The sequence below is a fragment of the Trachemys scripta genome, chromosome 1 (assembly GCF_013100865.1).
Source record: "Trachemys scripta elegans isolate TJP31775 chromosome 1, CAS_Tse_1.0, whole genome shotgun sequence".
NCBI lineage: Eukaryota > Metazoa > Chordata > Testudines > Emydidae > Trachemys > Trachemys scripta.
The window spans coordinates 313932482-314004570 of NC_048298.1; the positions used below are offsets into that span (position 1 = coordinate 313932482).

Consider the following 72089-nt stretch of genomic DNA (forward strand, 5'->3'; position numbering starts at 1 on the left):
TCAGAGCTCCGGTATGATACTGCAGAAAAACCTGAGAGTCTCTGGATAAAGTTGAGAAGTGTGAGCAACAAGGGTGATGTCGTGGTTGGAGTCTGCTATAGACCACCAGACCAGGGGGATGAGGTGGACGAGGCTTTCTTCTGGCAACTAGCAGAAGTTGCTAGATCACAGGCCCTGGTTCTCATGGGAGACTTTAATCACCCTGATATCTGCTGGGAGAGCAATACAGCGGTGCACAGGCAATCCAGGAAATTTTTGGAAAGCGTAGGGGACAATTTCCTGGTGCAAGTGCTGGAGGAACCAACTAGGGGCAAAGCTTTTCTTGACCTGCTGCTCACAAACAGGGAAGAACTAGTAGGGGAAGCAAAAGTGGATGGGAACCTGGGAGGCAGTGACCATGAGATGGTCGAGTTCAGGATCCTGACACAAGGAAGAAAGGAGAGCAGCAGAATATGGACCCTGGACTTCAGAAAAGCAGACTTTGACTCCCTCAGGGAACAGATGGGCAGGATCCCCTGGGAGAATAACATGAAGGGCAAAGGGGTCCAGGAGAGCTGGCTGTATTTTAAAGAATCCTTATTGAGGTTGCAGGAACAAACCATCCCGATGTGTAGAAAGAATAGTAAATATGGCAGGCGACCAGCTTGGCTAAACAGTGAAATCCTTGCTGATCTTAAATGCAAAAAAGAGGCTTATAAGAAGTGGAAGATTGGACAAATGACCAGGGAGGAGTATAAAAATATTGCTCAGGCGTGCAGGAGTGAAATCAGGAAGGCCAAATCACACTTGGAGTTGCAGTTAGCAAGAGATGTTAAGAGTAACAAGAAAGGTTTCTTCAGGTATGTTAGCAACAAGAAGAAAATCAAGGAAAGTGTGGGCCCCTTACTGAATGAGGGAGGCAACCTAGTGACCGACGATGTGGAAAAAGCTAATGTACTCAATGATTTTTTTGCCTCTGTCTTCACGCACAAGGTCAGCTCCCAGATTGCTGCACTGGGCAGTACAGCATGGGGAGAAGGTGACCAGCCCTCTGTGGAGAAAGAAGTGGTTCGGGACTATTTAGAAAAACTGGACGTGCACAAGTCCATGGGGCCGGATGCGCTGCATCCGAGGGTGCTAAAGGAGTTGGTGGGTGAGATTGCAGAGCCATTAGCCATTATTTTTGAAAACTCATGGCGATCGGGGGAGGTCCCAGATGACTGGAAAAAGGCTAATGTAGTGCCCATCTTTAAAAAAGGGAAGAAGGAGGATCCGGGGAACTACAGGCCAGTCAGCCTCACCTCAGTCCCTGGAAAAATTATGGAGCAGGTCCTCAAGGAATCAATTATGAAACATTTAGAGGAGAGGAAAGTGATCAGGAACAGTCAGCATGGATTCACGAAGGGGAAGTCGTGCCTGACTAACCTAATTGCCTTCTATGATGAGATAACTGGCTCTGTGGATGAGGGGAAAGCAGTGGATGTGTTATTTCTTGACTTTAGCAAAGCTTTTGATACGGTCTCCCACAGTATTCTTGCCACCAAGTTAAAGAAGTATGGGCTGGATGAATGGACTGTAAGGTGGATAGAAAGCTGGCTAGATCGTCGGGCTCAACGGGTAGTGATCAATGGCTCCATGTCTAGTTGGCAGCCGGTTTCAAGTGGAGTGCCCCAAGGGTCGGTCCTGGGGCCGGTTTTGTTTAATATCTTTATTAATGATCTGGAGGATGGTGTGGACTGCACTCTCAGCAAGTTTGCAGATGACACTAAACTAGGAGGCGTGGTAGATACACTAGAGGGTAGGGATCGGATACAGAGGGACCTAGACAAATTAGAGGATTGGGCAGAAAAAAACCTGATGAGGTTCAACAAGGACAAGTGCAGAGTCCTGCACTTAGGACGGAAGAATCCCATGCACTGCTACAGACTAGGGACCGAATGGCTAGGTAGCAGTTCTGCTGAAAAGGACCTAGGGGTCACAGTGGACGAGAAGCTGGATATGAGTCAACAGTGTGCTCTTGTTGCCAAGAAGGCTAACGGCATTTTGGGCTGTATAAGTAGGGGCATTGCCAGCAGATCGAGGAACGTGATCGTTCCCCTTTATTCGACATTGGTGAGGCCTCATCTGGAATACTGTGTCCAGTTTTGGGCCCCACACTACAAGAAGGATGTGGAAAAATTGGAAAGAGTCCAGCGGAAGGCAACAAAAATGATTAGGGGTCTGGAGCACATGACTTATGAGGAGAGGCTGAGAGAACTGGGATTGTTTAGTCTCCAGAAGAGAAGAATGAGGGGGGATTTGATAGCAGCCTTCAACTACCTGAAGGGGGGTTCCAAAGAGGATGGAGCTCGGCTGTTCTCAGTGGTGGCAGATGACAGAACAAGGAGCAATGGTCTCAAGTTGCAGTGGGGGAGGTCCAGGTTGGATATCAGGAAAAACTATTTCACTAGGAGGGTGGTGAAACACTGGAATGCGTTACCTAGGGAGGTGGTGGAGTCTCCTTCCTTGGAGGTTTTTAAGGCCCGGCTTGACAAAGCCCTGGCTGGGATGATTTAGCTGGGAATTGGTCCTGCTTTGAGCAGGGGGTTGGACTAGATGACCTCTTGAGGTCCCTTCCAACTCTGATATTCTATGATTCTATGATTCTATGACCCGGCCCCACCCTGCTCCGCTCCCCGGGCTCCCAGCCGCGCCACCGGCGAGTGCAGGGGGATAGTTCCCCCGAGCCAGGGGAGCGGAGCTGGCTGGGGCCGGGTCGCTCCACTTACCCTGCGGTGAGTGCAGGGTCGGGCCTGGTTGCAATCTTCCGGGGAGCGGGGGCGGGGCTGGCGAGGAGCCGGAGCTGTGCGGGACACTAGGAAACTTGGTGCCCCACGCAGCGGCCCGTGGGTAAGGACGGCCCTGCCGGGAGGGAACCGCTAGGGCGGAGCAGCTTCCTCCTCCCCCTGCCGCAAAGGAAGCCGCCGCTACAGCCCGCTCCGCCCCTCCACGTGAGCTCCCTGCCCCGGGGCCCTGCTCTCCGCCTGGCCGCTCCAGAGAGGCGCGGAGCTGGGGAGGGCGCAGCCGGCCAGGGTCTAGGTAGCAGCAGCGCTCGGCCCTCGCCTCCTGCCCTGGGGGTGTCTCGGGCTAGACACGGGGCAAAGCCTCCCATTTCCTCCCGGGACCATGAGACTCTCCGCGGGGGCTGCCAGCCCTGTGCACGCTGCGGCGCTGCTGCTGCTCGCCGCCGCCTGTCTCTCCGCGTCCGGTAAGTCAGAGCCGTGGGTAATGGGGCGCCCAGAAAAGGCTTTGCCCTGTGTGCCTGCGCCTTGCCCCAAGTGGGGACCCGATCCGGCCCCTGGCCTCTGACCGGCGCTCCCCTCCCACATGGGTGAAGGGCCCCTGGCAGAGCAAATCACAGGGGAGACCTAGCGGGCTGGCGAGTGCTCCTTGTCGGGGCTGCCCGGACATTGGAAGTGGACTTAGGTCACCTAGCTCAGTGTTTCTCCACCTTTTTTATACCAGGGACCGGCTTGCTGCCTTTCTAAACTGTTTCAGAGTAGCAGCCGTGTTAGTCTGTATCCGCAAAAAGAACAGGAGTACTTGTGGCACCTTAGAGACTAACAAATGCATCCGAAGAAGTGGGCTGTAGTCCACGAAAGCTTATGCTCTAATAAATTTGTTAGTCTCTAAGGTGCCACAAGTACTCCTGTTCTTTCTAAACTGTGTCAGAGATGCCAGGGGCCGGTTGCTAAGAAATCTAGTGTATTGCCCTGGCACAATTGCCACGCTGCTGTTCAGGTATCGCTGTCCTGAGGTCCCAGTTAAGAACTGTCTTTTAATTCCATAGCTTGGTGAGATGTAAATCCCGCTTTCATGAGAGTCCTGGGAGCTGCTGGTCATGCAGGCTTATAAAAGCATGTTTCCGTACCTCAGGGATACCTCAGGGATACTAATCGGGGTGTTAGTCTCTAAGTAGAGCAGTCATCATCTTCGTTTGTTTTGCACTAGGGCTTTTTAAGATAAGGGATCAAATACAGGTCTAGCAGAAATGTGTTGTGCCTTTCAAAGACACTTGCAAAAGATGCTTTTCACCCTTCTAGGATGATCTAATCCAGGGGTTCTCAAAGTGGGGGGTCAGGACCCCTCAGGGGGTTGTGAGCTATCAACTTCCACACCAAACCCTGCTTGCCTCCAGCATTTATAATGTTACATATATTTAAAAGGGTGTTTAATTTTATTATGGGGATCGCACTCAGAGGCTTGCGATGTGAAAGGGGTCATCATTAAAAAAAAGTTTGAGACCCCCTGAATCTAATCTAATCCGTAAATGGCTACTTTATGTCAGAATCACACTTTGCAATCAGGATTACAGTTTTACAGTGTGCAGAAAGGTTTGTGATCTGCAATTACTGAGCAATGGTATCATATTTATTGGCTTAGTTGTGTACATCTTATCCACCCTGTAAGTGATGACATGCCAAGCTATGTCCCAATATAAGTTTCCCTCCCTTAGGGAGGGATGTAGGGAGTGGACCAGGTTTGCCAAGTACAGAGTCTGAGAATCTGTTGTGCACACTTCCAAAATGACCCTCATTTCAAACACACAGTTTACCTTTGGTTTATCATGTTTACTGTTTGGTTACATTGTAAACTTTTTTCCTAATAAAATCTGGACCATGGCACTGAGATTGCAGAAATAATCTCATAATTTAACATGTTTATCTAGGGTAGGAATTGAAATCAAAATAAAATTTCATTAGTCATTGGGTTAGTGAAGAAGCAAAATCTCAGAAAACCAGACCAAAAAATTATTATATTGGAGAGAATAGGCATCTATCTGTTTTAAGGGTGGCTTGCAAAGGAAAAGAAAATTGGTTTTGATGTATAAAAAGGCCCAAAGTATGTGGTTTGTTTTTTTTTTTTTTTTTTTTTTAAAGTCTGCTGCTTTCTTTACAATGGAAATTCAGGTCAGATCTTCCCAGTTTTTCTTGGAGGATCCTGTGGATGACTAGTAGGCTTTGATTTCACAGATACCAAGGAAGTGAAACATGACCGAATAAAAATCACTTCCCCTCTTAATTACAGTGTTTAAAACTTTCTTTTTGGTTTCTTTTAAGATGCATTTGATTCAATTGTCTAACAAAAGACCTTTCTCTTCCAATCGCTTGTTAAAGAATCAACTCCTAACCCCTTCAATTTATAGCTGAAAGCTCCCAATCCATAACTCTGATTCCTCTAAAGGAGACCTCCAACAAACTAGGGAAGACAAGACTTGGTATTCTTGATACTTCTAAAATGAAAAAACAAGTAGAGCCCTCCCCCCCTTCTCATCCTCATAAACCTTCTTGTACATTGCAAGAAAGCAGAAAAGGCAACAATTCCCCTAGATTTACTTTTTCTTGTTCAACTTTGAATTCCACTATCCCCTCTTCCCTTCAACAAAGAAAAATACTAATATATCTGGATACAAAATAGGGAGAGATGATACTTATATATGAGATCAGTACAACCAAAACCATAGCTGATAGAAGCAACAGGAACAATGGAACAAGGCACATAGATCAAGGTCCTTCTGGTGAACTGTCCTAGGGGCCTACACTAGATGTCAGAGAAAGGAGAGGAGGCAGCCATAATACTCCTGGCCAGTTGTGTAGTATAGTGTCATAAATTGGGAGAGGGGGGGAAATAGTTTTCCTGATCCCAGCTGAAGGTCAGCAAATGCCTTAAGGCAGTGCTACATTTATGGCAAGTCTGGTATCTGCTGCTCTTTCTGCTGTTGTGGGATTACTCTTTAATGCAAGGAAGGGCCCCTTTTTGTCATGCACTGATCTGGTGCTTATGATAATGTTTCCTTTTAGTGGCTGATCTGTCAAGAATACAGATTGCTGCTTTCTCGCATCAGATGAGTTCTTTAACTCAAGCGGTGAAGGTACCAGATTTAGTCCACACTGATGACCATCTGAAAACACTCAAACCGCAAGGATGACTGTAAAAAGCTAGACAGAATGCCAGAAAAATTACTTTCAAGGAGTCCCACACAAACACAACAATTTTGTTTAAATAAGTAACCAAAATAATCTGCAAAGAAGCAACCTGACATCAGAAACTAAAGTGAAATATCATTTAGTCTAGTAATCCTGAGTTGTTTCTCAGGTTACAGATACACAGTTAGTAAAAGATTTTACACTGAGTTTACTTTGGTGAACCTGCAGTGAAAAATAGAATTCAAAAAGCAGGTGGAGGAACGTGACAAGCTTTAAAGTCTCAGTTTCAGTAGAAAACCACTCTCCCTTGGATAAAAAAATGCTCTTTTGAAGGAACATATGCTGTATCCTGTCTATTGTCTTGTTTAATGCATTATGACCCTGTCATACAATGAAACACTGCAGGAGGTTCTGTTTTATGTAAGGAACAGCATGGTTTGTCTTTGTAAACCAATACAAGACCCTGGTAAGCAAGCTGACTGGCAAATATTGGTTAAATGTTGTAAGAAGATAATTCTGTTTTTATTATCTGTATTTTCCAGGCACTGTAAAGTAGCATTTTCTTTTTTGAGAAATGTGATATTTATGAGCTGTGCTTCACTGACTGTAGAAAATAAGCTGTTAGAGCTGATCTAAAGACATTGGAAAGATTCAGATGACTTCAGTGGGCTTGGGATCAAGCCGTTAGTATGATATAGTGATGAAATTACAAGTTCTGTTCCAAGACACTCTCAATTTAAAGGGGTATTTTTATATTAAGTAATTTTAAAACATGGCCAGTTGCTAATAGAGTACCCCTTAAATATTATGTTCTGACTTTTTAAAAAACTAAATTCTATTAAAAAATGTTGAGGGTTTTTCTGCTCCCTTGTTGATGTTTGTCTATTTCAGCAAGGATGAAAATGATTCAGTAATTGACAATACACTGGAAAGTGTGAAACTGACACTCAAAATGTTGTCAAATACACAAAGTAAATGAGCTAGGAGAAAATAGAGAGAAATAGGTGTAACTATAGTGGGTACAAAATTTTCAGACAGAATTGTAATTTCAAGTTGATAGTGGGTTGTTGTTTTTTTAATTTGCTACTAAGTTATGAATATGCATCAAATATTTAAGGGAAAGCTTTATTAGAAAATTATGGTTTAAAAATTAAAAAATCAATTCATGAATGTGTGAAATCCCAGAGATTCAGAGGTATGGTTACATTTAAAAACAAAAAAGTGGAAATGCAGAGTTAAGTTATATCAGACAAAACTCTACTCTGTGTTTGTGTCCTCATCCACCGTACATCCAAAGATAGATAACTGGACATTGACACATTATAAATGTTCAATATTGGCAATACCAGCCACATACCCCTACAGTATAATGCTGTGCTTGACATATGGACATGTGCACTTGCTCATGAGTTGCTGGTACCAAGCCCTGTGATCACTCCTGTGATCGTGGAGTCTCAACTTGGGAGCTCAGGGCCCCAGAGTGGTCACTACCACCTTTCCTTTCTTTATCTCTACATGGGAGTGAGAAATAGGTGTCCCCCCTCCCCTCAATATTTTTATACATAAGAGCGGCCATACTGAGTCAGACCAGTGGTCCAGCTATCCTAGTATCTTGTCTTCTGACAGTGGCTAGTGCCAGGTGCTTCAGAGGGAATGAACACAACAGGGCGATTGTGATGGGTTGGATCACAGAAACCCCCTTGGGAGCTGCCACCCGATGTGCAAAAGACTACCCCTGCTCCTGTTTTCCCTGCCAGCTCAGGACTCCGGCACCCTGTCTTGCTGAGCCAGACACTCCAGTCTGCTGCAACACCAACCCAGGGTCTGAATCACTTGCCCCAAAGCTGCAAGTTTACCTGAAAACAGCTCCCAGAATTGTGCTTGTCTTTAGCACTCAGATGCCCAACTCCCAATGGGGTCTAAACGCAGATAAATCCGTTTTACCCTGTATAAAGCTTATGCAGGACAAACTCATAAATTGTTCGCACTCTATAACACTGATAGAGAGATATGCACAGTTGTTTGCTCCCAGGTATTAATACATACTCTGAATAAATTACTAAATAAAAAGTGATTTTATTAAATACAGAAAATAGGATTTAAGTGGTTCCAAATAGTAACAGACAGACCAAAGTAAGTCACCAAGCAAAATAAAATAAAATGCGCAAATCTATGTCTAATCAAACTGAATACAGATAATCTCACCCTCAGAGATGCTTCAGTAAGTTTTTCTCAGACTGGACACCTTCCAGGCCTGGGCACAATTCTTTCCCCTGGTACAGCTCTTGTTCCAGCTCAGGTGATAGCTAGGGGATTCTTCATGATGGCTCCTCTCTCCCTTTGTTCTCTTCCACCCCTTTATATATCTTTTGCATAAGACGGGAACTCTTTGTCCCTCTGGGTTTCCACCACCCCCCCTCACTGGAAAAGCACCAGATTAAAGATGGAATCCAGTTCAGGTGACATGATCACATGTCACTGTAAGACTTCATTGCCCACTTGCCAGCCCACACATATACAGGAAGACTAACAGGTAAACACAGCCATCTGCAGACAATGGTCCTTGTTAATGGGAGTCATCAAGATTCCAAGCCATCATTAATGGCCCACACTTTACATAATTACAATAGGCCCTCAGAGTTATATTTCATATTTCTAGTTTTAGTTACAAGAGTGGTACATTTATACAAATGGGATGATCACACTCAGTAGATTATAAGCTTTGTAATGATACCTTACAAGAGACCTTTTGCATGAAGCAAATTCCAGTTACATTATATTCACTTCTTATTATGTTTTTATAAAACCATATAGACTGCACAACGTCGCAGCGATTACCTAGTGATCCATCCCCTGTTATCCACTCCCAGCTTCTGGCAAACAGAGGCTAGGGACACCCAGCACATGGGGTTGCATCCCTGACCTTCTTGACTAATAGCCATTGATGGACCTGTCATCCATGAACTTATCTATTACTTTTTTTAACCTTGTTATAGTTTTAACCTTCACATCATTCCCTGGCAACAAGTTCCACAGGTTGACTGTGTGTTGTGTGAAGCACTTTCTTTAGTTTGTTTTAAACCTGTTGCCTATTAATTTCATTGGGTGTCCTCTGGTTCTTGTGTTAGGGGAAGGAGTGAATAGCACTTCATTACTCACTTTCTCCACACCAGTAAAGATTTTATTGACTTCTATCATATCGCCTCTTAGTCTTCTTTTTTTCCAAGCTGAAAAGTCCCAGTCTTTTAAATCTCTTTTCATACAGAAGCTGTTCCATGCCCCTAATCATTTTTGTTGTCCTTCTCTGTACCTTTTCCAATTCTAATATATCTTTTTTTTCTGTTGTTACATGGTGTCACAGTATCCAAAGTTGTTCTGGTTAGACTTTGGAGCACCAGGTCCTTGCATTCTGAGTTATGTTGGTAGAAGTTGAGTGACTCAGGGCTGAACCTAGCCTACCTTGTCCATTGTCTCTCCTACCAATTGCTTTAGTTTTGGTAAAGTTAGATTGGGATTCTGATGAAAGCTAACTTCATCCTCACTACCCATAGTGTGAGATTACATATAGCACAAGCTCTATACAACACTTGGATTACGCCTACAGACTTTCACCCTGATCCTGCAAACACTTCTATATATGCTTAACTTTAAGCGCAGGAGTAGTCCTTCAGTCATCATTTCAATCATAACTTCTATCACAAAGTGCTGATGAGTGATCTGAAGTGGAAAGGAGTCTATTATAGCCCCAACTGCATAGCTTTAGCTCACTCTCAAGGTATGTCTACGCTACCTGCCGGATCGGCAGGCAGTGATCGATCCAGCAGGGGTCGATTTATGGTGTCTAGTCTAGACATGATAAATCGACCCTGAGCGCTCTCCCGTCAACTTCTGTACTCCACCACCGCGAGAGGCGCAGGCAGAGTCGATGGGGGAGTAGCAGCAGTCGACTCACCATGGTGAGTTGATCTAAGTACATCAACTTCAGCTAGGTTATTCACGTAGCTGAAGTTGCGTAACTTAGATCAACGCTCCCACCCCCAGTGTAGACCAGGCCTTAGTTTGAGCAGCTCATGCTTGTAACTCGAAGTCCTAGGTTCAATCCCCATGTATCAGCCAAGATAGCGGCTGTCACAGTTTAGGATCAGGGCCTTTTTTAATATGCAGAATAAAATACATTGTAAATTTTGCTCCTCTTTGTTTTATGCAAGTGACAGAACTGCGTATCTCAGACCTTTTTGGCCCAGCAAAGCAATTCCGTTGCATTTTGTCTGTCTGTCTACCAGACCCTGTGGTACAGTAGAACCTCAGAGTTACAAAAAAACCTCGGGAGTGGAGGTTGTTCATAACTCTGAACAAAATGTTATGGTTGTTCTTTCAAAAGTTTACAGTTGAACATTGACTTAATGCAGCTTTGAAACTTTACTGTGCAGAAGAAAAATGCTACTTTTAACTGTCTTAATTTAAATGAAACAAACACAGAAACTGTTTCCTTACCTATCAAATCTTTTTTAAAACTTTCCCTTTATTTTTTAGTAGCTTATGTTTAACAAAGTACTATACTGTATTTGCTGTGTCTCTCTCTGCTGTTGCGTACTTCCGGTTCCAAATGAGGTGGATGGTTGATTGCTTGGTCATTTTGAAACTCTGGTGTTTGTAACTCTAAAATTCTACTGTATAAGGGAGAGGTGTTGGGGTTACAGGGAGTCCCTGAAATAGAGGGGGATGGCAGATTGACACACAGGGAGGTTGTGACGGGGATGGAAGAATGCCAGGAGCCAGGCGTGTGCTGTGAGCTTAGCCTACAGAAGCAACAAAGTGCACAACCCTCTAGTTATGCATAGGTTTAACACACCCACTTTCTATATATACCAGGGGTTGGCTACGTTTGGCACGCAGCTCGCCAGGGTAAGCAGTTTATTTACCTGCTGACGCGGCAGATTCGGCCGATCGCGGCCCCCACTCACCGTGGTTTGCCGTCCTGGGCCAATGGGGGTGGCGGGAAGCCGCGGCCAGCACATCCTTCGCCCGCGCCACTTCCCGCCACCCCCATTGGCTCGGGACGGTGAACCGCGGCGAGTGGGGGCTGCGATCGGCCGAACCTGCCGGGTCAGCAGGTAAATAAACTGGCCTGGCCCGCTAGGGTGCTTAGCCTGGCAAGCCGCGTGCCAAACGTTGCCAACCCCTGATATATACGCTATCACACTCAATTTCATCAATACACTCATAGAAATAGCCGTTGGAAATGACTCTGAGACCCTTTCCACATAAAACTGGAACAACTGACTGATTCTCTGTGTATGAAAGTTTTTGTTTCTGGTCTATCCAATTTAGCTGGTATCAGAGATTTGACACTGCATGTGGTATAGACCACAAGTGTTTTCAGGAGACGGGAATAAATCATCATGACAGACACCATCTTAGATCCCCACAGGAAACGTGCTTTCGTTCAGGCTAAGCCAGCTTGATACAGCTGATCCACTTCAGCAGAGCAGACCACAAACAGTCATGTTTCAAGATGTATCTACAGATGACACTAGCAAAGGGAAACAGAAGAGTGACTGATAAAATAGCTGGTCGATCAGATAATGCATACACTTTTAACAGAATTAAAAGTAGGTCATTCAAAAAGCACGATTGAATTCGCATATAAAATATCATCACTAGAACTTATAAATTGTGGTTATTACATTAGCTGAGACACAAACCATTGCAATAAATTAACTTTTAACAGAATTAAAATCCATTCTTTGGACTGCCAGGGGAAGAGAAGCTTGATCCTTCTGGCCTCTCAGGCGAACTCCCCACCCCCTTATACTCTGAGTAAGAACTGCAGGATTGGGTCCTTTCTAGGGGAAAATTTTTTAACTCTGTTCCCATGCTGCTGTTAACGTTACCAGTCTGGGAAATTTCACTGTTATTGTAAACAAGTATTCTACCCATTACATCAGTCCCATCATAATATCAAAGTCTCTTGCTACACTGCACTCTGTAGGGGCACCTTAGGTTTAAAATACAGTGGGAGCTAGTTCACCTCACTGATTTGCAAGCCTGATCATTCTGAGATCTTTACTGGGAAGTAAGAATGGAGGTTTCATTATTACTAAGGCTGTATTGTATTTCTGAAGTAGATTACAGGACATTGACTTATATTTTATGATATATTGTTTTATATATATAATCAGAACTAAACTATCCTTGTCAGAGTAATAAACAGTATGTTTTCCCATGCAGAATCACTGATCTCTTCTATTGTGCTTGTTTTCTTGCTAAGTCACAAAAATCAGTAACCACAAGTCTCCAAGTCACTTGTGCAAATTTAGTAGTTTCTATTGCATGCATGTCTGTTTTCTCTCACCTCTTTTCTCTTAACAGTTGTATGTAGCCCATGTACTAGCACTAGGCTGACCCTGCTGCAGAGAAGAGGCTCAGAAAAGTTAAAACGAATCAATGAAAGCTTTGAAGTTAAAGTGAGTTAAACTCTTGTGTGGGTGCTCTGATTCAGAACTGGTTTTAGTTCGTGAAGCTTAATCCTCTTTAGGATTTAATTTATGCTCATTAACTTCACAGCGCTAGTTGATTTGTCTTAACTTTCCTGAGTACTTGGTTTCTTAACTTTGACTGAACTAGTCATTGAACAGAACTGGTTAAATAAACTGAAATGAAGAAAATATTCTCTCCGCACTTTAGACGAGGCTACTGCAGTCAAAAGCTGGTTTTAGCACATCAACAGATCCTGGTTCCAGGTGCTTAGCCAGTGACTTCCACCGATTCAGTGGTCTGACTTCCTGTAAAACTTGGCAGCAAACGTGTACAGTATATTGCCAATTATCCGAGTAGCATGGGGATCACGGATTTCATTTGACTAATTGGGAGTTTAGATAATTGAGAGGGCAGGAGCCATGCTGTGGCCAGGGACTCATTGTCCTGCTCCTCCTTGCAATCCTGGACAGGGATCTCTGCTCTATTATCCGAACATCCATGTTATCTCTATCCCTTGCTGGTCCCCCAGCATGAGATGCATGCTCTCGATAGCATGTGTCTCATGTTGGGGGACCAGGAAGGGGTTCAGATAATGCAGAGGTTTGGATAATAGGGTTCTGGATAAACAGGAGTGTAGTTTACTGCTTAATTTTCTTTTTTATTTAATTAAATAATGTGAATAGATTATAATAAATGTAAGCCTTAACGTAAGTTGTTAACTTGAAGATAATGTTAAATAAATTGTTTTTAAATAAACCTGTATTTAATTTAAATTTAAAAAATACAAATTAAATAAAATTCATGGCTTGTTTGGTTTTTTTGTTTTTTTGTTTTTTTTTTAAGAGCATTGACTTTTATCCACCCTAATGGGTGGTGTATGTGCTGCACCACCCCACACAGCATTTTGACTCAGAGGCACACCCTAAAATCAGTTCCTCCCCTGTTTCCTTGCTGCTGTAATTTATTGCTGGCCAACAAGGAGGGCGGTGTAGCCAAGGCTCTGCTTCCTTGCTCTTCCCAACCACTCCCTACCCACCTACTCTAGTTACAGTGGCTCTCCCAGGTCCATGTTCCAGGCAGGCAATGTAGGGTGGTGTCAGTGATTCTCACTCCCATGCATGGGCATGTAGCCCATGTCAGAACATTGCACCGAGGTGGCACAGGTTAAGCACTCAGAAATCAAGAAATTCCACAAGTGAGCATGCACACTCACCCATTCCTCGGCCCCCCCAGTACAGGGCTTGTGATAGTGAGGGGTGGTTTCACTAATGTCAGTGGAATTACACAAGTATAAAATCATTGTAGCCAAAAGACTAATCAGGCCCTGTATGTTTAATTATTAATGATCACACACTATTTCTCAAATGCCATAGACTAGACAAGTAACTAATATCATTTTTCTGAGTATTAGATACCCATGTGGCATTTTTGTAGCATTGTTTATTGCTCTGTATGTGCCAAACAGGATGCCTGGAAGTCAGTCTTATGAAAATTACACAGCAAACTGTGTGTGCATGTTCATAGGCTTGCTTGTGTGTAATTTACTTAATCTGTTTTTAAACCTTAACATGCTAATTGCCTGTGTGCAGCTGTTACAGAATCACTTGGAAGGGAGAGGTTTAGAGCAGAGATTCCAAACCTTAGGAACATCAGGATCTTTTAAGGGGGACATGTTTGGTTCTCTGTCCTGCTCCTGCCACCTCTAGCCCTCCCTCCCCCCTAGGCAGCTCTTTACAATATGCTCTCTCACTACAATCATTATGGAAGGAGGTGGAGGGCAGTGGTTGGGTAACACCAGCAACATGGGAGAAGAGAGAAAAAACATGTGGTAGCCACAACTTCAGAGATCCTTAAATGAGGAGAGGGGGACAGCCCAAAACTGGTGTCGGGAAAGGTAGGGAAGGAACAGCCCCAAACATAGATGGGGAGTAACAGCCCCATTAAGATATAAGGACTGGAGAGGGAACACACCACAGTGGGGGCTGGAGAGACCATGGGAAAGATCATATAGAGAGCGGGAGAACTGAAGAGAAGGGGTTAGCAGAGAAAGTTGGGAGAGAGGAAGAGAAAAACTGAAAGAATAGGACTGTCTTATTGTTCTGTGTTTGTATAGTGCCTAGCACAGTGGGGTCCTGATCCATTACTAGGGCTCCTAGATGCTACAGTACTACAAACAATAAATCAATTTTAAAAATGGGACTAGGAAGGTAAGGAGAAAATGGAGATGTAAGACCTAATCTGCATCAGAAAAGGTTTGCACTGCTATCTCAGCAAACTTTTCCAATGTAGACTCAGCTTCTGATGGCCAAAAAGTAATAAACTATACCAGTTCCCTGAGCAAAATAAACTCTATGGTAATTGCACAAACTCTTTTATGCCAGTATAACTGTTTACACTAAGGCTTTTGCTAATATAGAAATGTCATTAAAAATCACACCCCTAATTAACATTACTATTTTTACTGTAGGCGTGGTCTAAATCAAATGCAGGAGAGGAGAGAATGTGATGGGGGGCCATGAGAGAAAACAAAACCAAAATACTCATAAGCAAAACTGGGGGGTTGAGGGAGGGGAAACAGGGAAAAATCCAAAATGCAAAAATCCAGACCCGGGCAGTCAGAATGTGGCCACATGCAGCAGCTGTGACAGACCATGAAGTGAAGGGAGAAGGGGGAGGCAATTAGTAAAAAGGCAGGTGAGCAGGGCTCCAACCCAGGAAGGACAGGGATCACTGGACTTAAGGAATGTGGCCCTGATCCTGCTGAAAGGGAAATCAATGGCAAAATTGTCATTGCCTGCAATAGGACAAGACCCACCCTTTGTGTGACTGTGCTTTCTGCCCTGACCCTAGTTGTGGCCTGCAGTTGGATGTCATGAAGAAAAGATGTGCATGCCCTTGGGACTTGCTCATTCAATTGCAATACATTATGATTGTGCAAAAGTGGCTTGTTTTTAATGCTAGACGAGTTCATTCTTTCACTATTTTCTTTTTTCTTTGAAGGGACTACAAATACATCCATTCCAACCACAATCACACAATCCACTTCAAATACTTCAGCAAGTGGTAAGTGTCTGATAACCCTTTTCCTGCTGGTACTATATAGGCAAGCACCAAAAATACCCAAACAGAAAAATTAGACAACACTCCATAGACCGCGATTGAAACAGTGCATTTTATGGAGGTATTAACATTTTCTGCAATGGGATGGCACCACTAAGAGACCTCCCAAGATAGATTTTTATTTTATTGGTAAAATGAAAGGTGACACCATTCCAGGTAACTTGCTGGCCACAAGCCATGAGCTCCCCAATGCCATAGGAAGAGAAGAGTCAAGAAAGCAAAATCTAAAGCTCCTTGATTAATTTTCTTCTTGGTCGTTCTGAACTTTAGCAAACACACTCCATTTTAGTGCAGTAGAACAGTGAATAGGCTGCCATGCAAGGAGTGGATATTTGTTTGAATTTTCCTGCTCTGTAGTATCCTGTGAATGTAACCAACAGGTGGGAATCCATGTGTCATGGGGCAGGGAAAGAGAGAGGAATTTCTGTTTGGATGAGGCTCCAGGGTAGCTGTGCCATGGAAATGTGCTCTGTCTCCTTGGAGCTTATGTCACAACACTGCAGTTCAAACAAGATATTGGCAGTAAGAGCGAGTCACTCTATTAAAGATATGCCACCAGTTTCCGTCCCCCATTCCTTGGGGAAAGAGCCTTAATACTTGAAAGCCTCCAAATCCTTATTTATAATACAAGTTATTCAGACTTTAATGCTCTACCATTAGAGGGAGCAAGAGGGTTCATATTGCCAGGTGTATTATGGTGAAAGAAGTCAATGTGTATAATTAATGTGTGGGAGCTGTAGACGTAGAACCCTGTAAAACTATGCTCCCCTACCCTAGACCCCTGCTCCATCCTTAGCAGGGCTGAAGATATGAATTTTCTATGCAATTTTTAATCTACTACTAAAACAAATTATCCATCTAATTTGATTTGCAACATTCCAGCCTCGGGTTGTTGCAATGTGACATTATTAAAAGAGAACAAATCATGGCAAGAGAACTGAGAAACTCAAAAGTTGTTTCTTGTGGGAGCTTGGCACAGACATGTTTCACCATGTCAGTAAAAGGTTGGTTGAGAGCTAGCACGTCATACCACTGCCCAGTGTGTGTTGAACAAGCATTAGAAAATAATCCGTTGTCATGGCCCTCTGAAATTTCCCACTTGAAAGAGGGAAGAGAAGGAAATCTAGTTTCTTCCACTCATGTCTATTTTGTAACGTATTATTTGCTTTAATATCACAAGTAGAATACTACTTGTTTATTATTTGGATTGCAGTAGCATGTAGGGGCCCAGTCATGGACCAGGACACCTTCACGAGTGAGGTGCTGTACAAACATGGAACAAAAAAACAGTCTCTGCCTCAGAGTGCTCTGTGTAAATCAAGTGGTTGCTATATCTTTGGTAAGAGCTACTTCTACATCAGTTAATAAGTACCCAGTACTCCTATTTCTGTGGGTTTTGGTGATTACCAAGTAGCCTGGAGACCTGCAGCAATCAGGGAGGTGAGCCAGTGGGCTGTGAACATTCTCACTTGGCTCATTCCTAGAAATTCCTGTTGGGTCTTGAATATTGCCCTGAAGAATGTGGTGATTCATACAGACGAAACTCCATCTGCACTCTCAATAGCCGTTAGCATTTTGACTTAAGGATTCAATAGTGGGTACAAAAAAAAAACAGAACATAATCTTACCAAAGCCTGGTAGCCTTGGGTAGCGGTGGAAATGGTGCACGTCTTAATTTAACTGTTTGCAGAGTCCCTACTCAGGCATGCAAGCATAGGCATGAATGAAAGAGGGAACAGAGAGATTAGTATTTTACAGTTACCCTGTCCTCAACAGAATTTGATGTCACATTTTAAACCATTGTCAAATGTGGATTGTGTTCACACTGAAGATGGTTCTTAAATCCAGGTTTCCTGTAGAGGTACTAGCTTTATTATTATTTGTATTGTGGTAGCAAGTAAAGGCCGAAGTCCCATTGTGCTAAGCACTGTACAAACCTAACAAAAAGACTGTTTCTGCTTAAACAGCTTACAATATAAGTAAACTTTAAGGGCATGTCTCCACGGGGGATCGATGCGTGACAATCAATCCATTGGGGGTCGATTTAGCAGGTCTAGTGAAGACCCGCTAAATCGACTGCCGATCGCTCTCCCGGCAACTCTGGTACTCCACCGAAACGAGAAGCATAAGGTAAGTTGATGGGAGAGTTTCTCCCATTGACCCAACATGGTGTAGACACTGCAAAAGGTCGACCTAAGCTACGTCGACACCAGATACGTTATTCACATAGCTGGAGTTGCATAACTTAGGTCAACTGAGCCCCATAGTGTAGACCTGCCCTAACACACACACCCATTTGAAACAGATTCGTCAATTTTAAGGACAGAAGGGACCACTGTCATCCTCTAGTCTGACCTCCTGCATAACATAGGCCATAGAACTTGCCTGAATTAATTAGTGATTCAACTCCAAATCTTGTCGTTTAGTTTTTTGCTAGAAAAAGTTTTTTACAGTATTGGTGAAAAATTTCTCTATTTGTTAGCAGTAAGTAGAAGAATCCCGTTTCCTCTAGAGAAAATAGGATTTGTTTTATTTTAAGAGGCAATCACAGTGATAATCGTTAAACATGCCATACTGTGGTGCGTAAAATTATGGATGCATTTGGATGTGACACTAGATCTTTTTACACTTGTGGTGAGTCGGAATATGCACTAAAAATTAGTATTCGGAACTGATGCCTTCTTTATGCACCCTAAATATTTGACTGAAAGTGTCCAGTATATCTTTAAACACAGGTAATTTATCATGCTCATACCAGCATAAGAATTGTGATTTATCTTTTAAAAATAACACAAAAACATATGACATTTAATTGCATTATTAGTTTTCCCTTTTTAAGTAATAAATATGAAATAATGCAATCTAGGTATGTTTAGCATTATGCATATCCGAGTACAGCTGGTCTTCTAGGGGAAAATTAATAGGCGAAGTAGAAAGATAAAAGGACAGATGTTTTTCTTCTGTTGCTATCTGATGTTCTTTCATCTTGGATTGGCTGGTAAAATATGAAGGGTAAGATTTTTTTTTTTTTTCTTCTTCAAAGACACAAAAGAGGAATTGGGTGCCCAGCTCACACTGGCTTTCACTAATTCCTTTTTGTGCCTGTGAAAAGCTCACCCTTCATGTTGGAAATTATTGAAACTAAATAAACTGCAAGAGGCCGGTGTATAGAAAATATACCTCTTTTCTGTAAAGAAAAGGCTTACTGTGTCACTGAGCACTATAGTCTTAGTACAATAAGAAAAAAAAGATAGTTCAGAATGGGACTGCGAGTGCAAACGTGCTGAGGAACTTTATCAAAATCCCTTTGAATAAGAGAGCAAAGACGTTTTTGGGGGTGACTCAAGGTTTGTATATCGTGGTTCAGTGTGTCTGCTCATTGCCTAGGAACCACATGTGTAATCATGTACTCCTCTACATCGATATAACGTGACCTGATATAACACGAATTTGGATATAACGTGGTAAAGCAGTGCTCCGGGGGGGCGGAGCTGCGCACTCCGGTGGATCAAAGCAAGTTCAATGTAATGCGGTTTCACCTATAATGCGGTAAGATTTTTTGGCTTCAGAGTACAGCGTTATATCGAGGTAGAGGTGTATATATCTATAGGATTACACAGATAGATAAATAGAGTTCCTGGGCCATGAGCAGACCCACAGAACCATATATATATATATATATATATATATATATATATATATATATATATATTACTACACACTNATATATATATATATATATATATATATATATATATATATATATATATATTACTACACAGTCTGTTTGGAAGTGATGGACATTTTAAAAATAAAAACCTAAGACTTGAAACCCTTTCACTGGGATTTTCCTTGTTTTTGAATAGACTCCTGTTTTGTTCAGGTTTTATCTTTTGGAGTAGGAGAGCAGTTAGCATTGATGTTTGATACAATTCTCCATGTCGGAAGATCTTTCTAGGTGGATATCTGAAACCTTCATGTAACAAGGAGCCAGTTAGGAGACACTGCTCCAGTTCAACCCCAGAATTCAGTAAAGAGGTCATTCATTTGAAAAGGAGCTACATGGCTCTTTCAAAGAAGGACAATCTGCATTGCCAGCCAGCATCGTCTTGCTCTCCCCAGAGTTGGGGTTCAAGAGTGCAGCCTGCACATCGTATAGGAGACATAGCCAGAGTGGAGTAGTTGAGGTGGCGGCATGTGTTGGGGAGAGGTTTATTTGTGGGTATTGAATTAAAATCAGCATCTGGGGGGTATTTTCTTCCCTTAGCACCTGATCCAAAGCCCATCGGAGTCCGTGGGAGTCCTTCTATTCATTCAGTGAGCGTTGGATCAGGACATTAGGACACACCCAGAGCTCCAATTTCTGTTAATGGGACTTGCACAAAGACATCAAGTGTAGATTCTAAACCAGTGTTTCACCATGGATTAATTATGTGGCAGAAGGCGCTGCAGCCAGGCACTCTGCCATCTGCAAGTCAAAACAAGATGTAAGCAATAGGTAACTGCGGTTTTGTAATGCATTTTAATACCAAAAAACCCTTGATTTTTATGTCTAAGCATTCTTGGAATTATTTATTTTTTCTTCCTTTTAGCTATAAATGTCACTCGCACGACTACATTGGGTGAGTTAAACTTTTAAATTGTGTGATAACCCTTTTTAATTACACTTTTTAAGCTTTTTAACAGTGCAGTCAAGTTCTTAATCATTACTAAGTTAGCTGTTGTAAAAAAATCCTACAGTTGATCTGGTTAGTGTTTATATATTGTGCCCTTTAAATTACATATAAATAGTGCTATGATTTTCTATTTTTGTTTATGTAATATTTGATTGGTTTAACCACCTACTGATTTGGATTAATCTGTGATTTCATGACAGGATTCATTATCTTGGAGGTGAAAGAGCATATGGTATTGCTAGAATGGCCGCAAGTTGAGCACACTATAGTCTAGATTGGTCTCTAGCTTCTATATGTGCCTCCTTCAGTTGCTCATGATTTTCTCAAACAAATATCTTGTGTGTGGGTGGGGGAACACTGAATAGAAACAGCTGAGTTATTTTTGAGTTTTTAATCGGGGGGAGGAAAAATCTTACATGCTTCCCTCTATATGTTCTGATTAAACATTTTGTACAGTGACTACTCAAATGACTGGAGCTACAAAGTTCAGAGTTGCTCTCTTTTGTATCTTTGGATCTCACTGAAATCCAAGGAATAAACCAAGTTTCAAGAAAATGGTTGAATAATTTTAAAATTTGGAATGTATGTTAATTTTGTCTTTTTCATGACTGAATAACTGCCATCAGTAATATGTTCCATTTCTGTTTTCTCTGTGGTGAAAAGTACAGTGAATATCGTTAACTGACATGCATTAGTATAAGAAATCCATCCTTTATATTGTTTTATTTTTTATTCCAAATGACTTCAGCACACTTTTAAAACACAAGAATCACTTCACCCACCACTGAAATTCAGACATCTATGGGGGAGACATCACCGTTATTTATTGTTGCATAGGAACATCAGGTCATGAGCTGAAGAATATTGTAGCCAGTTATACCTTCGGGGGGAATTTAGGCAAAATTTAGGTAGCCACATTGAAGACTATTGCCTTATATCACTCCTCAATGACCACAGTTGGACACATCTCATTTACAAGGCAGGACCTTCAGAAGCATAGTGTCCCCATCACTGGGTTAGGGCATTGGGTCTGTACTGATTCAGAGGGAAGAGTTACCTTGCTTATAGCCAGACTGAATTTGTTGCTGGCTGTATTGTGTAAGCACTATAGACTCATGCCTATAGCCTCCAGTTTCAGTGGCATCCGTGCACTCTTTAGACTGATGATATGAAAGCAGGTGTAGTTGTCATCAGGGGATAATTTGCTCTGCAGACCATCTATTACTGGTAATGATGGGCTTTTGTTTGACTCTGGATTTTGACTCAAGATCTACATTAAATTCTGGCTCTGTGACAGATTGCCTGTGTAGCCACGGGCAAGTCAATTTCCAACCAGTGCCTTGGTTTCACATCTGTAAAATTTGGACAGTGCAACTTCTGTACCATACAGATGTGTTATGAGGATAAATTCAGAGTATCATCCAGATACTATGGCAATGGAGGCCATGTAAGTATCTGGAGGCATGTAGTGGAGAGAGCACTGGACTAGGATTCTGGAGACCTGGGATCTGTTCCTGGCTCTGCCACTGGCCTGCTGGGTGACCTTGAGCAAATCACTTTCCTGCCCCATGCCTCAGTTTCCCCATCTGAAAAATGGGGATAATGATACTGCCTTCATTTGTAAGGTGCTTTGGGATTTGATGATGAAAAGTATTATATAAGAGCTGGGTAAGAACCGAGCTCAACTGTCAGAGCCCAGGGTGTAATGTGGCAAGGAGAAAGGGCATGGGTGACAATCCAGTGAATGCAAGTGTGTGTTGTCACCAGTTGTTTTAATCATGCTACCACCCAGTAGTTGTGGCTCTGTCGAGTGTGTTTAAGACCTTCTCTTCAAAAACAAGACCAGCAGAGCCAGCCGGTGACCAAAGACCAGAGCCAGCTGGTGACCAAAAAGTCTGAGGGTCCCAAAGGTATCTATCTCATAGCTTACACTGGAAACAGTGGTCCTTGCCAGTCCACCTACCAGCAGTATGAGCCTCATCCCAGTTTACTCCACTGTACTGGATTATAAGGAACAAAGCTCAGCAACCCTTCTGGTAGCTCAGCACTACTTTTTGTCAACCCTTGTCCCCTCCCCTGCAGGTTTAAGCCCTAAGTGAAATCTTAAATACTACCTATGGTAAGGGCTGTTCTGAGATTTACAGATGATTGTGCCATTTGGAGGGTTTGCATATCATTTTTAAAATGTGTTCTGTATTTTACTTAATGTGTTTTACACATGCTTCAGAGAGGAGCTGAATTTCCTAATTGCTACAAGGTAAGCACATGAATGGAACAGCGCCAGATATTTTTAATCTGAATGAATGTTGCCTTTGAACTGCATATGAGGGATATGATGTGCCATCTCACAGTATCAAAGGAGAGTGATACATCTTATTTATTATGGGGATGGTGTAGTGTTCTCTACCATATATTTTCTAACATTTTGATGAGTCCAGTTTTAAATTTCTCAAGGAGTAAGGTTTCTACCACTTCCCCTTTAAAGTTTATTTCACAGTCTGGTAGATCTGTACTGCAACCTCTCAATTCTTTTTCTTGTTCTCAGCTGCATTTGAAGCAGTGCTACTCAATCTTTGGGAGAACCTCATTCCTAAAATCAAAATGTGGCTTCTCAAGTTTTAAATAAAACTTCTCTGTAAGAATGACATTCGGTAAGAAGTAATATGGTGCTGAACAAGGAGTGGAATCCTGGGTCTAATATATATCCGATAGGTATTCTTTTGTGCTGTGGTTTCAGAAGTGATACAAAAAACAAGCCTTGTGGATAAGGGGAAGTGGCAGATATGGTATCTCTTGACTTTGATAAGGCTTTTGATACTGTCTCGCATGACCTCATAAACAAACTAGGGAGATGCAACCTAGATGGAGCTTCTATAAGGTGGGTGCATAACTGGTTGGAAAACCATTCCCACAGAGTAGTTATCAGTGGTTCACAGTCAAGCTGGAAGGGCATATCAAATGGAGTCCCGCAGGGATCAGTTCTGAGATTGGTTTGGTTCAATATCTTCATGAATGTTTTAGATAATGGCATAGAGAGTACACTTAAAAAGTTTCTAGATGATACCAAGCTGGGAGGGGTTGCAAGTGCTTTGGAGGATAGGATTAACATTCAAAATTATCTGGACAAACTGGAGAAATGGTCTGAAGTAAATAGGATGAAATTCAATAAGGACAAATGCAAAGTACTCCACTTAGGAAGGGACAATCAATTGCAACATACAAAATGGGAAATGACTGCCTAGGAAGGAGTACTGTGGAAAGGGATCTGAGGGTTATAGTGGATCACAAGCTAAATATGAGTCAATAGTGTATCACTTTTGCAAAAAAGCAAAGATCATTCTGGGATGTATTAGCAGGAGTGTTGTAAGCAAGACACAACAAGTAGTTATTCCACTCTACTCTGCACTGATTAGGCCTCGAGTGGAGTATTGTGTCTGGTTCTGTGTGCCACATTTCGGGAAAGATGTAGACAAATTGGAGAGAGTCCGGAGAAGAGCAACAAAAATGATTAAAGGCCTAGAAAACATGATGTTTGAGGGAAGATTGAAAAAATTGTGGAACATGGTAACAGTTTTCAAGTACATAAAAAGTTGTTGCAAGGAGGAGGGAGAAAAATTGTTCTCTTTAACCACTGAGGAGAAGACAAAAAGCAATGTACTTAAATTACAGCCAGGGCGGTTTAGATTGAATATTAGGACAAACTTCCTATCAGGATAGTTAAGCACTGGAATAAATTGCCTAGGGAGGTTGTGGAATCTCTGTCATTGGAGATTTTAAGAGTAGGTTAGACAAACACCTGTCAGGGATGATCTAGATCAGTGGTTCTCAACCCATGACCCACTTACAGCCCAATCAGCACACAGCTGCAGCTCATGTGACATCATCAGGGCTGAAACTAGGGTGGGGCATGAGGGGCACCTGCCCCAGGTGCAGAGCTGGCGGAGAGGGTGTAAAAATGCGGAGATGCAGGATCAGGCCCAGTGGCATCAGCCCCCCATCCTGGCAGGGTTGGGCGTAACAATATTAGCATGGCCAGCGCTCTCACACCCTGCAGAATCGTGGGTTCAATGACATCGGCTGGAGTAGGCTCCCCAGCCCTAGGACAGCAGGAGCGGGCAGGCTGCATGGCTGAGCTACCTGCTGCCGAGGTAGGAGAACAGTGATCGCGGGGGTGTAGGGAGGAGGGGGCGGGGAGCTGTGGAGCTGGGAGGAGGATGCAGGGGGCTAAGATCACAGGAAGAGGGTGCAGCTGGGTCATGGGGGACAGACTCTAGGTGTAGGACTAGTGGCTGGCAGCAGTCCCTGAATGGGGGGCTAGATATTGGTGCACAATCCCTAAATGAGGGGGTGGAGAGCTGAGGGGCAGTCCTTGGGGAGGCTGGGTGTCCCTGGGTGGGGGACGGGATGCTGGAGGGGGCAACCCCTATGAAGGGGGGCATTTTGCCCTGGACAGGGCACCCTGGCTCTACAGGGCAGGTATGTGTGCCAGCCCAGTGTTGGTGGGGTCTGGATGCTGGGGTTGGGTGATGGGGTGGTATTACTTGGCTGAGGGCAGCCTCTGGGTGGAGGGGGCTGGGTATATGGAGGAGAGTCCCTGGCTGTAGGGTACCCTGCATCAAGCAGGGTTCCCCATCTTTGCAAGCAGGCTCTGCAACTGTGCTCTCCGGGTGCTCAGCACAGCCACGCTGCCAGAAGCCCCACAGAAGTGGGGGTGGTAATACACGAAGCAATGCGACCCTTACAGGAAATGAATTGATTTTAACAGTTAATGTTTTGACTCATTTTGCTGATTTAAAATGCTCTGGGTAGACATTTGCCAGCGTTGAAATGAAAGATGTATATCGTATTGCTGTCATATAGCAAATGCTAAACCTTTTTGGTAGCTGTACAGGCAGTATATATATTGTGTGGATGTGGCCCACATAACACAGAGAGCTGCATATGTGGCCCACAATGGTAAATAGGTTGAGAACCACTGCTCTAGACCAGGGGTAGGCAACCTATGGCACATGCGCCAAAGGCGGCACGTGAGCTGATTTTCAGTGGCACTCGCACTGCCCGGGTCCTGGCCACCGGTCTGGGGGGCTCTGCATTTTAATTTAATTTTAAATGAAGCTTATTAAACATTTTTAAAACCTTATTTACTTTACATACAACAATAGTTTAGTTATATATTATAGACTTAGAGAAAGAGATCTTCTAGAAACGTTAAAATGTATTACTGGCACGCAAAACCTTAACATAGAGTGAATAAATGAAGACTCGACACACCACTTCTGAAAGGTTGCCAACCCCTGTTCTAGGTAATACTTAGTCCTGCCATGAGTGCAGGGGACTGGACTAGATGACCTCTCGAGGTCCCTTCCAGTCCTATGGTTCTATGATTAATTAAGATTTGTCATGTTGAAAACTCTAAAAGCTCTGTCCTGCAAACACTTGCACAAAGCCCTGAATCATGAAAGCACTTAAGCACCTGCGTAACTTCAGCAGTAAAGCATGTGCTTAAGGGCTTTCCTGATTGGGGTTACCTTCCTAAATTGAGGTCATAATTAGGAGTAGGGTTGGGCACAGAAATCTCTGTATATAAACAGGGTTTGACACACCTGCTATGTAAGTAGAGTGGTATCATCTTCAAGAGGAACTTACGAATTTAGGAATAATCGCTGAAGCCTGTTGGAATTTTGCCATAGACTTTAATTGGAGCAATATAAATATACTGGTATTTTATAGTAAAATTGTTTTTCAAGGCCAGATTCCTATCGCATTTAGATCATTGTAAATACAAATTAATTCTATTGAATTCAGCAGAGTCTCTGAAGTACACTTGTGAAATTGATCAGAATTTTTCCTCTTTTTGGGTGTGGAGGGGGCTTACAACCATAATGTTTGTATTTACAATATTCTCACCTAATGGACATGAGCATAATTGAATTCACAAGCGCTTTGGAATTCAGATGTTAATGGGACACAGATGAAAGTGAACAATTGTTGCTAACAATTTGCAGAAGTCAAACCCACCTCTCTTCTGTTATGGCTCTGAGCTCAAGTAAAGAAAAAGCAGGATGAAGAAATGCATCATGCATAATGAACTTCCAAATGTGGGCTCTAGCTAGGCACAGGACAGAGCAGATTACACAGCAGAGGGTCCTGTCACCCACTTCTGGAGGTCAGCACTGGGGACTAGCAGTTTAGGAAATGCACGTGGGTAGGTGGCCTCTGAGACCCGATAACAACGTGCTGGAGCATAGGTGCCTGTGGGAGCAGAACAACACCCAAAGTGATTAATGTGATTCCTCCTTTCTGAAGGGACAGTTTTGTAAAGGAGCAAAAATAGCTATTTTTGACATAGGGACTCTTTCAAAATAGTGTTAATCAAAAGCTGCAGTTTCATTCACAATTAGCATCTTCTTTTTTTAAATATAATTTTCCATGTGATATCATTATTGTACACTGTTTATAGGTTCTACCAAAACAACCGCCACCCAGACCACCACCACCAACAACAACCTGACAACCACCACCACCACCAACCTGACAACTATATTAACCACCACCTCAAAACCCACAACAACCATACAATCAACAGCCAGTGTCACAGTGACCACTTCCAAGACTATGTCTCCTTCCAGCTCCGTAACAGGTACGTACGATAGACTGCTGCCTATTTCCCACAGTGTGCTAACTTATATTCTTCTGTTATCTGCATTGCTCTGCAATCTTGAAAGCTTGCTCTAAGTATCTCTGGTTACTTTAGCATTAGGAAAAGGCCATTTGACCCAATGTGCATTTGAGATTTTTAAATGGCACAACATGGTTATGAATTCATATTCAGGAAATAAACATGCCAGGCTTACAGCTAATTGTAGTTTTACCTGATTGGGCATTTTAGACCTGTTTTTCCATTGTTTATGAACTGTAGCATTCAAAATTTCCTTAAAAGAAAGAAGAATCTACTGAGTTATTGATGTAAATCTTGAGTAACTCCACAGAAAGATTTACACAGGTATAATTGAGGTCAGATTCTGACCTGTCAACACTTAAATAAGAAGGAAGTTTTGTTAAGATGACTTAAGAACGTAGGACTCTAAGTCAATTTTGAAAATGTTACCTGGGACTTTGAAATGGGCATCCTACTCCTTTAAGACATTTTGAAAATCCAATCCTCAAGCTAATGTAAGGACAGTGTACTCAAAGGTTAATGTAAGATTTGATTGTTTTTTTGTTGAGGTATTAGGGGATGGAATTATATCTCATACACTGTTAGTGGTGACTCAGTATTTTGAGTTCAGAGACACTTGTGTTTTACAAGAACAGTTAACTGATATGATGGCTTGATTGTTCCTGATGGATTAGATCGTTTATACTGACCTACCAGTAGGGTACTTTTTTAGCAGCTGTTCATCAGACTTTCATATGACCAAAATATGTCCTCTCTCTACTGCTATGAAAATTGAAATTGAAATCAACAAATACATCAGTACAAACATAATAGGTAACAACTGTGCATTGGAAAGGTGACACACATTAGATAACATAATAAGTCTCTCTTATCTCCAGCTTCTGTTATTCTTTGATACCAGCCAAGCCAGTCACACTTGCTGAGTTCAGTTAGTTGATGACTTACAACCTCCAGATGCTGGAGAAGAATTTCCGAGAGTTATCTCTGTGCCTATAACAGGGAAAAAACTGTAACGACAACACCATCTTACCATCTTGCAACAGTTATACAGTTAACTAACATCTGTTAGTGTGCTGGCAGCGAAGCCAAGAAAGACTCTACTTGTTGGCTAAAAAGATAAGCCATTCTCTCTTCTAAATGAGAGCCATGTTGGGTAAAAGCCTGTTATAGAAGACAGCAGGAACTCTGCAGGAGGCTAAAGAACTCCTTTTCTGTATTTCTGTCATTCCGTCAGTTCTGTTTTCTTTGAAGGCAATAATTCAGTTTGGGAGAGGATTTCATCATAAGCCCCAAATCTAAATTTCCAGTTGAACTCAACTAATAATCTAAATAACCTCTTTTTGCCCAATACAGCTCCTGTGCATAACAATTCCATTTAGGAAGTATAGGCCCTACTGAGCTTATTTAACACCATGTCCCTGGATCGGTCATTGGCGGCAGGGTTGAATTTGGGACTGCTAGATCTAAACACATGAGCCTCTACTGCCTGAGCTGAAAGATCTGTTAGCCAAGACTGTAACAGACTCGTGAACCCCTGTGTGTGGCCAGGCACCAGTAGAGGGGGACAGAGTGCCACACTGAGTGAATTAACTTCTCATCTGACAACCTTTACTCATATGAATATAAAGCTGTCAGTCAATGTTTCCTAGCAGGCATCTGCTGATCCAAACCACTTTCATCATTGACACTTATAAACAGATCATGTGCTTCAAGTTAGGTGAAGCCTTTTAACGTGGGAAATGCCTGTTAACCTCATTAGGTGCCATGGCACATTTAGTTGGCCACATCAGCTCAAATTGCATCTTTTGATTGGGATGTTCGATTGGTTAAACCACTTGGGGATTAGAATCTGCCTGGGCGAAGGTGTGGGGTGGGTTACCCAGGCGCATGATCTCTGGGGCAGGAACCTGTCATAGGTGGACGGTGATTGTGCAGGTTTCTGTTGGGCTGAATAGCTGTATCTACAGGTGGGAAACCCAGTTTTCCTAACCCACTGAGTTAGGAGTTAATGCTATGAGTCTTGATTCAGATGGACTAGTAGTTTCTAAGGAAAAGTGTGTGGGAAAAATATATCATAGCGCAGGAATCTATGGAAATGAATATTCAATTATGATGATCAGTTTGTTTGCTGTTCCAAAATTCCAGCTCTCCTGTGGATCTCTGGAAAGCACCAACCTTGAAGAGAGTTTGTCACACTTTCCACTCCATGCCTGGCCAGCTCCACTGACTGGGGCAGAAAGAGGTGTGGGGGTAGAGGGAGTTGCCTGCCAATTGGACTCTTGCCAACCCGTGTGCAAGTGTATAAGGGAGGAGAGTGGCTTCTAGTGCCATCCTCCTCACTCATTGTATGTGCTGAAGCTGGCCAGAATCCGACACTTAGGAATGTGGCTCTGGGTTCCAGTGGAGTTGGTTGATATTTTACCAGCAGCACGGTATAAAGTTGTCATCTGAGGTCCTCAGATGATGTGATGATTGGGCAGAGAGTATATAAGAACCTAGACAGAGAGAACTACACTCTCAGTACATTACATCCAAAGTTACAAACGTCATAAAAATTGTCTTTTTGTTTTCTTCTTAGCCACGCCCAAATCTGCAACTGTGCTAGCCAGAACTTCCAGATTTGATGTGGGCAGTTTTTTCGGTGGCATTGTGCTGACACTTGGAATGTTAGCCATTCTCTACGTTGGATGTAAAACATATCACTCAAGAAGAGGTGTTCAGTACAGAACCATGTAAGTTTTTTGGAGGCGTGTTCCCCTGTTAATTTGTTGGTTTCTTGTTGGAAATGAAGAGAAGAAAATGCTCTACTTTCTTGCTCAATGGAGATTTTTTTTTAAAAAGGCAGGTCAGTATCTCAGCCGCTTAGAGCCTTCATCAGTGTCACCTCCTCAACTGATCCTTATTTATTCATGGGGCCTATCTTTATTGGGGATTTTCTTGCTTAGATTTTAAGCTACTTGTTTGTACCGTGCCTAGCACAATGCACCATTATGCTAGGCACTGCAATAATACAAATAAATAATAATTCTAATCTGTTCTGTAAAATCCTTTCTTACTCCCCTGCCCTTTGGCTAGTCTAAATTCATTCATTCTGCTTTTTTTGTTGTCCTTGTTTATGTCTGACTGATTCTAATCTTGTTCCACTTCCTTCTCCATTTCCACTACAGGGTTAGGGTTGGGTTTTTGGGGGGTGGAGGGGTTAACCCTCGGATCTTTTGAGAAGTTCCTCAGAAAGATATATTGATCATCTCTTGTTCTCTGCTTTCTTCTTTTGCGTATTACTGTTACGCTGTAATTGTGCTGCCTTTTAGAACCTCCAGTCCTCTTTCAGAATTTTGCATGTTAATATTTACTAGAATTCTTCACTGCTGAATATTTCTTCCATGAACTCTGATGCCTGAAGAATTCTCTCTCACCCAGACCCTTATCTCTCTCTCACATCTGCACACTCACCAGTCCTATCATTTCTTGGTATTCTGCATATAGCTACTCTTCCTCTACTTTCCTCTCTATCCCTCCTGTACTTATTGTACCTATCTGTGGTGACATTCCAGTAGCTGTATGGTCAATAAATAATCATTTGTAGGCACTTTTATTTCTTCTTCTTAGTTTCTCATTCCTTTCCATCTGCGTGTAGACTCTTTTGATGGTATTTTTTCTTATTCTTCATTTTCTGTAGTAGGGCAATTCCGCTTTCTATGTTATCCTGGATGTGTTGGATTCACATATCAGATTCTTGGAATTAAATTATCCCTCTTTCCCCCTTACAATCTACCATAATTTACAGACTGGCTAACAAGCCAGTTTTGAATCCAGGGTTTATTACCCCATTTGCTTAAGCAGAGACTGTCTAAATCAGTCACCCCTCATCACAGAGAGCATTCCAATGATCTATAGCCAACATTTACAAACTTAAGCCTAACCTGGAGCACTCATGTTTGAAAATGTTGAAGTAAACCTCAAATCCTCCTCTCTACAATACAGGCGCATCTCCTGGTTTGTCGCCTATCTTACTCTTGACTCTGCAAGAGATCACATGTATTGAGTCTGCCTTCAGGTCTCTTCCCAAATCCCTGAAGTCAGATAACTTGGTCTTTTGTTTCTTACCTAACACTCCCTTCACTTGTTCCTGTATGGGTTAGAGTTAGTGGAAATGCCCCTATCATTTTCTAGGTTTCTCATCACATTCATTACCAGATCATAGAATCATAGGCTTGGAAGGGACCTTGCGACGTCATCTAGTCCAGTCCCCTGCACTCTTGGCAGGACTAAGTATTAGGATCCTTCATCCTGGTGCCTGTTTTTTTTATATGGGTCACATCTTGGGCTGGGTTCCTTGCTGTAGAGTCACTAATTAGGATCACTTGTCTCTGCTTTATTTTTTAATCCCATGCAGTACTTGTTTCTTAGTCACTGATCAAGCTACTGCATATTTTTGGTTTATTAGTGGTATGTTACTCCTTCTTGTAGGGGAACAATAGCTATTTTGTCAGGACATATTTCAACTGTATAGGTTCAGAGGATGTCTTTTGCTTTTCTTACTAAGCTGCCTTCTCTCTTTTTCCATTGTGCACTACTGTCCAAACTGTAATCTCACCCTGGGGTGTTAGACCCTCTGGGACAGAAGCTGGAATGTCTTTACACTGGATTGCCTTACTCCCTATGGTTTCCATTCTCCATGTAAATTGAAGGTGTTTGTTAGAACTTGATAGTGTCAAGGGATTCTGGTACATCTCCCTCTTTTGAATTCTGTTTGCTAGTCTCAGGATCCATTGAGTCATGGCTCCACCCCCTCATTATCAACACTGACTCTTCCAACACCCCACTGTTCATCCAGCCTCCACCAGCCCCCTCCAAACAAAGAAGCACATACAAGAGTCATCAACTAGCTCTTATTTTCAGCCAGTCTTTTCCCAGTATTGCCAACCCTAAGCATTCAAAAGTCATGTTTCAGCCCCCTTTCCCCCCCAAGATCATAAGATTGACTTAAAATCAATAATTTTAAAAAATGGACATTGTTTTTATTTGCCTTTTTGTTTTTTGAGTCTTTTGATTAGTGCTTTTTAACTTTTTCTCCACAACAATAAGGACTAGAAACATCTTTGTTTACAAGGAAAGCTGAGATGCCTCATGTACTCACATGACTCCAGGTTTTGAGAATAACATCATATCATGTGGAAGTCTTCATGAAATTGGGAGTTGGCAATGCTGCTTTTCAAAGAACTGTAGTGTTAGTTGCCCCTGTCCTTTCACAAGAATCGCTCTACGGAATACTCCTCTCTGATTTTACTCTCCTCCATTTTTAAAAACTGTCTTGTCTTTATTTTTCTTGTTAGACCTGTATGGACACTTAGGAAATAATGACCACATTGTCAAAATTGCTATTGATAAAAAGCAGGTAAAGTGAGGTACTTGATCAGTTGGAACATGTGATATACCAATTAGTGAATCTGAGTGAAATGCACCGTGGAAGTTAAGAGCTGGTTAATGAACCTATCAAACGAGTAAAATCTATTTTGAAAGGGGTGTGGATAACTGAAAAAGCATTAGACAATTAGGAGGAAAAAACAAGTGTTTCTCAGAAGTGCTGTCCTGGTAGTTACCATTTGGCATCTTTAAATACAAATGTTAGGAAAATCTAGAAGAAATTGGAGAAAATATAAAGAACAGATATCAGGGGTCTTATTTTCAGAGCAATTGGGCACTAGCAGCTCCCTCCTGGACTTCAATTGGAGTTTTGGATGCTCAGCACTTCCAAAAGTCAAGGCCGAAAAGGGTGACACAACCATCAGCAAGAAGCAATGCAGGTTTATAGACACAAATCAGGCTAAACAAACTTTAATTGTTTTTTCTGATAAAATTTCAAAATTATTGATTTAAAGAGAAGTAAGGTAGATGACGACTTGCCACCAAAACTCTCATTGCCTTCAACCATTATTACACATCAGACATTTTATTTTGATTGCAAGTTCTCCATCATTAGCAAAGCAGCTAATGCAGGCTATCATTACACATCAAGAAATTTGTTACCAGAATGCCCTATATTAAAATCCTGTTGTTATTAATAATTATTTATATTGCAGTAAGACCCATAGATCCCACCCCAATTGTACTAGGCACAATACAAACGTAACAGAGAGATAATCCCTGCCCTGAAGAGTATACAATCTGTGGGTCAATGGAGCCATTCTTTTTCTAAAGCTGATTCTTTTTTCTAAAGCCAAAAAGGGAGCATCAGATATCCAAAGAATATCGGATTGGGCCTGTGTGCAGCAAGAAAAAATGTTCTCTTTGTGTTCTGGTGACATACTTGTTGTTTCTCTTAGTTTGTGTAACTGCTGTGGTAATGTCTGTGGGTAGTAAATAAAACACCAAGTAAAACATTTGATGTGTAATAGCAATTGAAGTCACAGGAGTGTTGGGTGAACAAGACATGCAGAGCCCAAGTGTCTTGTTTGGCCAAATAATACACTATTAGCCATTTGTTTCAAAATGTTTACCTGCCCCAAAAAATGTATCTACATTGGATTGGGGTTTTCAGAAGCCATTAAAAAAATGCAATCCAGTACATAAATTCATGTAGGATTAACACTAGAAAATTGTCTTGTTTGTTTTTAAATAATTTCATTTTTGAGAGTAAAAGAGAAGAGAGAGAAATAGTGACTAGCTTCAATCACTAATATAGGCAAGGGAAGATAGAATAAAATGTACCCATTGTGAACTTTGGTAGTTACTTAGCTAGATGAATGAAATATGAAAACACTGCAATGTCTTATATGTTGAGCAAGACTTAAGGCATGTGGTGAAAGATAAGTGTTTTAACATCAGGCCTGGTTCCGAGAAGCAGAAAATCCCATACAGGCATTGTGGGTGCTCAGCACTTGCCAGTAGCAAATAAACCTTGCTGGCAATAAAGTGGGTCATGACATTCTGAAACTTTTGATATTGTGTTGTAGACCATTGATGCTTTTGCAAATGATTAATTACTGTGTTTCTGTTACAGTGATGAACATGATGCTATCATTTAAAGATACTTCAGAGAAGACATGGGGAAATTCCACCCGATCACTGCTTTTAGAACATCTGTTTGAAAAAGTTTTTTTCCTTTCATATAGTCCCAGTCTCTAATTCATTCATAGATCTGATCCCGCACAGTGTCAAGATCTTCCCAAGCACCCTGAGCTCCCATTTATTTCAATGGGAGCTGGAGGAAGTTAGTACTTTGAGAAACATGCCCTGTTGTTGATGCAATTAAAAAAAAAATCCTTTAAAGTTTGTTACCTAATGATGAACTGAAATGCTTTTTAAAATAAATGCATAGAAACTTTGAGATACCAAATCATTACCATAATATACCACGTGACATTACAATTGTGAATACATTTGATTATTGCCTACATACTCCATAAATGTGGATGGTTCTACGCTGGGTACAACAGGCTGACTTTGCTACTGTTTTGTATTAAAATGTATTTATTTGTAACTTGAAACTTGAGATGAACTTTTGTTAATGATTTGGGAACCTCAGACTTTGTTTTTTAACAAAAATATTTCAGTTCAGTGCTGATGAAAGTAAAGGGATGTGAGATTGTTCCAATTTATCAAATTACAATTTATAATGTTGTAAACTATCCAGAACAGGATGATAGAAAACGTACTTAAAATATGGTCTACCGATGATCGGTGATCTGTGGGCATATTCCTTGATGGGTCTGCCCAGAGACTACTATTCATAGTGGGGGGACACAATTTAAACGTTCTGGTGGTATGCAGCGGGGTTCAGGGCAGGGCATATCAACCCTGGCAGAAATCTGAGGGGGCACGTGACCCTATGTGCTTCTTCCACCACATTGTCTCTGGGTCTGCAGAATAAAATATAGTGAGAATCAAGCTGTGGGGGACTGGGAAGGGGAGGAGATACAGTCTATGCGAGTACTTGTCTCTTATGAAGTGGTCTATAAGTTGAAATGGGCTAGATAATCATTGTAATATACAGGTTTTATTTAGAATTAAATTAGTAGTTCATATCCAGCAAGTCACAATGGTATGATTGAGATAAACTGTATTTTTTTTTTTTTTAAAGGTTTGCCTCCTACTGTGAATATGAAGATTTCCACTGAAAATTGTTCTAGCTTGAATGTAATTTAAAATCCCTGCTTTGTTTTATTCGGAAGCTTTATACAGGGTTTCTAGTAGGATTTTAGGAAGAGCTGGGAATAACTCTCCAAATGCAAATGGTAAAATATATATCTATGCCCTACATTCTTAGCATTGTTTGCAGGACCTGGTGCTGCTGTACTAACACATTATGATCTAGTCCAGGGATGGCCAACCTGTGGCTCCAGAGCCACATGCAGCTCTTCAGAAGTTAATATGCGGCTCCTTGCATAGGCACCGACTCCGGGGCTGGAGCTACAGGTGCCAACTTTCCAATGTGCTGTGGGGTACTCACTGCTCAACCACTGGCTGTGCCACAGGCCCTGCCCCCACTCCACCCCTTCCCGCCCCCTCCCCTCAGCCTGCCATGCCCTCGCTCCCCCCCCCCCCCCAAACTTCTGCATTCCCCGAAACAGCTGATTGGGAGGTGCAGGGAGAGAGGGGGAGGTGCTGATCAGCAGGGCTGCCGGTGGGTGGGAGGCGCTGGGAGCGGGGGTGGGAGCTGATGGGGGGGGGCTGCTGATGTATTACTGTGGCTCTTTGCCAATGTACATTGGTAAATTCTGACTCCTTCTCAGGTTGGCCACCCCTGGTCTAGTCAAAAGTCCATTGAAGTCAATGAAAAGACTCCCATTGGGTGATATCAATGGACTTTGAATCAGATCTTTATTTCATTGGGAGTCATATGCAAGGGGCCTGAGATTGATTTCTAATTCCCTTCCCGTTTACACTGGTGTAATTGTATTGACTTCAGTGGATGTAGTCCTGATTTACACTGTTATAAGAAGATCCGAGTGAGGCTCAAAGACTACAAATTTGGAGTTCCTTTAGATTATTTCAGCAGCAATGAGCTAATGTTCAATCCCAGTCAGTTTCCCTTTGCAGCTGGCCCTGTATGGAAAAGTGCCTCTGATGGAGAGCTGCGTTGATGATTACTACTAACTATAATTCACCATCCAAGACACAACCACATAAATATTAGACAGCTATTGAAAAGTTTGCCCAGGGGCATTTTTGCATGCAAGATGGACAGTACTGTGTCATGCAGCACTTTGGTGGAAACAGGTCTTATACCAGTTACTATTTTGTTTAGAAATATTTCACTCTTTTAAGTCTTGCACTTTCAGAGGATTTTATTTAAAAAAATTAAAAAAAAATCTGTTCTAAACATAAAATTCTTTCTGTATATGATAAGACCTAGTCCTGCAAACCCTTCCTGCTGTGGGTAGTCCTTACTCACGCACTCCCTTTGCAATCAGTACAGTTACTTGTTTGAATAGTCCCAGGAGAAAGGGTTGGCAGGGCTATGCCATTAAAACTTTTTTTTTCTCTTGTTTAAAAAAAAAAATTGAAATATTTTAAGTGTTTGTTAATTTCACTGTCTTTTTCTTTTTATATGTATATATAAAGAGTACAGCTAAACTTTACCAGTTTGCAAATCATTGTTCTACAGAATTTTTTTTGTAGTTACCGAGAGTTTTACTGTATTAAGTGCTACTCAGTAGAGTTACTGAGATCCTCTGACCTCTGTTGTGCAGATGAATAATAAAATTAAATGTTTGCCTTTATTACCAGAATGTCAGGTCCAATGTATTTTTGGTTTTATTAAACAGTGTTTTAATTCCTTAAGAATCATTCCCAAAAAAATGTTGGATGAAAATGTCAATTTACAATATACAGGTGTTTAAAATGATCCGCTTTTTAGATGGTAGAACATGAGTTTAATTTTTTGCCAGAACTTCTGCAGTTTAAAATACATTTTATTTTGTTTGGAGTTTGTGTGTGGAAAACAATATTAATGTTTGCAGTTAAGATGTAGCAGTAAATGATGCAAAGGAAAGTTAAATTCCTTTTGGAGGGGGGGTATACGGTAGGAATTGAAAATTGAGTCCTACTCACCATTCAGGTTCAGAATTTAAATTCTAATGAAAGGGAAATGGATTTCAGCCTTATGGTCAGTTGACGGTTAAAATAATACTAGTCAGATAATGACAGAACTCTTTGCTGTACCATAATATGTGTAAAGTACATACATAGACCTCAGTCCTGCAAGTTGCTCCATGTTCGTGGTCACTTGTACCCAGGTGCAGCTGGACTTGAATTCAGTGGGACGCCATGTGGATGCAGGGGTCTACCCATATGTAGTAACTTGAAGAATCAGGGCCTTAAAATTCACAGTTAGTTAACTAACTTGATTGTCTGAACATTGCTAACCCTCTATGCCTATCCTATGGACACGCAGCTGATCTGTGGCAAAAATCCCAGCCCTGTGCTTAGCCCTCTAGGCTGTGTTGTCTTATTGTAAAGCTGTTTGAACTTATCTACTCTGGAAATGTTATAGCTGCATTACGAGAGCATACAATAGAAAGTTCCCAAGATCTAACAATGCATCCATTCTGGAAATGTTATACAGAATATGCAGGTAGTCTCTGAGTTGTAAAACTGGTTGCCTTATAATGAAATACAAGATGTTAAAGCCTCAATTCAACAAAACACTTAAGCACATGCTTAACATCAGTGGGATTTATGCACATATTTACATGCATTATTGAATCAGTGTCTAAGAAAACTAGAATAAACAGTGGCTCAATATCGCTGCACAGTTATTTTGGACCTCCCTCCCCCTGGAAGGAGAATAAGAAGTTGAAAGATGTTCTTCCTTTTGTCATCAAGTACTCTTGCCTTTCAGAATCTGTTATATAATACTCACCATGGCCCCCTAAAATAAGTTGCCTTGAAAGTTTAAGTGCTGCCTAGCATCCAATGTGTTTTTAAAAAAGGGGGAGAGAAAGAAAACTACAGTGCAGGCATCATATTTGAGATTTTAAATTCTCATAGCTATTCAAATGACTTCCTTCAGTCTTGGCTTGAGCTTTTGATCTCAATGTGATGTACAAAGTGAGCCTATGGTTTACCTTCAGACATTATTCAAGTTACCTGTATGGGGGGGGAAACAACATTTTGGATTTTTTCCCACACTGGTAACTTACAAAAGGGCAATCTGTTTTTGCCCAACTTCCATTTAATAAAAAAATAAAAATAAAAAATTTGGACTGAGACCAAAAGTGCAAAATTGGACCACAGAAGGAATCTGAGAATTATGGGTATCTGTGGATGTTATAATAATGCAAAGAGTTTTCAAAGCCAACAACAAAAAATGGGCAGGGCTAGAGTTCATGAGTTATTCCAGGTTTTTTTTTAACCCCTGCATGTTTGCCTTATTTTTTCTTTTGTAAAGTGTTTATGCTTCACTTAAACTAAATTCACCTTTTGTCATAGCCTGAAAATTCTGCTCTCCATTATATACACAGCAGGAGAACAGGATTGCAACTGAATTACATTATGCAGGTTTCAGAGGACATCTTTCCTCAAAACAAAAGGCTATCCCTTCTAACTCAAATTATCATGTGATTTTTAGAAACTGTTTGCAATTTTCGTTCTTCAGCTTTATCATAATGAAATGTATCAGGCTAAAACTTAAGTTGAAGCTAGCTGCTGTGATTTTTTTCTTCTGACTGCAAGTGTTCTTGTAGGCCTCTATTTAATCTTGAGGCATGTACTTGCATAGCTGTTTCACCCTGCTGCTCTATTTTTATCTTCTTGAAATGGAAAATTACTGACTTGTAACTTTGCTTCTCTGAAGATAGTATAACAGGATGCTCACTTCTGTGGTTTAGCTTCCTATGGCAAAACCTGAAGCTTATCCCCAAACTGTTAAGATTATGAGCCCCTAAACCATTGTAAGAGTGGGGAGCAAGAGCCTAGTTAAGTAGCAGTTGCACACCATCTGCTCAGCTTAACCGCTGACCTTGGAGCTTTCCAATTGGTGGTGCAGGGGTCAGAACTCCCAAAGGAAGTAAGACCAGCAACAAAGGCTTGAAGATCTTCTTTTAAAAAATGAAAATGAAAGTCTACTAGCATTTCTCCTATAAATATAAAGCCCCCACCCACACACACACACACTCATCTCTAGTGGAGAGGAAGGCATGTGCCTAAGAAGCCTGTCAGAACGGTTTAAAAGGAAATAGAATTACAGGTCAATAACATTTCCCTTCTGAAAACATAGTACTTGAGTAGATTCACACCCCTGGAGCATAACAAATTCTAGGGACTGTGACGGATTCAGAGGGTCTGGTCTATGCCCCAGCCTGTCACCAGTCTCTTGGGAGTGACTTTAATGGGCTGGGTCCCAAGGGCCCACACAGTTCCACCAGGGCAGCCCTGTGGCGTCCAAGACTCTGAGATGGGGCCTTCAGTACCAGCAATCCCTGTCTCTCTCCATGGCTCCCTGCAGGGAATCCAGCCACACCAGACTCCTGTGGAAGGCTCATATACCCTATTAGGGCACAAAACTCTCAGTGAGTACTGTATTTGCAGAGACAACAGGCAGCCTTTTCAATCAAGGTAACAATTTATTGGCCACCTGACTATAGAAACTGAAAGTTCTTAGGTTAGCAAAGAGAAGCCAAGCCATTGCCATCAGCCAGACAAGCCATAATGGATTCCATTTCTGACCCTCTGTCCTTAGACCTTAGCCCAGAGCTTCCAGCCTCTTCTAGAAGCCAACTGTATATCTACTCCTGGCCACAGCTCAGGCTTTTGTTCTCCAGGCAGTGCTGTGCTGAGCTCACAACTTCCCTGGCCGGAGCTTCCCGCTGTTGAAAGTTGATGCATGAGTCATTGGAGTTTGCATTGTCTCTCTGGACCCCTTGCTGAGCTGGGTAGGTTTCAGCCAGTTCTTTAATGACACTATTCATTCCACCCAGGCAGGGAAGTGATACCCCCACACACTCTTTTAGTCTTCCCCTCCCCCCACTCCTCATTGGCTGGCAATGCTAAGTATGGGGAGAAATGGAGGCATGCGTAGGATTCATAACAATATTACAAAAAATACCCATGTCACGTCTTGCCTGTTCAAGCATGAGCTGAGCAGGGTCACTTTAACCAGTGTTTTGGGGAAGTCTGAATGCACAATTGTTATCCATAGATGCAGGGGTATGGACAAGGGGGAGGGGGCAAGCAGGGGCATGGGCCCCCAAATAATCAGTGAGGGCACAGAACTCTGGCTCCACGGCAGCAGGGGGAGAGTGCGCTCCTCCAGCCACAGGGGGAGTTGATAGCTCTTCCGGCCCCAGTGCTGTGGCAGGGGTACAGAACATGCCCCTCCAGAAGCGGTCAAATATTTCTTCCTTTCCATGCCCCTGCATAGATGCCACAGCATATTTCCAATATCCTTGGTAGCTGACCTACCAGGTACTTTAAAGATTCTTATAGCACAGTTTCTAATCAATCAATCTTAGTTTTCATAACACAAGATAGAGCAGTTTCAGATCCTCTCTTAGGTCTTGTCTGACCTAACAGGATGCACATAGGGAGTTTTCATGCAGTCTCCTGAGCCCTTTTGTTACCCAAAATTTTGGGTTTGAAACTGGTATGGGATTGTGGCATAACCTCCCACTCATCTGGCAGGGAGCAAGGAGACCAGTGAACCCACATTCTGTCGTGTGTCAGCCATCTTGGCTGCAGCCTGGGGTGTCCTTACCCTAGGCTGGGGTAGGAAGTGACTAGGGTGACCACCTTTTCAAAATGCAAAAAACGGGACACATGGAGGAGCCCTGCCCCCTCCATGGCCCTGTCCCCTGCTCCTCGGCCTCCTGAGGCCACGCCCCCTGGCCAAAAGCTGGAGTCAGACAATGGTAAAACCGATCCAAGAACAGCCACCGGCCTGTGGCCCTGCTCGCTGGGGCATGCCGCCCAGGGCAGGGGATGGGTCCAGGACTCCAAGGCTCCCCACAATGGTCCAGGCTCCCTGGGCAGCTCTTACTACTGCCTAGCTCTGGCTTGGCCAGGGGCGGGGCTTGGGGGCAGGAAGAGGAGGAGTAGGGCTTCATGGCAAGGGGGTAGGGGTAAGCTCTACCTCAGCTCCCCACATATACACACTGGGAAGAGGCTGACACCACCCTGAGCCTTGCACAGGCTCAGTGCAGTGCTGCAGGGCATCTGGGACAAATGTACCTTTCAGGATTGTCCCACCCAATTAGGGATGGGTGGTCACCCTAGAAGTGCCCCTTTGAGCATTTGGGGGGCATTGGTGGAGGTTTGTCCCCTTGCAAAGCTGTTAACCTAGCTATATTGCTAGTGTCCCAAGGTCTAGAGCAGCAGGGATGCAGGGTCCTCCCCCTCATTGGCAGCCCCCTCGGACCAAGTGGCTCTGTTACCAGGTGCAGCCTCGTGACTGCTCTATCCTTGTTCAGCTACAGCTATTCCACCACAGGTCCTTGAGCTCCCTCGGCGGGGGAGGCGGCTACTGGGGTCAGCTGTTTCACACACACCCCTGTGGGTTTATCAGAATCCCATACCTGGGGTGCCTCCACTGGTTCCCTTTCTCAGGACCCAGGCTTAGGCCAGTCCCCTTGGTGGTCTCTTCATAGCTGGACCTACTGATGTGCCAGTCAGCCAGCACTACATGGATTCTTAGGTGCTCGAGCCACTAGCCACATATTAAGCTCAGGGCTTAATTTCATAGACTTGCTCTAAATCAATCAAATCATACAATGATTCCAGGGTTGTACTTACAGAGACGACCTGCGCCTGTGGATAGTGGGGGGGTGAGAAGGGGGTAGAGTGAGAGCAGTCAGTTTCAGCAGTGTTACTGAGCATGCTCAGTCTGCGTGAGCAGTTTCCACACATGGCTTTTGGATTCTGCTGGTCAGAGGGGTACCTTATTCGCTGTTCCTGGTCTCAGGCCTACTGAGTACAGGGACACCTGTGCCGCATGGACAGCAGCATGGAACATTCTGAGCCAATGGCTTGTTTGTTCAGCATTCACAGGCGAAATGAGGAGCACGTTCAATACAACTACAGAAACCCACAAAACACTTGTGGCGCAACTTCCTGATAGTAACATCCCAAAACAATAGCAGAAAAACCTGGTGGTTGTCTGGGCTAGATCCTCAGCTGACAAAGTGGCAGCACTCCGTTGAAGTCAATTAAACCCTGAACTGCTATAAATCAGCACAATCTTGCCCTCTGACTTCAGCTGATGACAAATCAGATCATCAGGTTCAACGGCTGCTGTTTAACATCATTTTAAAATTTCCCCAAAGCCCGAACATATCTCCTGCCGGTACAAGAAGGGCAGTGGGTTTGGAATGCTGACATTTTACAACCGCCTTGAGTCTCTTGGGCAGCAGCGTTACATAGGAAGTCAGTGTTTATAGTCCCATTTTTGTTTACCGCTGTCCGCTGCAAAACTCTTGCACAACGGGTTGAAGAAAGTTCAATGCTGAGAAGAAACTGTTCTTTTCTATTATTGTATCAGCAACTGAAGCTCTGCCAAGAGACAGCGCTCAAAAACATTTTCAAAGCTGACTCTGGTAACTTTCAAACAAGGCGTTGGGTATGGCATGAAATAAGAACAATAGTTAATTGGTTTATAAAAAGAACAGAAACCACTGGGTCCGCCGAACAATACTTTCCACTATATAGAGATTAATGTCATTAAGCCTCACTCCCTCTGCCTTCACACTAAAAGTCTCTTAGGGCTCTATGTGCACTGGACCTCAACCACCCCACTTTTGGTTTCATTTTACACCACTTTGCTTGCCAACAGTGTCACCAGGAGGAGCATATCTGCCTAAGTGCTGTCTGACTGCTTTTCACAGCAGTAGGATCTGGAACTGGCACACAGTCATCTACACCAACCTTTAGTTCACAGCAAGCTGGGGTGTAAATCTACCCTGAACAACTATACCGCACATTAAGAGTCTGGGTGGAACCTGTGGGCATGCACTAAAAGTTCCCCAGTGCACTTTGAGCTATGCTGCATTGAAATGGGAGTAGATCCAAGCACACTGGGGAACATTTAGTGTGCAGCAGCAAGGTCCACACGCACACTTAGTACATAGCAGGTTACTACAGGGTAGCGGGACACCCCCGCTTGCCACAAACTGTTGTCTAGACCAGTGGTCTCAAAACTTTTTTGATCGCGCATCCCTATCAGTAAAAACATTTTGAGCACGCACCCCCTGCCACACTGGCTCTACCATTTTTGCCAAAGCAAAAAAAAAAAAAAAAAAGCACTCCTCCTGCCGCGCCCAAGGATCCTCTTGCGCACCCCACTTTGGAGTCCACTGGTCTAGACAAGCCCTTGAACACAATGTCAAGCTGCACTGCACTGATTCATAGACTTAAAGACCAGAAGGGACCATTATGATCAACTAGACTCACCACCTGCATCACACAGGCGGGAGCTGAGCCCTGGGGCTGCAGGGAAGGGACTGATCAGGACTCTGAGCCAGCTCTTTCTGAAATACAACATCTGCTCTGTAAAAATCCCGGACGTTCTTCTTTTTTTGAAAAATCAACCCAGAGCGTGGAGGATCAAACAAAAGGAAATGTCTGGGAAAACCGGACGTATGGTAGCTCTTATGCTCATGGCCAGCACGTAAACACCCCTCTTTGCGAAGGCTAGACCCCCCCACCCATGGCCTTTCTGCTGGAGGCCCTGCCCACCAGTACTGTGAACCCCCTCACAGTCAGATGAGCCCCAGCCAAACTGCCCCAGCTCCAGGCCACCTGCCCAAGCTGAGCTCCCACTGGCTTTAGGGGAGAAGGGGAACCAGGGCAGGACCTCAGGCCATGGCCAGGACCACAGCCTAGGTTAGGGTAGGCTTAGTCTTCCCTGGCCTATGATATCTGCCACCCACACTTATGCTCCCAACCCCTTAGAAAATTTTGCATTTTTGTACAGTTTCTAAATTCTGCATATATCCTGCTTCTGCTTCCAGTTGTAGAGATTTTAATGTCTGCAAGATGTTGAAACTATGAGGCCAAAGGCACATGAATAACTACCACCAAATTTCTCTAATCTCCAGACAAGACACCCGCTTGCCCTGTATAAAAATCAGTATTGGTGAGCAAATTGGAATACTATAGGTAAGGCAGCTGAACTCATCAGCACTCCTGCAAACTCTAAGTGGTCAGTAGAGGTTCCACTGATCCATGAAAGAATCCTCAATTCTAATTTGCTAATTGGGCATTAAGTAACTTAATAGACTGGTATGCATCCGAAGAAGTGGGCTGTAGTCCACGAAAGCTTATGCTCTAATAAATTTGTTAGTCTCTAAGGTGCCACAAGTACTCCTGTTCTTTTTGCGGATACAGACTAACACGGCTGCTACTCTGAAACCTGTTAATAGACTTTAAATGCCTCATATATAATCCTGTGCACTACTACCAGCAAAGTTCTTTCACAAACTGTCTGAAGTCTCTCAAAGAGGGCAAAAGGGCATGACAAGAATTTCCAAATTGATTTTATTTTTCTACAGCCGATTACTTTAAAGAGGTTTACCCAAATAACCCTATGTGCCAGATTTGAAGCAAAAAATTGTATTGCAAAGGGGGGGAAAGGGGTTGAAGAGACAGGAGAACAAAAAGTCTGGTTTATATAAATAGAAATAAATATATCAGCCTTAACTATAGATGAGCTATCTCTGCTCCATAATAAAAAAACCACAATGTTAATGGAAAATTAAAACAGCTTTACACTAGGTGGCAGCATAGTGTCTTTCTAACTACATTCAATTTTTTACCAGCAACAGCTAGTGGGCCTGTGGAACAATTGATGCAGGAACAGAGTTTTTCTTACAATATTGTATTCGTTCAAATGAAAACTAAGAACTCTGAGGTGGCATTTTAGTCAAGCTAGCAGTAATTTCTAAGTCAGTATCTCCAGCATGCTAAAGTTTCTTCTCTCCTACAGTTGCCAGAGCGGAAGGATCCCCGCCGCCGAGAACGCAGCTTCAGAGGAGGAGCCCTGCCACCTAGGGCAGCAAAAACCCTGGTGCCACTCCTGGATGAGAAGGCTAAAGTCAGGTTATAAATCTCCTTTTAGGCCAGGTAAACAGTTTCAGTTAAAGTGGTGTTTCTGTATTAGGCAACCGAACAATACTATAACCTGGTTTAGCCACGGCTGAGTTTAATCAAGTGGTCCCAAACTCAATTTACTTTACAGCCAGTGCCAGTCCTCAAATCCTCCCAGCAGGCCAATGATGTCACTGAAGATGGCGTTCAGAAAAGAAAACATTTCTATTGTATTTTTTATTTCAAATGTCTTAGAAATAATAAAACTGTCATACAACTTTATACAATTCTTTGCCTGCCAGAGTTTTTAGTGTTTACCAGACACCTAGCAATACTTCAGTTCTGTCAGTTTGGCCTCAGTGACTGAGCAGTTGAAACCTTCAAGTTTGCAGCAAGGTGTGCATCAGAGAGTCACGTTTGGTATTTTGACTTGTTTATATTCATTGTGAAAAAAAGGGATGCTACCTCCATGGCTGACTCTGCCTGGTGACTAGTGATGTTCTCTCTTTTCCTCTCCCCCAGCCAATGGGAGCTGCAGGAGTCGGGGCCCTCACCAGACAGAGCCGTCAGTGTGGCTGCATACATCTCTCCTCTGCGGGCCGCACTGGGGAGGTTCTCGGGCTGCAGATGGCCCACGGACTGGGACTTTGAGACCCCATGGTTTAAATCTATACCAGTGCAGTTGATTCCACAACTCACTTCAAGGTCCCATCTACATAGGATGTACGGTCAACTGGCATTTTAGATGCCTACAATGTACTGATGTTGTCTATGTGCATAGAATTGGTTTGTTAAGGAATGTATGTGTGATGCTGTATAAAATATGGGCCCTGCTTTGAGTTTATAAATCTATATTACATTAAGTCACAGACCCATCCTAGTCAACTTGCCTAGCCTGTGGGCTGGCCCCTGAACAATCCCATCTCTGAAAGGGGTTAGAGCTGTTAGGATATAGATATTCAAGCCTGTGTGTAAAGGCCTATACTTTAAGAACTTAGGTATATGTTTTCATTTAGCTACTTATAGAGGTATGAAAGAAAGAATCTGTGTAAGCGCCTTCTCTCAATGTGACAGTCTGAAGCCCTGTTCTTAGGCTAATGCCTTTAGGTAAGAGGCAGACTTAAACTGGGAAGCTGCAGTCACATCCTCACATTCCAAACTAGCCCTATTGAAATAAGGCAATCTGGGGCTGTTCAGAAGGTGATCCAATCTATCACCTCCAGAGAAAGGGAAGAGCCTAGAAAACGTAAAAGGAAATTTAGTTTGATAGTTTTCTGTTTAGTAAGAACTCACTTATCAATAGACACAGCTGGGAAACTCTTGTCTGTATAGATGTCTGTATTGTTTTGTCAGTGTAGTTCCCACTTTGCTAAGTTTATTTGCATGGTCTCTGTCTGGTTCTGAGATTGTTTCTGACTGCTGTCTAATTAATTTTGCTGGATGTAAACTAATTAAGCTGGTGGGATATAATTGGTTAGCTAGTCATGTTACAATATGTTATGATTTGTTAAGGTATAGCTAAGAATATTAATATATAAATTAGGGGAAAACAGGAAGTTGGGATTTGAAAATAAGGCAAAAGGAACTTGGATTTAAGCTTGCTGGAAGTTCACCCCAATAAACATTGAATTGTTTGCACCTTTGGACTTCAGGTATTGTTGGTCTCTGTTCATGCGAGAAGGACTAGGGAAGCGGGAGAGTGAAGGAATAAGCTCTAACTTGTGCAGCCCATTTATTTCTTCTTCAATTAAAACAGCAAGATAAGTCCAGGCAGTACAAAACACTTGCCAGGCCTTCCTGCCAACCATCCAAAAGCAACACGGTTGTCATGTCAGACAAACAAAAACAAAAACCCCAAGCCCAGTATGTGTAAGCTGAATATCTTTGGGAATGGTACATCACATACCATATTCTTTTGGGAGCAGCCTACTTACCGGACACCCAGAACATGATTTTCTACTGAGGGCATAGGCACTTTGCAACTGACCCTGAATGGGAGTCATGACTAATTGCAGACATCTTTGGCCAATGGGTACCCTGAGTGCCGAGCTTTTTGCATCCCACACCAATACTAAATGTACCCTAATATTGTTTGAGGGGACGAATTGGAACTCAATCATAGGGAGATGCCCTAATCCTCAATTGGTCAGGCTGGACAAATTATGCCTTCACCCTCCCACACTTACCCCGAGTGATCCACACGATCAAACAGAAGGCAACAACCATCCTCATAGCCACATTCTGGCCTCACCAATTTTGGCTTCTGCTTCTCCTCTGCATGTGGAAGTACCCTCCCCCCATCATGCTTCAAACATTCCCAGAGGTACACGGCAGACTCGGATACCCCAACCCCACACTCTTCACCTGACAGCTTGGTTGTTGGATGGACACCTACACTAGCGCAAGAATGTTCTCTGGCAGTAGATGGCCTCAAGCAGCAGGAAGGAGTTAACAAGATGCTCATATCAAGCCAAGTGGAAACATTTCACTTTATAGGCTACCAGACAAGGCCTTGTCCCTGAAGCTATGCACATCCTGTTACTCCTTGAATGTTTCCTTTAATCGGAAGGACTCAGGACTGACCCTCAGTTCCATTGAAGTGCATACAGCTACCATTAGCACCTTTTACCCATTGGTGGACAGTCGTTCAATCTTTATCCACCTGTTAACTCTGCAGTTTTGCCTCCTGCAAAAATAAGCCTCCTATTCAACTGATTGACACCCCCCCTTACCATGGGACCTTAACTTAGTCTTCACCTTGCTGAGGACCTATGGTCTCATGATAAGTATCTCTCCTGTCCATGAAAGTGGCCTTCCTTGTTGTCATTACATTGGTTAGGAGGGTTGGCAAAATAGGAGCCATGATGGCTAGCTCCCCCTCCCACCTTTCCATAGAGGAAAGGTCCCTTAACAATTCCATCCCAAGTTCTTCTCCAAGGTGGTTTTCCAATTCCACCTCAAATCAACCCAAATATTTACCTACCTACCTTCTTCCCCAAACTTCGCACCTCAAATGAGGAAAGAAGGCTTCACTCAGATCTTTGAAGGGCATTGGCTTTCTATCTTGACCGAACAAAGCCCTTTCTGAAATCTCCCAGGGTTTGTTGCCATAGCAGAGAGAATGAAAGAACAAACCATTTCCACTCAAGGGAATCTTCAAGTGGATCTCAGTACATAACAGCACGTAATCAATTATCAGAATGATCCCTGCCTGAAGGGATTTGGGTACATTCCACAAGAGCACAATCATCAACTACAGCCACACTCCACAACATGCCACTTGCAGACATATGCAAGGCAGCCATGTGGAGTTTGGTACACCCCTTTTCCATGCATTATGCTTTAGTGCACAATTCCATGACAGATGCTTTGTTTGGAGCAGCAGACCTCCATTCCAGTCTCCTTGCACCATCCTCCCACATAGGTACTGCATGTTAATCACCCTCCCTGGAATACAATAGGGACTATCACTCAAAGATGAAAACGAGGTTGCTTACTGTAACTGAAGGTTCTTCGATGTGTTGTCCCTATCTATTCCAAACTCACCCTCCTTCCCATCTGCTGCAGAGTCAACAGCTGTGTGGTAGAGAAGGAACTGGAAACGCTGGCCGCCCGATGTGCCCTTTATCACCTGGGGCAAGACCACGAGGCCAGATGCACAGACTACTGAACAGTATTCCTTTCAAAAGCTCTGGCACCAGGTGCATGGCACATGCATATAATCCTCTGTGGAATTCAGCTAAGGACCACACATCTTGAAGAACCTTTACTTACCTGTAACTGATCTTGTCATCTTAAAAAGGTTACCACCACTACTGTCCAGCTACCTGGTTTCTAAGGTCATGAGTGCATGTCCTACACCAGGACTTTGATTTCTCCCCAAGGACAACACAGGAGCAAGTACTAGGGGCTGCTCCTCTGTTAGGAGCATTTTCTTCTTCATGGTACAGACCAATACAGCTAACAAAAAATACAATACCCACCTGCTGAAGTGAGAAAACAGATTGACAGAGCCAGACGAGTACCCAGAAGTCACCGCCTACAAGACAGGCCCAACAAAGAAAACAGAACACCACTAGCTGTCACCTTCAGCCCCCAACTAAAACCTCTCCAGCGCATCAGATCTACAACCTATCCTGAAAGATGATCCTTTACTCTCACAGATCTTGGGAGACACTTGTCCTCACTTACAGACAACCCCCCAACCTAAAGCAAATACTCACCAGCAACCACACATCACTGAACAAAAACACTGACCCAGGAGCCTATCCTTGTAACAAAGCCCAATGCCAACTCTGTCCACATATCTATTCAAGTGACATCATAGGACCTAATCACATCAGCCATACCATCAGGGACTTGTTCACCTGCACATCTACCAATGTGATATATGCCATCATGTGCCAGCAATGCCCCTCTGCCATGTATATTGGCCAAACCAGACAGTCTCTACGCAAAAGAATTAATGGACACAAATCGGACATCAGGAATCATAACTTTCAAAAATCAGTGGGAGAACACTTTAACCTGTCTGGCCATTCAATGACAGACCTGCAGGTGGGTATCTTACAACAGAAAAACTTCAAAAACAGACTCCAACGAGAGACTGAACTGGAATGGATATGCAAGCTAGATACAGTCAACTCAGGATTGAGTAAGGACTGGGAATGGCTGAGTCATTACAAACATTGAATCTATCTCCCCTTGTAAGTATTCTCACACTTCTTATCAAACTGTCTGTACTGGGCTATCTTGATCATCACTTCAAAAGTTTTTTTCTCTTACTTAATTGGCCTCTCAGAGTTGGTAAGACAACGTGTGTGTGTGTCCTCACTATATATTCCACTCTATATGCATCCGAAGAAGTGGGCTGTAGTCCACGAAAGCTTATGCTCTAATAAATTTGTTAGTCTCTAAGGTGCCACAAGTACTCCTGTTCTTTTTGCAAAAACTTTTCCATTGTCACTGCAACCTATACAAAAATTTAAGCTAACTTTGGGAACATTTTGTATTAAATAAAAGTTTTCACTTCTAAAATAGTTTATTGAAAACATTTTAATGCTGTTTTCATACAATTAAATATCAATTATACACACACCACATTAACAATAAGACTTAAGACTTCTTATAATGTTCTTCCCGTGTTTTTTTTTTTTTTGTCTTGATACAACCAGAACAGCTGAAGTAGAAGATCCTGTAGTTTTACAAGTATCAATCAAGTGTCATTTGTAATGAAGTCTCATGAAAATGCTTCAGTTATTTAAGACTCCGCTTTAAAATTAAATGTATTAGAACACAATGCTTCACTAGTAAGGGATTTCTTTTCAAATTAGGATAAAGACATGTTTATGAGATCTAAGACTTTCGGAAAAAAGTTACTTCAGCAGCAAAACAAACAAACCTATTTTTCCCATCATTTTTTAATAGTTACTTACACAGGTTTCAAAAAAGATCTTTGGCAGCATAAGGCCTAGCATGCTCACACAACAGTCCACTATTACCCCATAAGCCACATTAGGCAAGTAATTTATCCATCATCTTCTTTACTATAGTTTTCCATTCTTAACACATCACTGGGTTAGTCTTGAGCACTGCTAAGATGCACAGGAACAGGAGTTTGCAGGTTTCCTCTCCTCATGAAAGAAATGTGCGAACGGTACCCTTTATTGTCCCCCTGCAAATAGGGCATTTTCTTAGGGAAGGTGCACACTCTTTGCACACCACTAAGTGACCACATGGAATAAATACAATAGAAACTTCTTTGTCCATGCAAACTTTACAGGTTCTTTCCTCCTGTAATCTTCTCAGTTGTTCTTCCATGGGTAACCCTGAGAAGAGAACAAAAACTTAACACCACAAAGAAATCTTCAAATGGCAGAACTGATTAGAGATGGAAAAGCAATAAAATTCAGTATGACTGCCACCCAATACAAAATATGCCTTGTGAGGTATCATTTAAAAATGAACACCACACTGATCATGGATATTCTTGTGTAATGTATGTCAGAAGTGCGTCTTAAGAGTTATAGAAATTATGACTAAAATATGTTTACCACACAAGTCTGGGGAGAGGGGTAAACCAGTTTCTGATAGACAAAGGACAAGCTGATGCCTTGTGCCAGAGGTCAAAAGTTGACTGGCAATCACCTGCCAAAGAATGGCCACTTGACAATGAAGGGATGCAGAAAAATTGATCTGCATTTCAGCAAGGAACATAGAACCTCTTTCACCATGAGATTTCAGGTCTCCAACCTCAGCGCTGGAATGAACTTTATCTAGGGGTAACCTTCAGGAAAATGCATTTCAAAGGGTGATTGGACTATAAAAGTGAGGGGCAAAAACACCACAAGCTCACTCTCTCCCCTAAGACAAAGGAACCAGCCCCTTGACTTTAGTGGGGGAGACCCTGACCTGAGAATTTAGTCAGCCATGTTGCTGGGATCATGTGGTAAGGATTTTACTTTGAACCTAGTCTAGCTTGTTAAGTTTGAGCTACTAGAAAGTAAGTATTTTTATTTCTCTTGTAACCATTTCTGACTTTAATGCCTTATAGTTGTACTCACTTAAGATCTCTTTAGTTAAATAAGCTTGGTTTAGTTTGAATTAAAGAAAACAGTATTGTTTAAAATGAACTACAACAGACCCTCGCTAAAACATCCGTCTACATAGCGCAAATTCACATATAACGCGGTAGCGGCCATGGATCCCAAATTTAATTACTTTAATTGCAATTCATTTTAATGCGATCCCTGCGTTAACGTGGTACCATGCATGGATCCCAAATCCCGCATTCTAGTGAGGGTCCAGTGTATTTGGTAACTAGTTAAAGTAGCAAACTGTTGAATATTGACCCTTTGCAGGGGCAACGGACCTTTAATATCTGAACTGCCCAGGGAAGGGCTGCATAGTGCAGAACAGAGTTTTGGGAAAAATGTGGGACTGGGATTGTGTTGAGGTCACTCTGCAAGTAGTAACCAAGGCTGGTGGAAGCCAAAGTGTGACAGGAGTGTTGCTAACAGGCTGAGTCAGAGCCGCCAAACCAGGACTGTAGCTATATACACAGACACTCAGAGTAACCTGCATGCTCGTAGGCTGTTTGTGAGCAGCACAAGTTGGGAACTACAACAGCAAAGCATTACCAGGCACTCGAGGTCACAGGGCAGCTGGTGACAACCCCTGACTAGTCTGGATTACACCCCAGAATGTGACAGTGTCAAAGAAAAAAATTTGTTTTGAGAATCTGAGTTATTGCCCAAACCACTCAAATGAATAAAACTGAAGATTTACCTGAAGTGTCTTCTGTGGGGACATACTTCATGTTTTTTTCCACTAAAATGACAAAAAGAACATTTTAGTCATTGGAATTATCTACACTCTAGTAGAATTTTTATTATTGCTTTACTACTATACCTCAGACTATTACTAGAGCCCTGCATGGATACAAAATTTATATCCACAGAGCTCTACTAGGAACCACAGCGAAGAAAGCAGCAGCATGTCAGGCCTTTGCTTGCAGGACCCAGGAGAGGCAGATCGCTGCATGAAAGGGATTCTTGTCTGGGAGCGTGAGAGCCACTTGCACAACCAGGGACAGCTGCTGGTGAGCCTGATGCCCACCCCAGTTGGTAAGACTGGGGGCTGGCTCCTGCGAGCAGCAGCCCAACATACTGCAGCTTTCACCGTTGTGGTTCCTGGTAGAGCCCTGCAGATATCCGCTTTATATCCATCTGCAGATATAAATTTTGTATCCGCGCAGGGCTCTATGTATTACTAAGAAAATAAAGATTGTTAGACTTAGGAAATCAGTTTATCAATCTTCTGGGGAAAGAAAAAGGAAAAAAAGTACATCTGTCAGTCAAACTCACCAAATAAATCTTTGTACAACATAGGATCACACTCTCTCAGGCAGTTTCGGAATATGTGGGCTGCTGCATTTCCTTTCACTAAAATCGTATCAATCAGTTCCCTTGCTTGCAATGGCGTTTGGGTTTTTTGTTTAATAACATCACGTTCAAGTTCAGTTATCACTTTGGCCAATAGTAAACTCTCCAGGATAGGAAGCACACATGTTAAATGCTGAAACAAAGCCATTCGATTCTTCCGGATTAAGGACAAGTCATCTTAAATTCAAGGGGAAAATTCAGTAAGTTACAAGATTTGAAGTTGCATTGTTACTATTAACTGATGTGTGCTATCAAAGTATAAGAGATACCTTGATTCTTTTCATGCCACTTCCCACTCCATGTCAGGAATACACACTATTAAATAATTACTACAGACTTCACATATCACATGAGTGGCAGACAAGTAGTTTGAGTATTGTGAAGTTTTACAAAGTCCCCCTTCTCCTCCAAAGTAGCAAGGCCACCTTATACATGATTTCCCAAGTCACAACAGTGAAAGGTATATTCATTGCACAAGTGGAATGCACAGACCCAAAGGTCTACGTGTGTCACCACCACTGGCTTATCAAGAACAAAAGTCAAAAATCACCGCCAGTCAAAAATACTGTTAGATCTGTGTGGACTAAATTTTTTTGGAAAAAAAAAAAAAAAAAAAACATAAGGACAGAGTTATGCCATGGGGAAGACCTAAACAGTACTGAACACTCAGCGCAAAAACACCACACACACACCAGACCTTATTGTACAATTGTGTTTTATATTCTCCAGATTGTGGCTGTCCAAATTCTACTGTGGTTTAATGACTAGAAATGCACCATGTTGTGACATCTCAGCTGCTGGCATATAGTGAGCCAGGACAGACAGACAGCACTGAACATAATTCATATGCTGTGCTACAGAAATTAAGTCATGGCTCCTACTGGTTTTCAAGAGTTTCAAAGCCAGACTGCATGCCTGTGAGGTTTTGAAACTGAAAAGCAAATATTAAAGTATCAGAAGTATAGGGCTGGAAGGGGTCTTGAGAGGTCATCTAGTCCATCCCCCTGCACTGAGGCAAGACCAAATATACCTAGACCATCCCTGACAGGTGTTTGTCCAACCTGTTCTTTAAAAGACTCCAGGGATACGGATTCCAGTCTCCTTTGGAAAGATGTTCCACTACTTAAGAAAAACTTTGTAACAATAAGATTAATTAACATCTAACCTAGATCTCCCTTACTGCAGATTAAGCCCATTAATTCCCTACCTTCAGTGGACATGGAGAACTGGTCTCTGCCTCTTTATAAAACAGATTTGCAATATAATATCTCCATTTGAAGTTTAAGGGCCCCAAATGAAAAAAGGTTGAAAGCCACTAACCTAGACCACATCTCCCTAGTTTACTGATGAGACTGTCATATGGCATTGTGTTAAAAGCCTTACTTTAAAAAACAAAAACCAACCAACATCTACCACCATATCTATCCCTCCTATCCCCAAGTCAGTGGGCTAGTAACCCTGCCAAAGAAGAAAATTAGGTTGGTTTGGCAAGATTTGTTCTTGGCAAAACCATGTTGACTATTACTTATTACCCTACTATCCTCTAGGAGGTTACAAAATGATTGTTCAATACCTGGAAAGATACTGGAACAAATTAAAGTTAGGGAAACATTGAGGACCTGGGGAATTATAGACCAGTGGGCCTTTCTAAAAGTGGGCAAACATAGTAGCTTTCTTCTTTGCTCCTCTGGGACCTCACCTGTCCACCATGAGCTCTTGAAGATAGTAGTTCTAAGATTGCATAAGGAATTAGCTGAAGCACCTTAGGGTGAATTTTGTCAGACCCTGCTGACTTAACTACATCTAACTTCTAAGAATAGAAATTAAAAAAATAAATATCTGGTCTTGTACATTAATCTCCATGTTTTTATTGTTGCTGAGAAGTCACAGAGTTGACCAGTAGTAACATAAGGAGACCAAAATTATATTTATAATCGTTTTTATGTGGTGGAAGTTTTACTATATAGAGGAGTCAGTTTTGGTTTATATGATGGACCTACCACCACATATAGGCATATGGACAAAAATATGGTCTTTATCCTGCAGAGTATTGTGCAGGTGGACTCATGGACCATATCGAGCCCCAATGAAATATGGGGTGCATTACTGTAAGGATAATTCCAGGATTGAGGCCTAAATTCCACACTGATTTCCAGATCATACAGTGTTAATCCTTTATATTTACCTTTACAAAAACAAAACAAAAAAACATTACCAAAGCTCATGAATACAAGTGTCCCCAGAATTAGACCAAAAAGCAAACAGATTACAATGGAACAAAGATAAAAGTTTATTACTACTGCCCTATGCATACCCGATGCCACTTCTTCAGATTGTCTCTCCTTCTCCTCTTCCCTTTTTTCATCTTCTGCAGTAAGCAGATCAGACACAAGATCATTAACGGTCTTGTAATTTTCCTCAGTCGCTAAGATTTTACTCTGAACTGTCTGCTTTATTAGTCTTCTACTAAATCCCATCTCCAAGGCTGCTTTAACCACTGGGGTGTTCATCATGATTGCATCTTCTGAATGGCTTTCTCCAGATTCAGAATGAATAGCTATGCATGAAGGGGCGGGGGGGGAGGGGAGAGAAAAGAAAAGATACTTCAGATTTGAAAACTTTAGATTTTTTAGCATCTTCAGTATATAAATGAGATTTAGCATAAAAAAATCATTTAATGACATGGGCCTAACTTTTTAAAAATCAAGATATTTTTACTTAGAACTCCTGTTTAGAATTTTGGACTTAAACAAAAAAAGCTTTGTTACAATAACCAAGATCCAATTTAAAGCAGCAAAAGCAGGGAAAACCCAGAGGTCACACCATTGTTGAATAGCATCATTAGATTAGAACTGAAAAAAATGGTAAAAAGTTAGTTATGGAAATACCTCCCTTTCATATGGTATAACAAGTTCTTGAGTCGCATCTGCATTAATAGAATGGTTACAGTTCTACTATTGGTCATCCTTTTCCTGGCACTTAGCTAACTAAGCGTAATAGTTGGAAATCTGACTCATCTCACTGCCTCAGCAGGGGCCACTGCCAGTATGGGGAATTCACCCCCAAAGAAGTCAGACAGTAGTGTCATCATACTTGGGTATTCCACTGAAGAGCAGCTTTACAGCCGCAGAGGAAGTTGTCTGGAAAGCTGCACTTCTTCAGTATGTCCCCAAGCTGGCTTGGCCATTCCCTCTCACTGGCTACTGCTGCCCACTTTTGAAGTCGCTAACATAGCTGCAGGCCCCCAGCAGGTTAGGGTTGTAGGTATCTTTTTTTATTAAATGGAGATATCCTATCTCCTAGAACTGGAAGGGACCTTGAAAGGTCATTGAGTCCAGCACCCTGCCTTCACTAGCAGGACCAAGTACTGATTTTTCCCCCAGATCCGTAGGTGGCCCCCTCAAGGATTGAACTCACAACCCGGGTTTAGCAGGCCAATGCTCAAACCACTGAGCTATCCCTCCCCCAATCACCCTCTAAGGTGCGCTGATACCAGGATAGTCTATACCCTGGGCTACTCTAGCAGAAGCTGGTGTAACCAACAATGAGTCCATTGAATCCAGTTAGAGAACATGCAAACAGAGGCAAACTCTTCAGAAACTATACAGTATGTATACAAATCCCTAGTATTGTGGAAATTATGAAGAGATGGGAAATTTCTCTTGCAACAAACTTGAAGGGAATATTGTAGTATAAAATTTCAAACAAACCTCACTGACATTTTAAGTCCACTATACAACTGTCAAAAAGAAAAAAAAAAAATCTTTGACTTGCTGGGAAGCATTCCAATGCTGCTACTTTCTAAAATGCTATGAATTGCTTAGCAAGCTAATTTTGGAAAGCATCCATACAAAAGTTCTATTCATATTTACATTAAGTTTGTAAGCGTGCTGAAAGTCTTATCACTATGTAGCTTGAAAGACATTAACTAAAATGTACATACTTGGTGGATTGGCACTTTCGTCCACAGGGGTATCTGAAGTTGACAAGAGCTATGGAATGTAAAGGAACAGCATTAAATAAAAACCACAGTCAGCATCCTTTTCTCTTTGCATACAACACTGATAATCCCAGTACATGCTTTTCCACAAAAATTAAGTTATTTACAAAAAGGAAGAACTTGGTACAAATAGTGAAGTTATTGTAGCATTTAAGAGCCCCTAATCAGGAGCCAGGACCCCGTTGTGCTCGTCACTGTCCAGCCACACCCCACCCAAACATTTGCAATTAAGAATTTTAACTCAAATAGCCTAAGTGAAGTATGTGTAGATAGGATTATACAAGTTTTACAACAATTTGTACTGCAAACATGCATTGGGGTAAATCCAGGCAGTTTATACCAACACAAACTTCTCTTCTAAATGAAGCTACTCACTATGCTTTTTGTTTATGCAAAAATACCTTGTTACAAACAGCTTCGTTAAAAAAAAGAAGTCCCACAAGAGAGGCACCCAGAACCAGTTTCTGTACTAGCAGGTACTAATCTGAATTAGTCACTAAGCCTTGTGTAATCAGAACTTCACTTCTTTATACTCAGTCTAGAGCTCTCATTGCCTCACAGAGTGTCCCAAGGTTTGACTGTAAATGGCTGTGATGCTCTTCAAATGACTCAAGTCCCAGTGCTACCAGATCTATTTTCAATATCAATTCTCAAAAATACAAAAACTGCTCATGGAAGACGTGCAAAGAGTCAGTTTTGAAGACCATCAAACCAATTCTAATTATCTCATTTTCATGTAAAGCTGTTCATTCATGAACTATCAATCAAACTTAAAACTCATACCTGCCAAACTACTTAGGGCAATATCTGGAAAGTGTGGGGGGGGAGTTATGTACCACCATTTAATGCTGATACTAGCAACCAGAAAGTTATATAAAAATTCTAGTTTACCTGTTCAAGGAGATGTGGGAATCTTGCCTGAATTTGATTGACAAACTCTCGCCCTTTTATTCGCAGTAGATACTCACATCTAAACATTAACAGAATATAAATGTTTGTCAAGTTACAATATTTGTTTCTCATATATGATTAGTTAAGAGCCATACAGAATAAGAAGCCTACAATACTGTGCTCAATTAGGCCCCAATTCAGGGAAGCACTTACACACATAATCATGTGCTTAACTTTTAAGTAAGTTCCACTGACTTCAATGGAACTTTAGCACATATTTAAGTATCCTTACTGAAAAGGGATGCTTTGCTAAATCATCTTAATATGGCCTAATTTCTGTATGTATCAGATATAAATATGATCTCATCAATACCAAAGCATTCAGTAATAGATACCTTTTAGTGTACAACCTCAACAGCTTTTAATCTCAGCCAATACTCCACCCCTCCCCTCAAATCACTCAGTGAGTACAAACTAGTCTAAATTTAAAAACAAAAAACCCACCACAATGAAATGGATATAAAAAATTAAAGGTTTTAAAACTTAGTCTACACTTTGCACTAGTAAAGCAATTTAAACTTTACACAAGATAAAAAAATACACTGATAAAGTTAATGGGGGAGATGAACAAGGAGCTAAGCAAAAGTTGGATGTTGAACTTAAGTTTAATAGCTGATGGTAAACTGTGTCAAAGATTAGCATACAAAACACTTTTTCCTGTGCTGTTCTCAACTTCATTAAAGCTATTTAAAAATCATTAACATATGGGGATATTTTCAAAGGTACAAATAGCAGTTGTGTCTTACTGACATCTGTCTTTGAAAATCTCCCCCATCGTTATTAGCGTCATTATTTCCCCCCATTTTATTATTCAGCAATAGAGATGTTCTCACTCAAGTCTTTCCATCTGGAACACAAAAAACCCTCTTGTAGAGTGACAATTTCAAAAGCACTCACATTGGCCTAAGTCTGCTCCCACTGACAAATTTAAAGATAAAAATTATAGGGGAAGGTCTGAAAGGGCTCTGCATTGGCCTAATTCTTCCACTGACAAAGCTTTTTAAACAGTTACCTTGGAAACCATTTAGCATGCTCAATCCATGGATCATCTCCAGACTCCCAACACCTTAATCCACCATCACAGCAAAAACATTTGACATCATCATTACGACCTTTAAAAGCAAGTTTACAAAGTATTCAATAAGTGTTCACACAAGCCATTGCTTAGCAAATTCTAAAACAAATATAAACTAAGACATTAGATAGGTTAACTTTTCTTACCTACGTAATAAAACCCAGCATTTGCAAGCTGTTCAGGTCGAACTGGAATTCTTGTTGGCCAGTTTATGAATGTTTTAACACGAGCCACGTGGGTTTGCATGCTCTGGTTAGAAATGCTGAATATTGGTTGGTCTCTAGTTTTATTTTGCACAAAGGGGCAGTTAGGAAAGTATCTCCGATGCTCTGACATGGCATTATCCTTCGGTTCCCAGTTACTTAGTTGCCCCCCACAGGTAAAGCAAGCAACTTTGTCTCCTGGCCCAGTATAGTAAAATCCAGCTTTGGCCAGATCTGTTGGTGATAGAAATGTCAGGGGCCATGTCTGAAAAGTACATAGTCTAGCATCTTCTGTGCTCATTGCAGGATTATTAAAGCTAGGTCGCAGGTGTGATGGGTCCTCAATTGCCCTAGAAGTTACTGGTTCTTGAGGAAAACTGGAGAAAGTAGTACTGAAAAAGCCAATTTGTTCTAAGCTTGGAGCAATAGTTATGGAATGCAAAGATGGTGAAAGACTGTTTATTGTGGCTGGAGGTGAGAAGGCTGAATGAGAGGATGATCCAAGATTACTAACTGAAAGCAAATTCTGAATAAAGCTGCAGCTAGGATAGAGCTGTTTATGTTTTTCCAGAGCACTGTCGCCTTGTTTCCAGTTATCCAACATCAAGCCACAACTGAAGCATTTAACTTTATCTTTCACACCAGTGTAATAAAACCCAGCTCGAGCAAGACTCCTTTCAGACACTGGCACGTTGAGAGGGAAAGTAGAAAACGTGGACATTCTGTAGAGTTCACACGACAACTCATACTTCAGTTCACACACAGTGCTGCTGTTCATCAGATTAGCCAGGAACGAGCTGCTTTCCACTAGGTTCATAATGAAATTAGGGAAGAATGGGACAAGTCTTTCTCTGGGAGGTAGTTTTGTGCATGGAGGTGATTTTGAATAACTCCCAGGCCATATAAAAGAGTAAGGACCTGAAAGTGAAACATTTTGGTTTGTAACACTGAATGCATGCGAAAGGAATGAATTATGATTAATAAACAGGCTTGATATATGTGGGAAGTCCTGCTTTTATTTTAATCTGCACAACTGCTTTCAATGGAGAAGTTATACAACCTCAACACTCTAGGAGGTACAGAAAGTAGGTCAACTGGACTTTCCTGTCACAATACATCACATTTTCCTTAGTATACTGTACTTCTCATCTCACAGTCAATGGCACTTTGGTGCAAATGGAGGTGAGGTGGAAGAGATACAGAAAAATATGTAAGGGTGATCAAAATCCACCCCAATAAAGAAACTAAAATGGGTAAAACTGAAGACACTGCATCTTAATATCATGCTCCAATTTAAAATTAAGTGTTTATTTCATCCTAGATAGCCAATACGAATGCAGCTTTTATACATCTGTAAAGATTGTTTTGATAAGAGTGTCGCATACTTCTGTTGAAATTCTAACCTGACACATTTACAGAGGCACAAACAAAACAGCCCCAAAACTTCTAAAGGTATATTCGTATGTCAGACTGCCAAAACAAAATACCCTTGGTTTTAGCAATCCTCACCCAAAGATATGCAAGACACTACAAACAACATTAAAAGTTATACTCAACTACCTTACATACAGCAGAGCTATAGCTCCAGCAAGAATGATTCTTGACCATAGCAGTGATACCACCAACTTGTCACAGATAACCACTGGCTTGGAACAGACCCAGTGTGTTTTCTTCCATCACATGCTCAACACTGGGCATCAGAAACTTAGCCAGGTTGCTTGGGTACAAGTGCACTCTTATAACATTTAAAAGCCATATATTTGTATATGTTAGAACATTCTAGTATTTTATATGGATTAATTAAAAGACCTCTGTAGGCCATGTTCAGAAAGCAAACAGAACTTACACTGGTCAATACAGAAATATTTTGATATCTTTAGTTTCTTTATTTGTGCACAAAACTACCTCCCAGATTTCAGACTGAAGTCCCTTTTAAGGGGCTTAGGCCTCCATACTGAGATTTGTAGTTCACAAGAAGAAATTGTAGATATCTGTAGTCTGAAACATCCAATTCCTTTGTGCTGCCAAAAACCTGTAAAGGAGAAAAAACATTTTTCTTATAAAACAAGATAAATTAGGCATATTTGTTGTAGCTGTCATCTACAGTATTTCTCAAATTATAAACCTGTTGAACACTAGAATCACAAAGGTAGTTTTTTTTAATTGTTGGCCAGCAAGTTTCAGGATAGTTAATGAAGGTCACTTCCATAAACACTGACATCAAAACCTATTCCCACCCTGTACCGAAAAATTTGGAAAAGTGAATGATTTAATTTTACAAGTTGTCAAATATTTGGCAGATAGAGACTATAGATAAGTGGCCTGGGCTACATACAAAGTTGTACTGATATGACTAAGTGTTATTTTACATAGCTTTAGTTAAGTTTAAAGGTGCAACCTAAACAGATACAAGCCAGGTTTAAACTGGTATAAAACAGCATATACAAAAGTTGCACCAATTCAAGTTAAACAAGGGCTTGTCTAACCTCAAGAGTTGTCCAATGACTTATAGAATGCTTTTAAAAATGCCCAAAAAAACAAAAGAAAAAATCCCAAGCCCACAAAATACAACCAAAAATTCCAGGTGAGAACAGGAGATAGAAATCAGAGTCTGTAATTTTAAGGTCTTTTTTTTGCTGTGTTTCAAGCTTTCTGAAGTGTTAAATACACACAACACAAATATGCTGCTACCAGGGTGACACCCCTCCCCTACAGAAACTGTCTCCAAGCAAACAGCAGCAGCAGCATACTCCCCACTCACTTCAGTTTGTTGATGGCTCATTGATACCATGGTATTTAAATGATTAGGCACAGTGAGTTGGGGGAGCAGGAGACCAGCCTTCTCTTCTCCCTTCTGCCCCATCCCCCCCACAGCTCCCTTCTGCCCCATCCCCCCCACAATAGCTAGGAACACAGGAATTGCCACACTAGATCAGAACTATGGTCTAGCATCCAGTCTCTGACAGCTGCCAACACCAGATGCTTCAGAGGAAGTACATGAAACCCCAGAGTAGACATTTGTGGGACAGTCTGCCTTGCATAAGCGTTGAATCCTAATCTCTAATAATTGGATGCTGGTTTATGCCCAGAGCATGAGGTTTTAGATCTCTTCCAAATCTTTTCATTTATTATTAATTATTCACCCGCAAGCTCTACAAGTGCGTCAAGAAAGCGGCGAAACACAAGCAGATCCGGCGGGGAGTGAAGGAAGTTCAGAAATATTGTAACTCTGGATATTCTTGTAATCCATATAATCATCCAATCCCTCTTTGAATTGTGCTAAATTTTTGGTCTCAATGGAATACTGTTGCAGTGAGTTCCACAGTCTAGTCACACACTGAGTAAAAAAAGTATCCTTTAATCAATTTGCCACTTTTTTTAAAAAATATTCCCTTGTTCTTGTGCTATGAAATAGACAACAGATGCCCCAGTCTAACTTCAACTTCTCTTCTTATTCATCTCCTTTCTAAGGGCATGCCTACACAGGGCCAATCAGGAAAGTTAGTGTCAAATAACTGAAAGTATGAAGACAATGTGCATAAGTGGCTTAATTCGTCATGTGGATGCTTTTATCCAGGAGTGAAGTGGTCTTAGTTCCCTGTCACCAAATCCTCATTGAAGGGAATCACATGGGGGTTTCACTCACTTCAATTTAAGCGCATTGACATCACGCCTGCAATTGATTTCTTGAGTGACTCCTTGTAGGCATTCCTAAAATAAACAATCCCAGTCTTGTAAATCGCTCTTCATGTATTTTTCCAGACCCTTGATCATTCTCATTGCCCTCCTCTGAATCCCCTCTACTTCCATAGTACTGAGATGGGGCAACCAGTGGTGCACACAGTATTGCAGATGAGGACATACCATCAATTTATATTATGACATATAAATGAGTTGAGATCATAAATTTAGTGGAAGGTACATAAGGGGAGTTTTACCCTCCAGTAAGCATTATGTTGCAGGTATCAAGCAACACCTTGTCCACTCACCGAGTTTGGTTAAATCCCCCTGAAGTTCCTCACAGTCATCTCTGGACTTGACTAACCGTAGTACTTTAATGGGTCCATTATAGCTTTACTTACATTGAAAAGACCTCCGCTTTCGCATTTATGATTTTTTGCTGTTTTAACTATACAAACATGAGCCCATCATATCCTACAATGACCACACATGCTTAACTTTCCACAGTGAATGGCCTCATTGACTTCAATGGGACTACTTGCAGTGTGTAAAGTTAACCACATTTCAAATGTGCACATACCCAATAACACAGCCTTTGGCATTTAATAAAGTTTAAAATTAACTAGATGCTTAAACTAATACTTAATCCTTCTTGCAGTTTTTGAAATTTTAGGCCTTCTTTCCAGTTAAGAAAGACAGGAATAATTATAGGAAACAATTCACCACTCAGTGTGGGCACATCACCCCATCCTTATTCATCCACCCACCCTCATTAAACTCAAGTTTCAGGCAGCACCATCCACACTATGCAAGCCTAGCCAGACCCATACCCCTGACTGACTAAAGTAATGTTGCCAGTTATCACAATTTGATCCCAAGTCTCACACTGTTTACTACTGAAGAGTAGCAGTTACATAAGCACCTCAGCTGCTGCTTTTTAACTAACTCTCAGGGTTGCAGAGCGCTTGGAAACGTGAGGACCCCAGCGCAGCCTGCAGGCTCAAAGAAAAAAGCCAACCCAAAATTCACATCAAACAAACCCAAATCATTATTTTAAACCCATCATACTTGGAGGGCCTCAACTCACGCGTAGGGCTGGCAAGATGGTGTCACACCCACACCAGAGAACAACGTACCTGGCTCCGGCCAGCTCAGCCCAATCCCGCCCTTGGCCAGCAGCTCCCGCTTCAGAAACCCACCCCCGGGCCTGAGCCCGGGCCCGCGTCCCCGCCGGCTAAGGCCGTTACCCGTTATCACGAGGTTTGCAGTGACGCAGTCAGCGCCCGCACACAGCGCTCCCCACGGCACCTACCCGCCATCTCGAGCCGCGGCGCAGCGGCGCGCCCCTCCCGCAGGGCACGCCGCGGCGCCCATGCCCGCCCCGCCTCTCGGCCGAGGCTCGAGCCGCCCCCCGCCTGCGGTACTCACCCGGGCTGGGACGCGCGTAGTTCTGCGCTGCCGCGCCGGTCCCACACGCTATATATACCACGGCCGGCCGGCTGGCCAGGGTCCCTCCCCGCCTCGCGGAAACTCCCCCTTCCGCCCCCGCCCCACTCCTGTCAAACAACGTCCGGGGCCCCGCGCTGTGGAAAGTCCCCGGCTGGACGGACTGCGCATGCGCGCGATCTGTGGGCGGTGACGGGGTGCTGCCAGTGTGTGGCTGGCGCGCGGGTCCCAGAGCCTGTCCCGTCCTCGGCCCGGAGAGCGCGCGCCCCAGCGCTCTCGAGGCACCCTCACAGCCTGAATCCGGCCCCGTCTATGGCATGAGGAGAGAACGAGCAAACTCATTACAACTGCCCCCAAAACACTCCAGCTCCCCCCTGAAGCCTGGATTCAAGCACTGACCAAACCTGGACCTTTGCCATCTTCAGCCCCATATCCCACAGGGGTCAAGTAGGAATAGCCCCCTGCATTCTCTGTTTTGGCAGTACACCATGGGGAGTGGGGCCAAAAAATAGCAGGATCCACTAGTTACCTGCTTACCAGATCCAGGGTTATGCGGTGCTCATGCATATAAATTGGGGTTGGGTTGGTCAGTGCAGTAGGAACAGCTAGACCTGCTCCCTAGTTTGATGTACAATTTGGGGACTTGGGATCAAAATGGTCAGGAATCAGGTAGAGCCAGCTTTTAGGGGAATGTTCAGGGGGCCGGCCACATAACAACTCTTCAGGGCCCCCAAGGCTTCTGAATGAAGTGTTGCTATCTTATTAAGCCAGGAAGGGAAGGGGGGAGGGGATTAAAGAGCAGAATCAGGCCCTTTGATCAAAACTCTTGTCCATATCAATGGATGTAAGATGCAACCTGTAATCTCCTTTAGGGCAATTTTAAACATCTCCTTGGAAATGCACAGGAAAATCCTTCCTCACAAATGCACAATTAAAAAAAAACCAACAAAACACCCTGTCTGTGGGTAAATCCCAACTAAAAGCATATTCCTCCCTAAGGGTCCCATCCCACTCCCATTAAAGTCAGTGCCAAAACTCCCACTGACTCAAATGGTCCAGGATCAGGCCCCAAATGTGTGAGACTTTCCTTCAGGGTTTTTTCCCCCTTCACCTCTTGCTCATTCACATAATCACACTGAATAAGGGCCTGCTCCTGTTCCCACCAAAGTTAAGAGGAACATTAGGTACTTTCCTCTTTCTAGGGGAAACCCGGCAGAAATATGTGCGTCTGTGCGCTGGGGGAATTCCAAAGGCCTGATCTACTTCCTGCTTTTATGTGTGGGTGTGTTAAATTAGACTGGAAGGCAGCAGCTTTTGCATCCCTCCCTTTTATCCTGATCACAACCATACATCACTCCTTAAGGGGAAATGCTACAGAGAGAAAGGGAGACAGAGTAAGTAGACAGAGTAAATTATAGTATAGCTCCTGCCTAAAACATAAGGGTTTTAGCAATCTTCTGGCCTCTTGTCAGCAGCTCCTCATTCTGTGCCACCATCATCCCCCTTTCTGAGATCTGTCACTAACAATCAGCCCCTTTTCTCCTCCCCTCGCAATGTTGCCAACTCTCATGATTTTGTCATGAGTCTCACAATAATTATTGTTTTCCTTAAATTAGCCCCAGCTCCTGGAGTCAAGTGGATATGTGATTATTTCAGCCTTCATTCTTAAAGAAAAAGTACCATAAGTTTCTAGCCCTTGTGGCTGTGTAGAAAACTTCAAAAGGTGACCCAGTGCACCCTAAAGGCTCAAAAAGCAGAAGGCATATAGGAATACCAAATCTATTATCTTTACATAATCATGTAAATCTCATTACATAATCTCATTTAAAGCCAATCTCATGATTTTTGGTGAATCTGATTCATGATTTTTGAACATTGGGAGTTGGCAATACTGCCTCTGTCTCCCTGAGCTGGGGAGGAGGAAGAGCTTCTTTCTGGCAGTGTTATGAACTTTGCTTTTCTCTTACTAGTGCTGGGACAGATATCACCAGAGCATCTACAGAGTGGACCTCTAGCAGGAGGTATAAGAAGGGGCAATTGTGTTCATCAAACTTTCAAAACTTTAAAGAAAAATTGTAAAATGTCAGAGGGGAAAAAAGAAACAGAAAGAGGACACAGAATGGAATGCAGTCAAATTTCTATCTGACTGGTTTCAGATTGAATCTCCACACAGGAATTTGAAAAAATTCCACAAGAGACCCCCCTAGCACTGACTATTGAGGTTCAAAATCTCCCAACACAATCATGGTATCACCTTCTCTTTCCTTAGACCGAATAAATACAAGAAGATGAAAAAGCCCCACCATGGGTTTTTTTTTTTTTTTTTTTTTTCAAGTAGGGATGAGGGGTGGGGTGTTTTTGCAATTAGGAACTGAAGGTGTGCAATATAGGAAGCAAAACCGATTTGTACATTATGACACCATGGCTAGCTTTTTATAGAAAGAGGTTCCGGTAAAATGCATTTACAAAAGACCCTATAACCCCGTTTACTCAATCTCTTTCTGACATTTCCTGTTAAGGTAGAAAGTAATTTGTCATCACTGCTAAAAGGAAACATGCCAAAATTGGTCAGCTTCTTTGTCATTACATTTAGTGCTATGTCTCCACCTTTTCCCATATTATGGTTCATGGCATACACAAAGAGAAATAAAATAAAATAAATACTCTTGCTGGAAGATTGCAACATAACACTGCTTTATTTCTTAGAATTCAGAATAACACATAAGAGCCACAAAACATGGAAAGACAAAACAGACTGCTCCCTGAGGGCATAGAGGCCTAACTCACTCCAACCTACTGTAGGCTGTCTGTATGCTGACTGACTTGCTAGGCCCAGATCACATACTTCCCTACAAAGCCCCCTAAACTGCAAGCCGGGCCAGGAAACTCCTCTCAGCATCCCCAAGTTAGATCCTGGCAGAGAAGAAGAAATATTTAATACTTTGGGCCAATCCTGCCAGGTGCTGAGCACTGTGGAAAACTACAGACTTCAGTTGTTTTTTTTTAATCTATCTTATCATTTTATAATGCTGCCCATCACTCTATTAGCTGTGCATACAGTAATTGGAGCCTCCAGGAGGCTTTCAACATGTTGCAGGATCAGGCACATATGGAATTGGACTGTTCCAAATTAGCCTCCTCCTGGGACCCTGAGTTCTTCCTCTCTCAGTCCAATTCTAGGTAGAGATAGCAGGACCAGAATTCTGGAAGTGGAGACAAAGGGGGGGAAAACCCAATCAATTTATTAATTTAAGAATTAAAAAGAGATAATGGAGTTATTGAATATTGAAAAAGTGTGGTTAGCAATATTGCTAATCTAAAGTTTAAAAATCATCTGTCAACTCCCCCATCAAGATTAGCCCAAAAATTATGAGATTTTTTTTAATGTGTATATATTTACTCATTTTTTGCCTATCTTTTGATTTTTGAACTGCTACAGCCCACCTCCAGTGTGTGTCTGAGTTAATTACAGAGTTGTCCAATCCCAAATTTATAGAGTAAGGTGATTTTGTCACCTACTGCAGGAGTTCTCACTGGAAGACCCAACTGAGGTCAAATTGCACCATTTGTACTAAGTGCCACCAAATGATCTGGAGCTTCCAACTTGTCCCCAACTCCCCAGTTAACATCACACATCACAAGACTTGCGATAAAATCACACACGTTGGCAACATGTCTTTATGCTGACCTCCACCAGATGGTGAATGGTTGATTTGGCAGAGTAAATATTCATTTTAACTATCCTAATTAAAATTACGAAAGTAGCACACCAAACACTTTTGAGTTTCAGATGTAGTACGCTAGGTATTAAAGCTTTAGAACCACTTTACTACCGGGGAAAATATATGAAAAATATCATGCGCTGACAGACAGACAGACAGACACAGTTTTAGAGTTTAGATTTCCCTTCTCCTACTGCAAACAAAAAAAAATTACAGAAATAATTGAGTTTCTAAGGACTTTCCCAAAAGATCTAAAGCATGTCAGCTCCACTACACTTTAATTTTCTTTCCTCGTGCTGTCCCATCTCTGAAGTCCTATCCCCCTCTCCAGGTTGCCTTAGTTCACAGTGATAAAATATACAGCATAAATTGTTTCTCTTTGCAATACATTTCTGAATATCTCCCAGTCATGAGGATGCACACTGGTGTGCCCTCTCTAAACCCCCTCCTCCGTGAAATCTTGGAGGAAACCCTATTTTCCACTTCCACTCAGTTAGAAATAATCAGTTTCAAAATATTTAGTTAGGGTTCAATCTTAACAAAGCCCAGTCTTGCCATGCATGAAGATTATCAGTGACTTTTAACTCTAATGGTTTCTGGAGATTTAATTGTACCCACGCATATTTCACTATGTATATGTAGCAATTCATTAGTGTGCCTGTATTGTATATAACTAGATAGAAAAAAACATTTTAAATTGCACAGGGTATTTGTATCTGTAATTTTAATGAACAACAGAACTCCCAAATTCATTTGTTATTTTCTAGGAACATTCAGTCACATAAAGATAAAGTACTGCCTGAGATGGTTAATCATAGTGGACCTATAGCCTGCTTGGTAAAAAGGCCAGTTAAGGCTGGTGCCCATTTATCACCCACATCCCCATAAGAACAAAGATCATTTCCTGGTCCCCACATTTATCAGGTTTAGAGAAGGGGAAAGAGGGCATTAAAGCACTTCTAACTGGCATGGTCTGGTAGTCATGCTGATGCAACCCACCTTGAATTATTGAATAATAGTAGTCACTCAGCACACTGGCTGGATCTACAACCTCATATAAGAGTGTAGATCTCTTCTGTTGATCTACCCTGAGGCAAAAGTTAGACTCCTGCATAAAGCTGGTGAATAAATTCTGGTGACTTATTCTGGCAGATGTGGTTTGTTAACTCCATCAGGATATAAAATGGAAGACCTGTTGCCCAGAGGTAATGGGAAAGAGAGAGATTTTGAGGGAAGCCTTAGGGGGAGGTACATTTAGAGAGAAAGAATATAAAGCTTAGCTTAAGCTGTCATGCTTGTATTACCAGTCCTAGAAAGGAGGGAAATGACCTCTTATATCATGTGGGGAAATCCGACAGACTGTGACCTGAAAGTCTCTGTGAATTCAAGCTGATTCATTTGTGTCTGATCAGAGAGTATCAGCGTATCTCTATTATTTTAATGATTTTTTAATTATCCTATTTGTTGTGGCATTTGGGACCATGACATACATGAAAAGCAATACATCCCATGTAACTGTCCACAGAAGACAAGCACTCTGGACCCATCATTAGAAAAAAAAAATTCCACGTGAGTGATATCGCATAACCTCACAAATATGTAAGCAGAAAGGTGTGCCTTGCAATTCTGTGCTGAAGGTCAGCAAACGCAAAGTCCGGAGAGTTTCCACTGTCTTTGCAAGACAGATGAAACTCAGTTTTACCGACCTGCCTACACAAATGAGCCACAGGGACAAATGTTAAAGTTTAAGTAAATCTTGTGGGTTTTGTTGTTGGCTGGTTTTTTCCTCCCCTCATTGCTTATGGGGGAATTGCTCCAAATGTTAAGAGTAGTAGTTAGATTAGAATCGAAAACATATCAGATCACAAGGACGAGCTGAGGCTGTTGCGTCAGAGACTAGCCTTACTCACAAATACTCACTTTGAAAAAGGGACTAGAATGAGTTACAGACCAATCTTGGCCTACTTTTATTTTAATTCCTTTAATAGATGTGATAACTTGCCAATCTGCTAATAGTTTTTCTGTTTCCCTGTTTCTAAGAAGACAATCTTCACTCTGCTGATGATATCATAAGCAGTAGAGGCAGCAAGAAGAAAAGCTCTGTTGCTAATTCCGGGTCCAATGCAGCGAAGAGACAAGCACCCTCCACTCCTCAAAAAAGAGCCAACGTTGGATGGAGGGAGGCAAGGAGTGTGCCCCTGAGGAGATCAGCAGACTGGTATTCAATTAAATCAGCTTGTTTCAAAACTGAGTTCCAGGCTCTTGGTCCCTCCCACAGAGCTGCCTGTCTGTCTACCAGTCACCTACTACTGTGCACCAGCATCTCTCCTTGTGCTGCCATAAGGCCTGCTCCAACTCCCACTGACATCATTGTGAATCTTTCCACCGACTTCAGTGAGAGCAGGTTTGGGCCAATAGAGAAGGGAGTGGGGGGTCACTTACCCATGTCTCCTGCCTGACCTCAGTGCAGGGAGAGGGACTGGCAAGATCCTGGCAGCAGCACAAAGGGAAGCATCAGCATGTACTGGGTATCAGTCAAGCAGCTCTATGTCTGTTGTCTATGTATTTACTTAAACTGTGGTTGTGACTGTAGGATCTGATTGCCTGCGGTATGTGGAAGCACAGCACTCATGGGGCTAGTTTGACTGCATGACATCTCACCTGTACTGGAGCATTAATGCATGCTTGTTTTGGGGAACAGGGCCGGCCTTAGGGGTGGGCCACCTGGTGGCCACCTAGGGAGCCCAATGATCAAGGGGGCACCGTGCGGCAGCACAGAGGTGTGCGCTGCCGGTGAAGTGTCAGAAACTGTTCCCAGGGGAGCACTACATGGGGGGGGGCACCCAGATTTCTCCCTGCTTCCTCCTGGCAGAGGAACGGGAGGTGCGAAGAGCAGTGGTGCACAGATACTACCCACCCTCCCCGCCCGACGACCCCCTCGGGGGCGGCAAGGGCGGGAGCGAGGAGCAACACCAAGTGCTTTGTGCATGCAGGTCACTTTCCCCACCTGGGCTGTGCTGTGCAGCGAGCATCAGGAGCTGCTGCTCTCCTGCCCTCCCCTTATGCAGCCCAGGTGGGGAAAGTGACCTGGATGAAGGGACTCTGATGTCTCTCCTCCGTTGGGGTGCCCAGAGGAACAGTGTTGCAGGGGGGTGTGGGGAAGTGAGCAGCAATGCCAGCTGCTCCGTGAATCCAGGTCAGTTTTCCCACATGGGTGCAAGAGGAGGGGGGTGTAGGGGTTGGGATGAAGGGGGCACAGTACAAGAATTAGGGGCACAGGAGGGAGGTGCAGGGGTTGGAGGCACAGAAGGGAGGTGCAGAGGTGAAAAGGGGAATGCAGAGGTTGGGATGCAGGAGGGAGGTGCAGAGGTAAAGAGGGAGTGCAGGGGTTGGGTCAAAGAGGGCACAGTGCAGTGGTTAGGGGCAAGGGGGGAGTGCAAGGGTTGGGGTGAAGGGGGGCACACACAGTGGCCAGGGGCACTAAAATACAAGTTCAACCAGGGCACCATTTTCCCTTAGGCCAGCCCTGGCAGAGGATCAAGAATGTCCTTGATACATAAGCTTCTCCCCCAACCGCTTCCCTGCATGAGCCACATTGGGGGATAATCGATTAGGACTGGGTGATTAACTGTTAGTGAAGGGAGTCAGCTCGTCAGCTGAGGACTGTGAAATGGGAAACAGGAAGGGAGAGAAGAGAAGGCTGAAAGGAAGGGCTAAAAAGCTCAGGCTTTCAGAAAGGTAAGATTTCCCTTCCCTGGTGTCTAAGGTATAAGTTGAAGCTTGGGAAATGCCTTAAGGTGATGAGCAATGAAATTGAATAAGACATTGTAGTTAAAGTACACTCTGGTAAACCTATGGTGGAGTGTGTGAGGATTGCTGTCACTGCTGCTGAGTTAAGTTACCTTTCTGCTAATTCAAAATGCAACAGAGTAAGTGACGTTAAGACACTGGGTAACATTTTTGTAAGTTTCTAGGCTGATAAGTTACTTAAGTCCCACTTTCAAAAATGACTTGTGCATTTAGGGCCCTGATTTTCAAAGGTATGTAGTTGCCTAACTCCTATTGATTGCAATGAGAATTAGGTGCCTAAATACCCTTTGAGAATCTGGGCTTTAAGAGCCTAAATCTCATTGAAAGTCAGTGGGAC

General features: G+C 42.5%; 2 protein-coding genes across 5 annotated transcripts; one reads left to right on the forward strand and one right to left on the reverse strand.

The window, feature by feature from the left end:
- The first annotated feature begins 2764 nt into the window (after nt 1-2764).
- Nucleotides 2765-35023, forward strand: TMEM123 (transmembrane protein 123). The gene is made up of 6 exons (XM_034758883.1): nt 2765-3226; nt 15426-15488; nt 20138-20167; nt 26682-26861; nt 29479-29632; nt 33904-35023. The coding sequence occupies exons 1-6, from the start codon at nt 3145-3147 to the stop codon at nt 33926-33928; spliced, it is 534 nt and encodes a 177-aa protein (XP_034614774.1). The 5' UTR covers nt 2765-3144; the 3' UTR covers nt 33929-35023.
- A 15042-nt stretch (nt 35024-50065) lies between these two features.
- LOC117871179 (inhibitor of apoptosis protein-like) lies at nt 50066-64298 on the reverse strand. Of its 4 annotated transcripts, none has more exons than XM_034758887.1 (10): nt 64203-64298; nt 60940-61125; nt 59037-60011; nt 58828-58927; nt 57756-57834; nt 56808-56856; nt 55179-55421; nt 52787-53041; nt 52209-52250; nt 50066-50749 (listed from the first exon to the last, which is right to left on the reverse strand). In XM_034758887.1, exons 3-10 carry the CDS (start codon nt 59908-59910, stop codon nt 50556-50558), a joined length of 1836 nt encoding a protein of 611 aa, XP_034614778.1. In that variant the 5' UTR covers nt 59911-60011; nt 60940-61125; nt 64203-64298; the 3' UTR covers nt 50066-50555. The 4 variants fall into 4 exon arrangements, with proteins under 4 accessions (XP_034614778.1, XP_034614776.1, XP_034614775.1 ...); XM_034758885.1 differs by adding an exon at nt 62740-62804 and having other exon boundaries at nt 59037-61125; nt 64203-64271; XM_034758884.1 differs by having other exon boundaries at nt 59037-61125.
- Between the last annotated feature and the right edge of the window lie 7791 nt (nt 64299-72089).

What these genes read in the sequence shown, in the direction of transcription:
- LOC117871179 (XM_034758887.1), bottom strand. Translation starts at nt 59,910, where the DNA reads ATGAACCTAGTGGAAAGCAGCTCGTTCCTGGCTAATCTGATGAACAGC. An exon ending in TCCCACATCTCCTTGAACAG is followed by an intron (nt 56,857 to 57,755) that starts GTAAACTAGAAT and finishes TACATTCCATAG; the next exon opens with CTCTTGTCAACTTCAGATAC. An exon ending in ATCTGAAGAAGTGGCATCGG is followed by an intron (nt 53,042 to 55,178) that starts GTATGCATAGGG and finishes CTTGAATTTAAG; the next exon opens with ATGACTTGTCCTTAATCCGG.
- TMEM123 (XM_034758883.1), top strand. Translation starts at nt 3,145, where the DNA reads ATGAGACTCTCCGCGGGGGCTGCCAGCCCTGTGCACGCTGCGGCGCTG. An exon ending in TTCAAATACTTCAGCAAGTG is followed by an intron (nt 15,489 to 20,137) that starts GTAAGTGTCTGA and finishes TCTTCCTTTTAG; the next exon opens with CTATAAATGTCACTCGCACG. An exon ending in CACTCGCACGACTACATTGG is followed by an intron (nt 20,168 to 26,681) that starts GTGAGTTAAACT and finishes CACTGTTTATAG; the next exon opens with GTTCTACCAAAACAACCGCC.